Here is a 53,263-nt window from a genome sequence, read left to right on the forward strand (position 1 = left end):
AAATTAGTGCCTAATCAATGTATATTATAGACTTGTTAAAGAAACAGAATGGACTATGTTCTTGCTCTAAATATGCCAAGAAAGATGATTTCTTTCAGTGACTTCTGTTAATGTATCATGCCGAGTCTGCTATTCCAGAACCTGCAGCTATCCCAGTGAGCTGATGTTGCCTTTAATTCAAAGTCAATATATTCACCTGATATGAAAACAACATGTGCCACAACAATCAAGTGTGTAATGTCAAAAGCCCACAGTAATTGATGGACTGTTGGTTTTCTGTTCATTGCCAAATCTTCAACTCCAGTTGTAAAGATTTAGGTCTTCTTGCAGAATCTGACTGGTGAAGACCAAAACAAAGGATAAGAACTTCAAAAAGGTTAATCAGTTTAATGTGAATGTAGGCAGTATCCAGGATTAAAATATTTCAGATGTATCTGCTTTCACTAATTCACCTGCTGTAATCGAAGAACTGCTCATCTCATCTTTATGCAGCAAATGCATAATTCAAATTACTTCTGGTGCCTCAAGTTCTTACTGCAGTACTGGAATAGCCTAAATATATCAATTCAGATTAAACTTTAGTCTTCCACACCTACTATCAAAAGAGCCAGTGCCAATGAGTTGGAGCCAGCCATCACATTCATAATCCATTGTGTTTGTGTTTTTAAAAAAGTGTAGAAACAGTAAAGACAATGAAGATAAGTGTGAAATAACTCATAAAATGTATATATTTTACAAACTCTTTTCCAATTGACTTTGCTCTGTCAAGTGAAGACGTGGCCTTCTAATACTGTAATGATTTATCATGGAACAAGACTGTTTTTTCACATTAAAATACATGTAAATCTACTTTGTACTTGTGAGTTATAGATCTCATGGCACATATAAATTTATTATAGAAAGGCCGATTAACTTTAATCTGCTCTAGCAGATATGCCAAAAAAATACAGCCTTAATAAGAAATACAAATAAGTTTTGTAACATATTTTACTTCTCAGTAATCTGCTGAAAAATGTTTACAACATAACATTTGTTAAGCTTTTAAATCTGGACAGTGCTCATTTGCTTGATGCTACTAATATCATTAGCACAAGCCACGTTTCTGCTTTATCGTGAAAACTATGAACAAAACTCAAGAAATTAATACATAGCTATAATATTTATATGACACAAAACAACCTGAGAAGAGATAAAACATTTATTCCATTTTAAATTCAGACAACTTTCATAAACCACTAAATCTTTGCTCAGGTTATTTGGTTAAAAAAAAACTCTTGTAAATAAACCCCTCATTTCAATTATGATGCATGTAAAATTATAGAATGTTTCTCACATTGCACCTAAAAATTAAATGATAGCACTTTATAAATACAACAAAGTACCAATGAGAGCCCTTTGCAGTTTGGCAAAGTGTTATTTTTGCAGCACAATCATTAGATGAAAAGTATAATTGTGCTTTATTGTTTATTAACGTGTGCCACAACAGAATTAAACAACTTAGAATTAAATGTGTAAATGTTAATTGTTGTTATAAGACACATTAGATATAATCGTTAAAAGGCAGTAACATAAGGCATAGTTTACATGTATTTCCAACTTGACTTCTTTCTCTTTCAATATGGAAAATATCATATTTTGTGTAGGTGTGATTAGCATCCAGGCCAAGAATCTTGCTTTAAGACTTTATTTACCTAATTGAAAAGAAATATCTTTAAGCTTTAGTATATCCATCCTTACTTTTTTACTTATTTCCATCAAGCAGCTTACCTACTCAATCCTCCCTTGAATGGGTCCCAAGGTGCAAATTCTCTCAGGAATCTGTGAGAATCAGAGTGATACAGCATGGAAACAGGCCCTTTGGCCCGACCCATCCATGCCAATCAAGATGATATCTACACTAATCCAATTTTCCTGGATTTGGCCCATATCCCTCTATTCCTTTCCTATCCCCATACCTATCCAAATGCTTCTTAAATCCTGTAATTGTACCTGCCTCTACCACCTCCTCCGTCAACTTGTTTCATAAACCTATCAACTTCTTTGTTAAAAAATTTGCCCCTCGGATCTCCTTTAAATATTTCCCCCCTCACCTTAAACCCATGTTCTCTAGTGTTAGCCTCCCCTACCATTCAAAAAAGACTGACTATCTACCCTATCTATGCACCTCTATAATGTCATACCTCAGCCTCCTGCGCTCCAGTGAGAACAATCCCAGTCAATGCAATTTCTTATTGTAATAAAAGCCCTTCATTCCAGGCAACATCCTGGTGCATCTCTTCTGCACTCTTTCTAGTGCTATCCCATCCTTTCTATAGTGTGGTGACCAGAACTGCACACAATATTCCAAGTGTGGCCTAACCAATGTTTTAGTCAAGGTTCTGATCTCATTGGAGCCTTAAGAATAAAATTTATGACACTGCCCGTAGAACTGCTTTGAAGGCTCCAATGAGGTCAGAACAGGCTTACTGGAAGAATTTGCCCAATTGGACCCCCTCAAGGGAGGGTTAAGCTACTCTCCAGCATCAACAAGTTGTCAGAAGTTTAATGTTTGTAAATGTTTCACAAACATCCACAAACATGTAAACCATGCAAAAACTATTAAAATTAACCATAATAATAAAAATGCTTTAAATTATTTAAAAAATATAGACACCTAAATCACTAGCAAATAAAAGATTTAAATTAACTCAATAAAAATATAAATTACCTTATACTTTCTCCCTTGCATTCATTCTTCAACAATCAAATGAATGGGTTTGATGTACCTCTACCACTTCTGACCCAGCTCAGGAACATCAGAGACATTACCCAGTGTGAGTGCTGGGAAACAGTGGAAGTTTATGTTTCATCATCTGACTCCAGCATTGGAGTGCAGTGATCTTGTCAGCAGTGAGCAACTGTGCAGAAATTCTGCACTTTTGCTTAAACCAGGATGGGAGTCCCAAAATTGTGGACAGTTGGAGGGTAAATATAAACAATTCTGCATAGAAGTGCAGACTTTTTAATAGAAGATTTGAACCATTACTTACAAAGAAATGCAAGTAATATCAATATTCAGTCATGTTGGGATATATAAAGAAAACAATGTGATAGGTTTTAGAACCAGATTGTATTATACCACAATGGTCTTTTTTTTTCCCAAATGTCATGAAAGTTTTTGGTTCACATCATAAATAAATCAGTATAGATTTATTGAAGAAGGCTATTCTGCCCACTAAGTCTGTGATGATCAAAAAAGAGCCACCCAGCAGTTGTACAATTGTAGCAAACAAAAAGAGTAATTGCTTTATACCATTTAAAGTATCCATGCCTGTCCAAGTACCTTTTAAGTGTGATGAGGTTTTCTTCCTCCTACCACTCTTAATCAGTGAATAATGGTCTGGATACCACACAAAATTTTAAGGTCTTACCATATGAGATAAAAGAATCAATGTCTTATGACACAGGAGGAATTTCCTCAAATTAAAATGATGAATAAGCTTTAAGGAAATTGACTTTATATATGCAGCAGCAGGCCAAAGATTGAACACTGCAGACCCAGTGAGGTGCAAAGTTCAATCAAAAGGGCTTGAGATTAAAGGGCTTGGAGGATAAACTGTAGGGAGTCAATAATTGCAAGTAAAAAAAAAGTAGCATTCTCTTTAGTTTTAAGTGATTTCATCTCCAGGAGAAATACTTGTTGAAATTTAACCCTTGTAGTTAACAAAATATCTGTTGTGAGGACCTGCTGTTATAGACAGAATGTCTGTGCACTTGTGTAAACATGAATGGAAGAAAGGGAATTAGTATATTGGTAAGGATTATCCAAAGAAGATGGTTATACCTTTGAGGAGGTAATTATGGTGAAATAGGGAGTATGTGCAAATGTAATGGTTATGGGCTTTCAGAAGACCATAAAAGGTTCCAGACAAGGGACCATGAATAAAAGTGAAATTAGGAGACACTGATGGACATTAGTAGGGTATTTATTAGTAGATAGGAAACAGAGTTTGGATAATGGATACATACTTCAGTTAGTACCATATGACTAGTGCAGAACCCCAAATATCTGCAGTGGGAATTCAACTTTTCATTTTAATGACTTGGTTGACAGAACGAGAGTTTTTTAAAATCCAAATTCATGATAACATAAGCTAGGTAAAACAATCATTAGCACACATGGATGGAAAGTTGCAAAGTGATATTGATAGACCTGGAAAATCAGAGAGGTTAATGGGCCCCTGTACAAAGATACAGAAACCAATGTTTGGGTACAAAAAGTAACTTAAAAAGCTAATGGATTATTGACCATTATTGCAAAGGGAGCAGAATACAAAAATGTTAGATTCCAATTATATAAAGATCTAGTTAAATCTACTCCAGTGTACTATTCATTTTTGGGCCTCAAATCTCAGACTGAGTGTAGTACAGATTTATGAGACTAAAACTGGGGCTAAAAGAGTTAAATTATGAGGAAATGTTGCACAGATGAAGCTTGTGTTATAGTTGATTATGGTCCATTGTGGTGTTTAAGATAATGAAACAATTTGTCAAGTTGAAATTATTTCATCTGTTGAGCAAAAGAGCAAGGATGCATCAAATTAGATCTGGGGAGTTCAAGGATAATGTCAACAAACACTTCACATGGTGAAATCTGGATTTCTCCACAAAAGACTCCACCAATTGTCCAGTAAGGTATTAAGGGATATAAGACCGATGTGTAAGCATGGAGTTAAAATATAGATCAGCCATGAACTAATTGAGTAACAGAACCTGCTCAAGGGGCAAAGAGCCAACTTCAGTTTGTATATTTTTTCTTACTTTCAGGCACATTAAATATTTTACATACATTTTAAAACAATGTATTTCAAACATTGCATTTTGTTATATTCTTTAGGTACTGAAATACTAACCAATGTCTTTTTGCTGTTGAGTCTTTGGCTGGGTTCTGCAAAAGGACAAAATCATAAACTGATGTGGTTATGCTGTTGGATGATTGATTCACTGTAGCAGTATCATGCATTGAACTGTAGGTGGTGTGAATGACCTGTTTGAAGTGATTAAGTTTGCTATTGAATTGTGGTTTAGCTGAATCACAGATGATCTTTTTAAAAAAATATTTAAACCAAATGGATAATTAGATTTCCTATTTAAAAGGTAATAAACAAAATTTTGAAGTATTTCAATGTGGTAATAAATTAAGCATAGTTACCTGGGATAAGGATCACTGTGTGGTTCCCTGATGGGGGAAAATATAAGGATTAAATCACAAATAAAAGGGTAACTAACTGGTATATAGTTATATAATGCAATGATACATATTTCTTAAACAAAGATATTGAGGATAAACCTAGGACATTCTCACACAGACAAAAAAAGCCAAAATGTCTCATAGTGCCATGTTAAATTTCGATACAAATATTTGCTGTTACTTTCCACAAGTGTGCACAAGAGGTGATGGTCTCCAGTTAGTTACAGTGCTGATCAGATGACCATGCTGAATGAATGAAATAAATTATTAGAATGTGTTAGGAGTTATTAAAATACAAAAGGTGGTGTCCTGCACTTGTATTAGGATTCCTTTAGGAAATTTTTGCCACTGATCGTTTGAATTGCTCATTCTTTCCCATGAAACATAAAAATTATGAACCTGTTCTTTTTGTTATGCTGCAACATTTTTAGAGTACCACATAATGCTCTGATCATAAAATGTGAATTTTGCTTTGATTGTTCTAGAATATATTTATGATTTATGTTCAAAAGCCCTCTATAGCATAATACAGGAAGATTTTTTCTCAATAAAGTACATTTATAATTGTTTATAAATTTAGTTATAACTACATATTGTCATGACTTATTTGCAATGGTTGTAAATATGAATGATAACAATTACTTGTCATGTATGTTCTCTACAGAAATAAGCATAAATATAATTTACAGCTTGATAAAATCCTCAATCTGAAGCATCAGTGCTTTGACTATTGTAATGCAAAATTACAATGCAATCATTTTCTTTAAATGAATCATGTTAAGTCTTGGTATTGAGAATAGAAAACTGTCTCTTGTGTTTTGGTAGCCCATACCATTTCAACATCATGCATTGATGGCTTTCTAACAAACTCCTGACTATAAAATGGATGTGCTTGTGTTTTTTGCCAGTTCCAACTGGAACTGCAAATGTTCAACAATTGCAAGTCCTTTCCTTGTGCACACATCATGAAATGCAAAGTCTGAGCTCAGTGGTGCCCAGCTTTCTATTTCATTGAAAAAGCAAATGCGGTGCCCCACTACCACAAATTTTGTATTTGAGTATTCCACAGGTGGGGACATTGTAGGCATCAGCACACCCAAACTTCAGTGGGCCAGCTTCAGCCTGGAGAACAGCCTTGCTGATCACCTTTACTGCTGGCAGTGGGGCCTAGTCTCATTATGCTGGGAAATCATCAGTAGGATTCTGCACCAGGTCAAATTTAAAAATCTATTGATTTCAACAGGGAGAGTAAGGACAAGCATTTGGAAGCAAAGGGAAAGATAAGTTACTGCTTAAAAATTATTCTGCTCTAGTTTGACATTTTTAATTATTTATATTGTTGTGTTTCTAGTTAATCTTATTTTCTTAATAGTTTGATTATTTGTATTTTCTTAATTAGTTACTTCAATGTTAGTACATTTTAAATGTCTCTGAATGTCACAGTCATTTAAAAACTACTACTATCAGCGACAACTTAAAGAGCCAGCAGAGTTGGTTATCAGGAACATTTCAAGGTCAAGGCCTCTAAACTCTGCACTACGCACTTGCTGGAAACAGCCATGGGGGCATCTGACCGCGGTACATGTAGTTGCCTAGGTTCCAAGGGCAGCAATGCTGGGCAGGTGGACTGGGTTACCATGATCTAGCCCAGTTAAAATCGAAGTCTGTAGGAACTCTTCGCAGAGAGTGGTGAATCGCTGGATTTCTCTACGCCACTGAGTAGTGGAGGCCAGATCATTGGGGATATTTAAAGAGGATGTAGATAATTATGGAAGATCAGGAATTTAAGGGCAAGAGGGAACTAGCACAGAAGAGGAGGCCTGGGGTATATCAGCCATGATCATATTGAATAGCAGGGCAGGCTTAAGGGGCCAAATTATCACTTCTGCTCTTATTTTCTTATGTTCTAATGTTCTTGGCCCCTCATCAGTTGATAGCTTTGCAGCTGTAACTGTAGTCTTGCCCAATCCTATTTTTTATTGCTATACCAAAGATGGCCATATTTTCACCTGACGTGTTTCTACACTCCAGAATTCCCTCATTAATACTTTCTGATTTTATCTCGTTATATATACACTCTTGGCACTTTCTTCTTTGACAGCAATTACCTATTCTGGTTTAACATCTATATGGCACTGAGTCAAATACTGGAATTCTTTTACAACATTAAATGCATTTTTATGAATACTAATTCCTGTTGTTAGGTGTTAGCTCTAATCTGGGGTCAAACAAAGCTACTAAACTTGTAAATTTCATAAAAATAATTTTCAATATTTTAAATGTCAGTGGAGTGTGAATGCTGCTGTCTCTGCTTTCTCAGAGTAGTTGGTTACCTGAAACACCAAACATACACTCACAGTACACTTTGCAATTAATTGTTAGTTCCAGTTGACAGTCTAGATTGGCTTATGAATGTCAGTAAGGTGTTTATTTAATTCTAACCTTTTGATCTGAAAGAGAATTAAAAATACACCCTTCATTTCAGCAAACAATAAATATCAATGTTCAATATTTGCAACAAAGAAGCAGCATGCATTGATTCTTCACAATACATCGCATATTTCATATTGAGCTTTGCTTTCTAAATAGTGGGAACTTACTGTTGGTCCAATATAAGAGGAACTCGGGATGTGTCAGAACTAAAAGGGATTCGGGGAGGTGCCCTTTCCCCAGTTCTTGCATTAAACATGGGGAGAGTGGATAGAGGCCGCAAGCCATCCCTGCTCTTAACTAAATTCCTGAGTTCATTGGTATCATCTTGAATTGAATGGTGATGGACAAGTTGAATGCTAAAAAGAAAAGGCAAAAGGTAAATAATAATTAATTTTATTTCACTTGACTGAAGGTCTACAGTTGTTTTAACTGGTGGAGCAGGAATCCCAGTCAACTGAGCCTGACCCTCTTGAAGTTTCTGAAGTCAGCAAATACATACCTCCAGCAAAAACTCAGGTCAGCGTGGATGCATCTTAAGTAGTTTGGGGGGGAGGGGGGTGGTAGGGGGAGAGGTGATGGAGTGGTTGAGTATGTAAGACATGGTGTTCGATTGTTATGAAGCTGGCAAGGTTTGTGAGAATTTTGAAAATTACCTTCCTTGTAAGAGGGACCACTTATGACCTTGGAGGGTCAATCACGGAATTATTTACAAAGTTATTAATCAAACACTTATCTAATGCAAAAATGTGCAACTCTACACAAATTGAGGCCATTGACCTATAAAGTCTTGATTTTAGATTTCAAACTTGATGAGTCATTTCCACGTTGATAAAATTTATTTCCAGCATAACTATAAAAAAATTCCAAAACAATTGAAAAGACGTCAGGTGGAAATACATTACGATTCTGCAAACCATGGTCATTTAAAGTAGTAACTGGGATTGAAATTATGAGTGTAAGATATTATTCTTAAAATAAAGCTTTAAGAAGTTAAAGAAAGTTAAAATATTATAGTTAAATGAGGAAAAAAATACTGCAGTTTGGCCGTGTAATATTCTGGTCTTTTGAGCCTAAAGGTTGTGAGCTTACGGTGCATTCCAAAGATCTGAGCACATAACTTTTGCTGAGACCCAGTGGAATACTGAGGGATAGCTCCACAGATCGCAAATGTTGGATAATACATTAAATCAAAACCTTATTTGTTTATTGATTTGCATATAAAAGATTCCACGAAGAGCAGAACTGGAATCTCAGGAAGCATTTATTTCTTCAATCAACTTCTCCAATTAGTGGTTACTTATTTGGGTTTTTTTTTGTTGTTTGTGAATTTACTGTTGCATCAAGGAACATCAAACACCAGTGACTACATTTTCAAAGCAGTTCATTGATTGCACAAGATATGTAGTATTCTGGGATAACTCCCCTGAGCAAGAGATGGCATCAGTACTAATATTTAGTACACAAGCTGAGAACAGTAGGTACAAATCAAGGCACAAATTAAGAAAGAGAAACAAAGTGCAGATGCTGGAATCTAGATGAAAAATACGATGATGCTGGAGGAACTCAGCAGGCCAGGCAGCATTTGTGGAGAAAAGCAGGTGGTCAATGTTTCGGGTCAGGACCCTTCTTCAGGACTGAAGATAGGAAAAGGGGAAGCCCAATATATAGCAGGGAAAAGCAGGGCAGTGATAAGTGGACAAAAGAGGGGAGGCAGGGTGGGCACAGGGTCGTGATAGGTAGATGCAGGTAAGAGATAGTGATAGGCAGGTGTGGGGGAGGAGGGGAGAGCTGATCCTCTAAGGGTGGGTCAAAGGTAAGGAGAGAGAGGGGAGAAAAGGTGGGTAGAAAAAAAGAGAGAGGCTAGGAAAGGGAAGAAGAGAAGAAGTGTGGTGGGGGTGGGGGGGACATTACAAAGTGGGAGAATTCAATGTTCATGCTGTAAGACTGCAATGTTCCAAGATGGAAAATGAAGTGCTTCTCCTCCAGTTTGTGCTTGGAATCCTCCTGGCAGTGGAGGAGGCCAAGGACTCCAATCTTCAGTCCTGAAGAAGGGTCCTGACCCAAAACGTTGACCACCTGCTTTTCTCTATGGATGCTGCCCGGCCTGCTGAGTTCCTCCAGCATCATCATCATGTTTATCGTCACAAATTAAAAAAGCTGCCAAGATATTTGCCAGCAAGTTTGCACAACAGGAAATGTTGACCATCGTTATGCAACATGCTCATTCTTTCTCTATGTCAACTGTATCACATTTTTATTGCTTAAACTGTGGTCCTGAACTTCATTTGAAATTATATTTGAACCACAGCTTACAGTTGAAACCTTTGGGACACTGATGGTTAGGTATCACAAAACAAACACTGGGTGACATGACATAGCTGAGTTGTGTATAGTCTTCTGTTGACATAGAGTGAATTTAGGGCACACCATTGCTGTGTATGTATGCCTTACTTTGTAATACCTCAGAACTACTTGATTTACAAGACTGCACATGAAACAAGGAAATAGATTCAAACTGAAGTGAATCCCCATATTATTAGCCCTGCTCTCCTATTGAGGAGGCTGAATTGAATTTTCTTGTCTGTAAAGATCTTAGTGTATAAGAGGAAACTGTATCCAGGGAGTTTGCAAAGCTTGGGGCTAATACCATTCTACTTTTGATGTGTGTTGACTCATTCTTAGTCAACCCATAAACACAATCACCATTAGCTTGATATGTAATCCTAATTTTAAACTGTGCCTTGGATCCAACATCCCATCATCTGCCCTGTTATTTCTACCCCTTCTACTATCTGAATGGAAGAGTACCTCCTACCATCTGTTTGACACAGCCTCTGAAGATTGGAGTGAAATTTAACTACATCACCTCTGCTTGACACTTCCACTGTTTAATTGTGGTTCATTTTGTCACAGCCAAACTACATCACCCCTTTCTGATATTGAACTTTGTATCCTAAGCTTTTTATTTTGGATTATAGCAGTGTGGTTATCCTGTGTTTAAGGTAGAGTGTGGGGGAGGTTGAAACCATGGGTATATATACAGCAAAATAAGGTACCTCTTGCAGCCAGCATTGCAGTCTCGTGTCTCCATTGCAACATGTATTGCTGTTCTGTAGTTATAACTTCAGAAGTTGAGCCTTTGAAGACTTTCAATAGATCAAACCACAAGTGACACACAGCACCCTATATTTTTCTCAATGTTAGCAATCACCACATGCCTCCTGAAATGTATAGCTAATGAAATGTTAGCACCAAATCATACAGTGGGTATGGAGGAAGTGATGGCATAGAGTAATTCTGCTACCTAAATAACCACAAAACTGTGTTAGTGACCTGGATGCTTTCTCAAATGAAGAACCATGTTGAAACTTGATATTCATGCTTTGGTTCTATTAATAGACCAGTGGAAAAGGAGACAATGTTGTTCACCATGGTAACCAATGTTTCAGTCACCTGCTTAATGCATGAGCCAATGTATTAATTACTGTGTGAAAATCAAAAAAGTAGCAGATAATGGAAATCTAAAACAGAAACAGAAAATGCTGAAAATACTCAGCAGGTCTGGCTGCATCTATTGGAAGAGTCAACGTTTAGGGTTGGAGACCCTTCATTAGAACAGAAAAGGAGACGAGAAGTTTATAAAGCTGCAGGGAGGATGGAGGAGGGGCATAAAGGGGCATTCATTACTATTCTGGATTAAACAGATGCAGAACAAAGTTAAGGTAACGATGAGCTTGTCTGCAACTAATAGTCCCTGGCACATTACTGTTGTAAAAACTACATGAGCAGCTGTCTTCAACCCTTGTAAATTGGATTTCAAATCCATCACTAACTTTAATATCATTATGCTTGCCACAAACCTTGTAACATGCACCAATTCCTTATAGCTTTCTCAGCTCTAAAAATTGCCAATGGAACTACTTCCTTTTATACAATTATTCCTCTTCTGATGAATTCCTGTAAATATTTCACTTAACTTCTGCTTGTTGGTGATTAAACATTAGACATTTTACATTGCATAAGCATCTCATTGTTTTGTACATATGAACACAGTTGATACACTATTCAAAATACCAATTTCAATATTCATCAAATTTATTTTAATTAAAAAGTTGAAAGGAAAAAAGGCAACTTACTCTGAAGTCTTTGTATCTCGTTTTTCCCTGCAATTAAACAAAACAAAAGGTGTCAAAAGTACTCTGAATAAAGGAAAGGGAAAATCATGAAAAGGTTCGGCTACAAAAGTAAAGAATTCAAAGGAGAAACTTATACTAATCACTACATTCAAATCAGTTTAATGCTTGTAATTACAAGGCAATTTAGTAAATCCAGTCAGATGTGCTTAATTTAGCTTCAGAAAGGATTCTCTCCATCAATTTAACTTCTATCATACTATTTTGACTTGGCTTCAAACTGTTTCTTTTTCTTCCAACACTACCTTAAAATATTTGTGTGCCATCTCATTTTTCCCTTTCATTGATATCACTTCCTGTTTGTCTTTGCTTTAAGCCAAATCTTATCACTGTGCAGCTATCAACCCTGAACTTATTGTGTTGAGAGAAGGTTATTCTGCCTTTGAGGGAAAGGAGATTGGACTGAGCCCAAGATCTGTCTGGTTTTGCACCTAGATTTGCTCTGCCATAAATTCCACTGAATGTCACAGTGCACTGAAGAAATCCTTATCTTCACATTGTTCACGTTGAATGGAATGCTTCGTGCAAAGTCTTGAGGCAGGCTGGAAGTGGATTTTCCCATGCTCTCCAGACACAACATGCAAGCACTTTGGCAGACTGCTCAGAACATGTAGCTTTTCTTGGTGCATATCTTAAGCATTCTTCAGTGTTCTTCAAAGTCTCCAATATGAATCTTCTGCAGCAAGATTTATATGCAGCCTTTCTCTCTGGCCTGCCGAGCTTTACAGTAGACTATTCCTTAGTTCCCTGTGTATCTCCTACCACGTATTTGCATACAAAATTCTGGGCATTGGTTAATCAATACTTCTTAACTTTAACGAAAACATCTTTGTCTGCAAATGCATCATTGTGCTAAAAGCATCAAGAGATAGGAAGAGCTAAGAGAACACAATATTTGCTTGGACAATATTTCATATAAATTTATAAATCCTATTTTTCATTCAAATATGCCTAACTTTAACTCAGTCTGGAGAGGAGAATATGCAAGGGAGCCAAATATCAGCCTAAGTTTTTAACATCACCAAAACTGGCATTAGTTTTTAAACTTTGCATTCTGGCACAAAACAGGTATAGCAAGTCAGTTGCTGATTTTGGGTACCTCTGGAAATGAAAGCTGGACAATTTTCACAATGGAAGGCTAAATTGTAATGGTCGTTCCACATCCAGAAGCAAGTTGGAAAATTTTCCCTACTATGTGGTAATTTATTTCAACTGCATTTGTGGACCATGTAGTGTGTAAATTGGCTGTTGTTACACTGCTGTAGTGAATGGCCATAGAAAGAATTTCATTGGCTGTGAAATGCTTTGTGATGTTCAAAGGACACGAGAGATGCACATTGTCTGTCCGAAAAGAAACAATCTCAGAATGTGCTACTTAAAAGATTAAAAATAACATTTAAATTTATGACTTGCAATCTACGAGGCCATGATCTAGAAATTGTTGAGTGGTGGTACAGATACAGTTGGTAAGGACTGAAGCAACTTTGGGCTATTTCCTCTGCATGTTCAACAGTGGCAATCAGGATTGGTCTGGAGGCTAGAGGGCAAGAGGAATTACAATCATCATCTTGAATGGTGGGTTTCTGTTGCTTAGAAGATCAGTGGTGATGATAGCGGTTAGCAATCAGACGATAGGGGTTGTAGGGATTTGGGTCTCCATTGAGGATCAAGGCTTGGCTGATCAGGGGATCAAGTCTTGAAATAATTAAATTGTGGATCAAGGTGTTCATAAGTAATCAGGGGATTGAAGCTCAGGAAGGGTCAATGATATAACCCAACGGTGGGTGTAAAGGTGGAAATCAAGGGATCAGAGGTCAAAGTTAGAATGCTCAAGGTTTGGGGAGTTTGAGGTGGTTAGGCCCTGGGGAAATTAATGAATGGGAGGGGGTTGTCAGTCAGACTTGGATTGAGGGATGGGATTTTGAAGGTGAGTGCAGTATTTACTTCTGCCCTTCATCTGAATTTACTTTAGTGTGATCCCATTTCAATGCCACTCAGCAAAAACGCATCTCTACTCAGAGTGACTAATGAGAAGACTACATGAACTAATATCCTGGCACCAATCCTTGGAGAATGATGTCCATTGACGTGCATCTAACACTGAAATTGCACCATTGGTGCAATTTTCTTCAAGAAATGCTCAGTCTAATTTCCAGAGTGATGCAAAACAAAGTCTAAATGGTCCTTGCCACATTTTCAATTTGCTGAAGTTACAGGGTGATACAAATAAATTTCTGAGCCCTGAAAACAAAACTTACACTCCCTCTCGCCGGCAGCACATTATGTAAGCAAGGAGGAGACACAGAAACAGACCAATTGCTAAAGGTACTGTTATTGTGACCACATAGTCCAAATAGTAGTCCCTGCTTTCAAGGAAATCTGAAGGTGGATTGTATTCTCCACCATCAGTAAGGATACCATCCCCTGGAACCACATCAGCATCAGGTAAATCTGGTTTGGATTTATCAATCTGTAAAGAAAAATATATGGTGGATTACTTGATGCATCTGCATACAAATAAGTACATATAAATATGTATATTCTTGACCTTCTATCACTCATTCTTAATCCATTCTTATCTCCAGCTCTTTGTTTCGCTCTCTGTAGCTAATTTGACTTTGAAGTTATTTTGTGTGAAATGTGCATTGCTCAAGACCAGCATTTACTGCCCTTCCCTAATTGCCCCTGAGTAGGCAATAGTGAGTCACCTTCTTGAACTATAGGAGTCCTCAAGGTGAAGGTACTCCCACAGTGCTGTTGGGGAGGGAGTTCCAAAATTTAGTCCCAGCAATGGTGAAAGACCAGCGACATATTTCCAAGTAAAAGGTTGTGTGACTTTGAACATGTAAGCAGTGGTGTTCCCATGAACCTGCTGCCCTTCCCTTCTTAGTGGTAAAGGGTGCAGATTTGAGAGGTGCTGCTGGAGTGGCCTCGGCAAGTAATTGTATTTTGTAGGTGATACACACTACAGTCACTGCGCAAAAATATGGGGAATGAATATTTAGGGTGGTGGTTGAGGTACTATCAAATAGGGATATTCCCCAATACTCCTAACTTTTGCCTTGCAGATAGTGGAAATTCTTCAAGTTGACAGGAGTTGAGTCACTCATTGAAGGATATCCAATAATATGGTCATGTGTTCATAATATGTACGTGCTTGTGTCCTTGAGCTTCTGATCAGTGTTGACCTCCAGAATATTGACGGTGGAAAGAGAATGCATTTGAACGTCAAAAGTAGTTTATTTGAGCCTTTAAAGCTCACTTCATTCCATGGGGCTTTAATGGTTCAAATGTTACTTGCTCCCTGGAGGCATGGATGTCATCATTTTCAGAGGAGCTGTGAATGGAATTGAACACTGCATTATTGTCAGTGAAAGTCCCACTTCTAACTTTGTTTAAGATTAAGACAACAACACAGAAGGAACTACTCAGCCCATCAGGTCCATGCTGGCTCCCAGCCAGCAATCCCATAAATACCATTCCCCCCTCCTTATTTCCCTGCCACTCATTCTCTCTCCCACATTCCCATCAACTCCCCTTTGATTCTTTTTGTCACTAATCTACACTGAAGGGAATTTATAACAGTCAGTTAGCCTACCAGTACATCTTTGCGATATGGGAGGAATCTGGAGCACCCAGAGGAAACAGCCCTCATTAATCAATCAACTGGGTTACTTCATCAAGAACTTGTCCCCATGACAACCCTGGCCTTCCTCTCTCAGAAATATTCCCTTCATTCATCCTCCCCCTACAATCTCTGCAATTTAAAACTAATTTATTTTCTCTCTTTCCCAGTTTTGACAAAGGGTCATCAACTTGAAATGTTTCTGTTTCTCTTTCCACAAATGGTGCCTGACCTAATGTCTGTTTCCAGCATTTTCTGTTTTAATTTCAGACTTCCAGCATCTGCAGTTCTATGATTTTCATACACTGTAGCCAGCCCTGTCTGTGCAGAACCCAGATGGCATGCAGAGGGCTCCCTGCTGTTTTGATGTTCAGCTGAGAGCAATATGCGGCGTCGCCAAACACCAAACCATTTGTTCAATGATTGTGGTGCCATTTGTTCAATGCTCACTGCAAAATTTCATCATGGTGTAAGAACTGGGAATAGAAGACAGTTTTTCACTCACATTTTCTGATCAAGATTTTACACAACAAAAATTAGGTAAGCTCTATTTCTAGCAATTCTTCAGAACCCAAGTGCAGAGATATGATTTTCCATATTGAGCAAGTATTTGTGTGTTATTACTATTTTTTTTACAAAATATTGCTCTACAATAATAAAACCTACCAACAAGATATTGCACCAATCAATAATAAACTGAGGACTAAATGTGTCTTCACAGTTGATGGGTCCCATTTGGTCACTACACTGCTCATCGTGAAGCACTTCTTCCTCCAGGCAAGAAGGGAAGGGAATATTGGAACCAACTTTTACATACACACTGTAAAACAAGCATATCATGTTATATATTTTGCAATATGTTTCTTTTAGAAGCATAATGCTAGGCATATTTAAAGCTACACATTGAGTGAAAGTGTAATAGTTATGATCACAAAGGCACAGGCAAAATTAGAGGGTATTTGGTAAAACCTTGGAATATTTCTATTATTTGTGTAAAATATCTTGCTTTAGACAGTTTTCCATGGTAACTAGGTGTTGTTGCTATCATCTTAGAGTGACATAAAACATCAGACATCCACAGATATTGAACTGCAAAGTAATAAGTAACCACTGAGTTATTTCTTGTTTGACCAGAAAGTATCTATTATTTATTTGTTCAGAGGGTGTAGATGTTGCTGGCAAAGACAGTTTGTTATCCATCCCTAAGTTCCCCAATGCCTTTAGTGGCTTGTTTAAACCATTTCAAATGGCAGTCAACACTTTGGTGGGTCTGGAGTCATGCATAGACCCAAATGGATAAGAATAGCACCATTCTGCCTTTGGGATTAATGTAGATGAGTGCTTGAAGGTTGGCATAGACTCAGTGGGCTAAAGGACCTGTTGCTGTGCTATATGACTCTGTGATCTCAATGTTCCACTACTTATGATCCCGGCAATAGATTCACAACCACCATTATTGGTCTTATCTTATTCTAGATCCTTTATTTAATTACCTCAGTTTTAATTCCCAAGCTGCTGTGGTGGAAATTTAACTCACATCTATGGATCAATAGTTCAGATCTTTAGCAGGTATGGTAGTGTAGTGGTTAGCCTAATGCTTTACAGCGCCAGCGACCCGGATTCAATTCCAGTCGCTGTCTGTAAGGAGTTTGTATGTTCTCCCCTTGTCTGTGTGGGTTTCCTCCAGGTTCTCTGGTTTCCTCCCACATTCCAAAGACATACGGGTTAGGAAGTCGTGGGCATGCTATGTTGGCACCGGAAGCATGGTGACATTTGCGGGCTGCCCCAGAACACTCTACGCAAAGGTGCACTTCACTGTGTGTTTCAGTGTACATGTGACTAATAAAGATCTTATCTAGTTATCCAACTTAACTACGATAATACTGCAATCTTGCCTCTCCACTCCCAGTCCTGATGCAGGGTTTCAACCCGAAACATCGATAATTCCTTCCCCCACACAGATACTGCTCAACCTGCTGAATTCCTCCATTAGATTGCTTGTTGCTAGCATAGAAACATATCCTATGGCCCAACCATCAAGCACCAATTCTACACAGGTCCCATTTTATTCTCTCCAGACTCCCATCAACTCCCCCTAGATTGTACCACTTACCTACACACTAGGGGCAATTTACAATGGCCAATGAACTTATTAATTCACATGTATTTCAGATGTAGGGGGGAAACTAGAGGTCTTGGGGAAACCCACACCATCACAGGGAGAACATACAAACTCAGTACACAGCACCGGACATCAGGACCTGTGAGGCAGCAGCTCTAATAGCTGTACCACTGTGCCACCCAGAAACAAGCACATGGTTAAGCATTCCAGAAAGCTGTTTCCAGCTGTGAATCTTCAGGCTCAAGATATTCTAATTTCACCAGATCTTAGCATGGCAATACCCATGACTTATATTTTCCATTGTAATTCATTCTTAGGGTACCCCAAGCATTCAATGTGTAGTCCTCATTATTCTTTATTTAAAGCAGTCATGCAAGCACCTTGCAGCCACATCATTTGAAAGGGATGTATTAGAATGTGGAGGGATATGGACCATGTGCAGACAGAAGGGATTAATTTAATTAGACGTCATTAGCTTAATTAGTTCGGCACAATATCATGGGCCGAAGGGCATGTTCTTATGTTGTACTGTTCTATGTTCCATATTCTAAATTCAAACAGTTCCTTTTGGATGCACACAAAAAAATCCACCTTAATCAGTTTGTTTAATTGCCCCAATTTTAGGCTCTGGGAATGCCAAACCCAGGATGGAATTCTGGGCAGAATCCTTACAGTTGTTTATGCTGGCAGAGGTTTTGATTTCAAAAATTGACTGGATAATTACTATTAATGGTTTGTGAGCTCAGTTGGGAAATGTGGGCTTTGAGTGATCTTTTCAGTTTGCAACATCAATGAGCTGGTACTTCAAAGAAATGAAATTTGACAAATTAATATGTAGAATACATTTTCCTTTGTATGTGTGCCACCTACTGGTGCTAAAATTGATATCATTAAGAAAAAAATTGCAGTATTTTCCCAGTCTCAAGGAAAGTCATGCAAATTACATGGCCTTCCTTAAGACTGGGAGAATTTCAGTTAGTAATAGTGTCCATAACTGAGAGTTTGTGACAATGAATGACCATTGTAAATTTTCAGTATTTAATTCTACAATGTAAATATAAATTAAAAATAAATGAAGTGGTTCAGAGTTGGCTTTGCTAAAGGTTGTGCCTCAAGACTTAGTTGCACAAAGGAAGCCAGAAGAAGCAATGCTGACTTTGACATGGCATTTAATAACAATCTAAAGATCAACATTCCTGGGAAGAGTTAGAAGGTAAATTTGGCTTTCAGCACCAGACAAGTAGTGAGTGATTAGAATCAGTTCACTCTGTACCACACCCACTTTCCTTCCAATTGAAAGCAATGAATTTGCTTTTCAGAAACTCAGTGCAACTTTGTTAAAACATAGAGGTCACCAAATAAGACAGGATGAAATATCAAAGGCAGGGACTACAAGATAAATGTAATAAGTGAGCAGCTGGATGATATCTAAAAGAGGAAAGCATTGGCAGGACTTGGATTTTTCACCCTCAATCAATATTAACCAAAAAGCAGGGCTAAACACATGTAGAAAATTAATTTTTATTTTACGACACTGATCAAATTGTGTTGTAAATATCAACTGAACAATTTACTCTAAGAATACAGCTTTCAAAGTATGGGCATTAATTTAGACTACTGACCACATACATTTGTTTGTGGAAATAGAAAAGAATATGCTAGATGATGATATGACTGGGCATATCAAGGGGTGAGGTGGTGTGGGTGCTAGGAGAAAGAAAGTAGCCATGGATGACTGTTTATATGAGGGAATAGCTATTATTGTCATTACCAATTCATCTGCAAGTTATTATAAAAACTGAAAGCTCATGCATTTGCCTGAAGTACATTTTAATAATCAAAATATCTGTTTGCAAATTACAATAACTAAGGAAACACTCAAAACACAAGTCAAAAATAAAAACCGAATAATTCAATTCTAGGTATTGGTCACAGAAAGTAATGGAGTCAAAATAACTAAAGAAGAAGTTGAAAGCTTGGAAGACTTAATAGGCTCAATTCATTATGGAACTGATTCTTTTGCCTATTCTTGGCATCAATGAGATGGTAATGGTTTCAGTAGCCTTGTTAACACTAGATACTCTTTGAAAGAGGTCTTCTGTTAAGTTTGCAAAGTTGTCTCAAGCAATCAGAAAAATGAAAATGAAAACTCCATGTGATGCAATGGATCATTGCAATTTTAGAGCAAAAGTGATTAGACTTTGCAGGTTTCAACAAGTTTCACAGGCTCTGGGACAAATGCAGCCACAAAGGTCAACTTCAAATTACTTTTGTGACCTGCTCCTCAGAGGCCTGCAAAGACAGTCTGGGACCCTGTTTATCCAGACATTCATCTCTTAACAATCTGGCTTCCCACCTCATCCCTCTGCTCCTACCCCAGCACAACCTTGTCATTCTGTCCAGATGAAACCCTGTTGGGAATCAGTTGCCAACTGGATTATGAGCAGAAACCCAGGATTCCAGAGTCCTACCGAATTCACATCACCAATTGAATTTCTGGGCCTGACCCCTGGACACCCATTTATGGACATAAAGATTTTCAGGATCAGTTTTCAGCAAGTGTAGCTGCTTTTTTTTAAAAAAGAAGGACAACATTATGTTATTTCAAACAAGCTTTATTTTATACATTTACTTCCAGTTATCTTATGTATATTACTGTCTTATCCATTAAAGAGGAAGTGGAAGAGTGAATCTCTTTTTAATACTACAGGTATTTTGAGAAAGTCTGAATTTTAATAGTAAAATATCCCTCAATTTGAAAGCTATAATACCTATCTGGCTTATTGTACAAGAGATTGACTGATCATGTTGGGGGTAGGTTGATATCCTTTGATAAATCAGCATTCCCCGGATGTAAGGAAGAGGAAATACAACAGAACAATGTTGCCTTAAAACATTCCCTTCATGTGAACCTTATGTAATGAAGACAACTGACCTTGACTTCACACTGATATGAGACAGAAAGGGCATTTTATTGTGGACCTTTCAATCCTAAAGCAATCCAATGACGGCAAGTCAGATGCCATGAATGTGTGTCTTGAAGACAGAACTGAAATCTGAAACATTGACTCTCTTTCTCCAGCAGATGCTCTTTGTTCTGCTGAGTATTTCAAGCATTTTCTGTTCTATTTCTAGTATCTGCAGATTAAAATTAATGTTGGTGACTCTTTTAAGGCACCTTGTGTCCATGATCTTGGACACTACTAAATGAAGCTGATGGATATCAGTGGTCTAGTCAACATCATACATTTCAATTTTTTTTAACGTAAGGTTTTAACAAAGTACCATAGACTCAGTCTACTAAGTGAGATTTTTTTTTACACACAGGCAGATGTTAGGTTGAACAAGGAACTAACTTCATTAATTTGACGTGTGACTCTGCATAATAACTGGCATTAGGACCATTGCTCTTCCCTATTTTTCCATAATCTGGATGAAAACTGCAATGAAAACATCTGCTAGTTTGTCAATAAAACAAATGCATGCTGGTATAAGGACCATATATGAGAAAATGGGTTGCAAATGGATTTGCTGTGATGGATTAGTGAACACATTCCTGGCAGGTGTCCTTTAATGCAGTTCTGCATTACATAGAAATACATAGCAGTTATACAGAAATAACCTACTAAGCACGACAGGTAGTTATGCAACACTCAAGCCTCCTTTTCCCCTGCTTTATCCACCATCATCAATATACTTTTTATTCCTTTCTCCCTCATATACACATACAATTTTCCTTAAATGCTTTCACCATCTAACCACTCTTCATAACTATCTTTCTCTTGAACTTTCTATTGGATGCATTGGCAAGCTTTCAATTCATCCATTAGGAAAAATATCTTTTTCTGAATCTACTCTATCAATCCCCTTCATATTTGAGTAAAGAAGACACTTTGATCTGAAATAATAACTTTTTCCTCTTTTCACAGATGTTGTCTGACCTTCTGAGTGTTTCCAGCATGTTCTGCTTTTATTTCAGATTTCTAGCATCTGCTGTTGTTTTGATTTTCATAGACTTTTCCTTTATTCATCTGATTACATGCATGAAAATAGTTTATGATTTTCCACTACTTTTTGTAAATTCTTCCCAGTCATCAAAATTATTATATTACTCAATTTGTGTCTGTCAGAGCATAGTGTTTGAAACAGTTTTTCCCTAAGGCAGAGTCTCTTTCAATGGAATGATTAAAAAAAAAACAACTGCATAGATCACATTGCATTTGTAAATGGCTGAGCTATTGAACAGAATGCTGAGCAATTCATTGCACAGTGTGCTGCTTCTTTCTGCACTGAGGAGATTTCCTCTGGGATTCTCCTACCCAATTGCCAACATAACTGTTATCAAGTTTAATTAGCATTGTTTTCCAGGGATTCTTGTGGCATTTCCTTTGGGATGGGCAAAAGGACCCTTGAGGAGTGACTCTTCAAAGGTGTGATGCATTAAAAAATTTGGAAGTAGAAAGCTAATAAAATACCTTATTTCATAACTGATATGGACACAATCATAGAGATGTATACCACAGAAACAGGCCCTTCAGTTCCATCTGTCCATTCTAATCTTTTTGTCCATCTACACTAATCCCATTTGCCCATATTAGGTCTGTATCCTTCCATGCCTTCCTGTTCAAGTGCCTGACGAAATGCTTCTAAAACAGTGATTGTATCTGATTCCACCACCTTCTTTGGCAGCAGGTTCCAGCTGTCAACTACACACTGTAAAAAAAAAACTTTCCCACCAGATCCCCTTTAAAAATCCTTCCCCTCACCTTAAACCTGTGTTGATGTTTATATGCCAGTCGATAATGCAATCAAGCCATCTTGTTTCAGAGTAAACAATACTCTGAGATAGACCTCTACAGAATGATGCTGATCTATTTATTTGATGGACACAATGAACAGTTTACTTCAATTGAGGGATGAAGCAACACACTATGACTGCTACCAGTATCAGCCACCCAGCTGTAGAATGGTAATTCTGAATGAATCTGTGCAATGTTTGAAAAGCCAGATCCAATACATGTGGCACGAGGTTAATTCTCACAGTAACTGGTTTCTTCACACAGGTTATTGTTGCCATGGTAAATTTTGTCCTCTGCCAGATTTCATTCTGTACTTGAAAATGTCTCTTGATTGCAACAAATTAAAAAGTCTCTAAGCACTGCAACAATACTCAGAGCTACTACCCATAATGAAAAATAATGCAATATACTTCCAGTCATTTGCTTCTTGTATGGCTATCCATATACTGTAAATAGATGGACACTCTAATTACTGGTAAGGTTCGATGTAGTTTTTAATTTAGCTAAGGAACCAGTCTTTTCTTGGAAATAACAATTCAATATTTGTTGAGAGCAGTGTCCGCTTAATATAAAACTTGAGTTTGAGTACACAGCAATCATTCTCTGTAGTGCCACAAACACTGATGTAATGTGGCAGTTATGAGAAAGATTCTGGATATAACTCTATTTACTATTTCTTGTGGCTTTTTATGACAAAGGCCTCATTTAAAAGAGGTCAGTCACAACATAATTAAGTAGCTCATAGGATAAATCATTGAGTTGTCACAGTCCAGGAAGGCTGTTCGCCCCATCAAGTACATGCTGACTAGGTGGGCAATCCCGTCAATCCTATTCCCTCATTCTTTCCTCACAGCCCTATAAATTATTCTCCCTCAAGGTCATGTCCAGTTCTTTTCTGGAAATCCTAAATAATTCTGTTTCCACCACCTCTATAGGAAATGAGTTCCAGTTTTTAAACACTCCATGTTTTAGAGAAATGCTTTTCCTTACCTCCCCAAATACAAGCTGGAGAAATGCGAACTGACACGGTAGATTAGGATCGGAGTTTGATTGAATTAAGTGATATCACCAATTGAAATTGGTTCTGACTTACTTGGTGTAAATAGCAGGAAGCAACCAATGGAGAAGCAGGAATAGACAATCAACAAATTGTTAGAATTACCATTAATAAGTTGCTGGTGGAGATAATGTCAACCAAAGGTATGTCTTAAATCTAATTACTGCTTTTTTAAGACTCTGTCTTAGCCAAGTATATATATTTGTCATTTATGATTGGAGCAGTTAGTTTTAGGGATGGGATTGCACAAGAACAAAATGTTGGCTGTTCCAGTTACTGTGACTGACCATTCAGCTTTCTCCTTTCCTTGTCACCTCCAGTTGTTGCACTGATACATCATAGCATAGTGGACTAGGAACCGTAAGCCTGGACAAATGTTTCAGAGACACGAGTTCAGTGTTCACCAAGCCAGCTGTGGAATTTAAATTCACTTCATTTCGTTAGATATGATATGTGATTAAAAACTTATTTGTTTCACTGAGGTCCTGTTGGGAAGGACACTAGATCTAGAGCAATTTGGCAGATTCTTAACTACCAGGCAAGAAGAATGTTCTATCAAAGGGCAATGAAAGCTGGGCAATAATTGTTCCATTCAAAGATAATTACTACTGAGCAATAGTTGTTTAGCTCAATGGCAATATTTCATTGTTCTTAGTGCCTTTTAATCCAAAAGAAAATACACATAGATAAGCACTTCACCAATTTCACCTACAATAGCATATAACTTCTTACCCCTCTTTCCTTCCTGGAATGGGCAGTGGAACTCTGCCTCCTCTGTCCAGCGCCGAAGTGATGTTGATCATGGTCAAATGATTTGACCCCCAAATGCTCGCCACTCTGTCCTGGAAATACTGTTGCATTTCCAAGGGCAACACTTCATCCACATTTCTGTTTTTCACATAGAACTCAATATGGTATGGCAATTTCAACCCTGTAGCAAGAAAGAAGTATCTTAATTTAACCAATGAATGTAAAATCCCTCTGTGTACACTAAAAATGAATAGAAATTGCCTCTCAATCTAGGCTTGTATACATTTGTCAAAACTAAACCAGACAGGGTCCCTGCCCAGAGCATAAACAAGACGGTACTTTTGGAGAATAATTGCTGGTATATGTAATTCAAGAAGACAAAGTATATGAGTGAAACTACAGTTAGAGGGCATTTTGACCTTGGGATATCCCAAATTCCATCAAAGTACATTTGGAAATTTAGTCACTTTAATAATGTGGGAAATTTGACAGACCGTTTGAGAATAGTAAGCTCCCAACTATGTGCTAGAGTCATACAGCACAGAAACAGGCCCTGTGGCCAAACTTGTCCATGTTGACCAAGGTGCCTACTGGAACTAGTCCCATTTGGCCCATATCCCTCTAATCCTTTCCTCTCCATGTACCTATCTAAATGTCTTTTAAATGTAATTGTAACCACCCCACCCCACACACAACTTCCTCTGACAGCTTGTTCCATATACCCACCAAAAAGTTACCCCTCAGGTCTCCTTTAAATTTTTCCCTTCTCACCTTAAACCTATGTCTTCTAGTTTTAGACTCCCCTACACTGGGAAAACAACTGTGACTATTCACCCTATCTTTGTCCTTCATGATTTTATAAACTTCTATAAGGACACCTTTCAGCCTCCCTCACTCCGGGGAAAACAATCCCAACCTATCCAGTCTCACTTTATAACTTAAGCTGTCCAATCTCCTCAATATCCTTGTATCCTTGTGAATTATCCAAATAATCAGATAATAAGCCATGTGTAAAGACAGGTGCCAGGGATAATCAGAAGATGAAAGGATAAGGACATAAGCTGATTGGGAGGAAGAGAGGAGGGGATAGGATCAGTGGTGATTTGTACTGTGGGAAAATTGAAGATGTGGGAGCATAATGCAAATAATGTGAATTACCCATGTGAGGTGCCAGATGAAATTAGAATAATCACACATCATTATCCTGAAAGTGCCCAATGCTTGGCATTCCAGGGTCAACATAGACTAATTTCCCCAGGACTGCTCCAAAAGCAGTGTGGCAAAGGGAAGACAGTGTGTGATGCATGTCTGGATTCACCCTGAATGTACAAGGGTGAAACCAGACCTGATGGGCCCACTCAAATTTCCAGAATAATGCAATTCAGTAATAAACATTAAAAAAACATTGTCACATGCAAATTTTATAAATAAACCAATAACAACCCTTCATATTTGTAAACTTGGAAACCAGACTTACATAGGAATTAAAGAGAGAACAAACATTCAAGAACTCAAACACAATTGATGTGAAGAGAAATTGTCTGCCATGATTCAAGCTCTATTTTCTGTTGAAATCATAGTGGGAAGTATCAAAAAATTTGGATAGCCACTCACCATCCTGATGAAGAATCCTATTGCTCTCCCCTATTGAAAATATTGCTTCAAACTCCTTCATGCACTATCTCATAACTTTGTTCTGAGAAGGCCTCAGAACATGACTTTGAATACTATTGGCTTTAACTAATCAGATCAGTTACTTCTTCATGTGCCATGTTTGAATTAAATCATGACAAAGCTAACAGTAAACACCTGACAATCTTAACATATCCTAACAGCTAAAAGAACATTTATCCTTACAAACCTTCCCTTTTTTTAGAGGCTGTGGCTTTGCTCTTCCTTTTCATGGCTCTGAACTTGAACCTTTGACAAAAATATTTCTGAGCTTCTCTAAAGGTGTGACCTTAATTGGCCAGATTAACCCCTGCTGTTTGCTATGCCCCCCACATGCATGATTGTACTGCTAATTATAGAGAGAGCATTCATTTCTTGATTTCACTGCCAGCGGTAATTAATTTTTCTTCTAGCTGTTTTGGAGTACGTGTCATTATGTTGTAATTGACAGCTGAGTTTCTTCAAATTTAATCAATCAGTTCACATTCTGAAATTTAAATGGACAAACTAAATGGAAAAAATAAATTCAAGCCGAAATCCAAACAAAGCAATATACATTAGTTATTGGTTGTGGTTTGTTCAAGAAAACCAATACTATGATTCTTCCCCCAACCCCCACCCATCCCCCTAACTCCCTCTTCTCCTGAGGGCAATTTTCCATAAGTTTATCCAATTGTTTAGTACTAAGAATCAAAATAAAATGTTGCCTCAAAAAGAATTAACCCACCATGAATAAAAGCTCATTCATTTTGGGATTATTTGATGAATAGGCAACAGCAATGAGGAGCATGATTAATAGATAGAAACACAGGGCTCTGCACCAATGATTATTTGATGTGGCCTCACAGCCACATCCTTAAAATATTATCCTCGCTGGATAAATAAAGTCTTGCAAGATAACTGCATGATTTTGTTGAGAAACTTGAGTAACAGCAGGCATACATATTGTACATATCACATAAAAAATGAAAAGAGAATGTTGGTTTCTATAAAAGAATAAATAGCAATTGTGGCACAGTTGGTAGCACTCTTTTCTCTGAGTCAGAAGGTTGCAAGTTCAAATCTCCCTCCAGAGACTTGAACATTAAATGTCAAGCATACTGAGTGACTGCCACATAGTCAGAGGTGCTTCTTTAGGATGAGACATGAAACCAAGGCCCCATCTGCTTTCGTATGTCAGTGTGAAAGAACTCATGGCAGTAATTCACAGGATAGTAGGGGAGTTATCCCCAGTGTTCTGGCTAATATTTCACTCTCAATCAACGTTTCTAAAAACAAGTTTCTTCATCATTATCCTGTTGCTGTTTATGTTTGTTTCTTCTGTGCAAATTGGTTCTTCTACTTCCTACATTGTAACAATGACCAGACTTCAAGAAGTGCTTCTTGTCTTTATCAGGTGCTTTATAAAAACAAGTATATATGTTTCAATTCAATCAGCCTTCACTCCTAAAGCAAACAATTTGTGTTATGGGATCTCACCTATTGGTTCTTCAACATTAATGATAATGTTTTGCCTTGTTGTCTCAAATGTCTTCCTATTAACAGCAGTAACCTAAATTAATGATGAGCAGAATTAATCTCAGACTTTATGCTTGTAGTTTAATTATCTTTAGAGCCAGTACAAATTCATAATATTTTTAAAATCTTAACTAGACATTAATGGTATTTTTCTTATGTCAATAAAAGTTAAATATTCCATTAAACATAAATCATCAGAAACGGTATCAGTATGTGAATATGAATGGATCTTTCTCTCACTTTAATCATACACAAAGAATATATAAAAAAAAGATTAAGAACAGTGCAATGGTGTGGCCAGAGCATAACAAACTTGTTACAGAGTATAATGGTGGTGAGCTGGAATTCTAAATAGGAAGCTGATTATAAGTACAGCATATTTTCAGCGTGAATATTATCCCAATAAGAGTATATTATCAGAATATTAAAGTACTATCTGTTGGATGTTGAAAAAAAATTATACTTCAATTATTTTCTGTCCAACATCTTTCATAGTTGGTGTTCCATAAAGAATTCCATCATGGTATGCAGTGCGCTGAATAAAACGAAGCCAGCGAGGACGATCAGGGTGATCATGCAGGTTGGTGCTGAAAGTGATGGGAGTACTGGTAATTATACCTGAAGTAGAGAGCAGAGGTTGAATAAAGAAGTAAATGACAATTTTACATTAAATGAGCCAGGACTGGGAGAGTTTTCATGAAAGTTTTTTCACCTGCAATGTGAGGTGGAGATACAAGAGGCTGCAGATGCTGGAATCTGGAGCTAAAAACAATCTGCTGGAGGAACTCATCAGGTCAGGCAGATTCTGTGGAGGGAAATGGACAGTCGACATGGTAGTCCACATGAAGGGTCTTGACCCTAAACATTGACTGTTCATTTCCTTCCACAGATGCTGCCTGACCTGCTGAGTTCCTCCAGCAGATTCTTTTTTATACCTGCAAAGTTAATTCTCTTCCTTTCTGCCCAGATGATGTCTTGCCTCCTGAGCCTTTCCAGCAATTTCAGTTTTTATTTATAATTGATGAGCTTTATCTGTTCCAAACTAATGATTGTAAAATGCCTAATGCATATGTAGAATGAAGAGCAAGTAAATAGGATATTTGTCCCAACTTGCCTGTGCTAGGATTTATGCTGCATAGGACCCTCATCCCACATTGCTTCATCCAACTCCATCCACACTTCCTTTTATTTCTTTATCTTTCGTATTAATCTAGCTTTCTCAAATCTTACTTGGTCAACCATTGCATATTTTCATCAGTCTGAGGGTAAGGAGCTTTTTCCTGAATCACCTGTGAATTTATTTGGGATTATCTCACTTTTATGACAAATGATTCTGATCTGAAAATCTGAGAGTAAAAAATCATTTCTATTACAAATGTTAAGAAATAAATTGAAAGTACAGGTACCCCATGTCCTCCAGCCAAGATCTGCACCTGTAAAGAGAGGTGAAACTATCTGAACTTGTAAAGAGAGGTGAAACTATTCCAGCTCAGCTGCTGGTTCTGCTTTCCAAAGAAGCTTCTGTAAACAGACCTCAGTGGTAGACTGCAGTGTATGAAAGCTTGTTTCAGCTTGCTGTCTTACTGCTGTGTCGTGCCTCAGAAACACCAAGCCACGGCATATCATGCTTTTATTTCTAATGGGCCAAGGAAAGAATCAGATGCCACTATTGATAGATGGGCCATCTTCTATGATTCTGTAAGAAGCCTGCGGTACAGGGCACGCATGAGGAGTTGCAATGATGTTTTGCTTCAGCCAGAAATTTGACTGGACCACCCTACTCCCACCTTGACTCTGGATAAGGAAACTGAGTTGTATAGATAGAAAGCTACCTCTTAAGATTCTCCTACAACATCATCTTGACTTCAGCAGCCTTCAAGTAGTAGTTGGGTAATGGGCCAACATCATTGATCTCATGTTTGGATCTGTGGCTTGCTTTTCCTTCAGTTTGACGTCCTAAATACTTTTGGCCTATTCCTTCAGCTTTGCCAATAAGTTAATTTGAGACTTTCCAAAGGCCTTGTAAATATGTTCTCCTCCGATTGCTCCACTTTCCTCTTACTGTTCACATTCATTTAGGTTTGAGCTTCTTTAAATTTCTCTTATCCTCCCTAGGGAAAGCTACAGAAGTCTACTTACACTGGAGAACTGAATGTTAGTTACATTTTACTCTTAAGATATGATTTACTCAAAATACTTAGGTGTTTGGAACTACCTTGAAAAAAAAAATCAGCTCAAAAGGCTCAGAAGAGGCAGGCTCAAATTCTCAGAAAATTTTATTCTGAAAGTTGAGCATCGAAACTCTGGATATATTTTGCAAAAGTGCAAATACAAATAGAAACCAAATTAGTATCATATTTCATTTTCCATAGCCAGATCTTTTTCCAAATACAATTCTTTATTCCACAATAGAACAAGACTACCACATATAACGATTGCTTTAGACTTTAAACATTTGATTGATATTTCCAGCCAGATAGGACTTCATTTACATGGCATGGTTTCTGCCTGGCTGGCAGTACAGCATTGCTATTTTGGGGAGGACTCTGTGTGCCTTCATGACTGCATCATCAAAGCTCTCTTCCCAAAGTTAGAAACTGATGTACATCAAGAAAATCTTTGCTCTGTAAATATTTTAATTAAGCTCAGATGTGGTTTACAAAGACCAGGTTTGATATTGCATCAAATTTGTGTTCTAATCTCACGCTACTTTGCTTGACAATTAAGTTTGGGTCTTCCTTAGGATATACATAGTTGATTCAGCATCAGCGCAAAACTGAGGCTACCGCATTGAAGCCGAAGTTGGAGTATAGATTGTGTGGAAGTAAGATTGTTTTCCTCACCACGTGCTTCTTGGAATGAACGAAACCCTTCTTGAAAGTAGTCCCTCTCTAATGCATGCATAAAAAAGACCCCTGCCATGGGGTTCACATTCTGATCAGCGAATATGGAACATATTGTGGTCAGGAATACTGCAAAGCAAAACATACAAAGTAAATAAATGCCACAAACATACCTCTTGCAAATTGGTTTTGAGTGATATACAATGATTCTTTTTATTTGGAACTGCTATAAACTGGGTGGAATTCCAACAACACTATAAAGCTTGCACCATCTAAAACGTGCATATATTTGTAATGACAAAGATGTATATGAACATTAGAATTAGGAGCAGAATTAGGCCACCTTGAGCCTAATGTAATTCACAATTTAATAAGATCACAGCTGATCTGATTACAACTTCAACTCCTCATTCTTGTCTACCTCTTGTAACCTTTCACTCCCTTATCAAATATCTGTCTAGCTCTGCCTTAAAACTATTCAAAGACTCTGCTCCGCCAGTTTTTGACAAACAAAGTGCCAAAGACTCACAGCCCTCCGAGGAAAAAATATTGCCCCACCTCTGTCTTAAATGGATGACCCTTTAGTTTTAAACAGTGACCTCTAGTTTTAGACTCTCTTACATGAAGAAACATACTCACCCACAGATACCTAGTCAAAACCCCTCAGAATCCTACGTTTCAATCAAACTTCCTTTCACTCTGCTAAACTCCAGTTGATACAAGCTCAGGCTGTTTAACATTTCTTCATAAAAGAACCCACCCATTCCAGGTATTAATCTGGTAAACCTTCTCTCAATTTCTTCCAAAATATGTAATATTTCCTTAAATAAAAAGATCAATACTGTCCACAGTACTCCAGATATAGCTTCACCTATACCCTATATAACTGAAGCATAACCTTTCTAAATTAGTATTCAATTCTCCTCACAATAAAAAATTCTGTTAGTTTTCCTAATGTAGCTACATACTAACAAGTCTTTTGCAAATGTATCATTCATCCAGTTATCTTTGGTCCATACATATTGTGATTCTTTTTTTGAAACAGATTAAATTAGACAAGTCTAATCAGATCTTTACAAAACAGTTAAAAATAAAAAAAAATGCACATGCTGGTAATCTGAAATAGAAATTGAAAATGCTAGAAACACTCAGCAGCTCGGGCAGAATCTGCATCCATAGATGCTGTCTGACCTGCTATTTCCAGCATTTTCTGTTTTTACATTATAAAGCAATGGAAAACATTTATAATATTTCTTGGTCTTATTAATTTCTTAGTGGTCATTCTCCCATGGTGAACATAACTCTTACAGGATCCTCTGCCCCATATAAAACCTGCACAAGGTGAACTTTGGGGTGAAGAATTAGTATTATGGGGCCTCACCCAATGCTTTACCTCAACACTATATCACCGCTGAGCTTCTTCCCAGGATACACCACCAGCACAAAGGAAATCCGGGGCCACTCTTCCTGCCAATCCAGCACCACTAAAATGCCAGCTGTTTTATTGTCCTAAATGGAATGAGTGTAATATGTCTACCACATTTGTTTCCCCTTTTAACATTGAAAAATCATTTCTTATTTTAGCATGAAAATCAGCTTAAAGTATGAATTCAGTTAAGCACTAAATTGCTCTTTCAGCTACAGATTTATTTTGTATAAACTTATAGTTGGTTATAAATGTTGACTGTGCAATCAAATGCATTGTTATTTAGCCTAAGCCATATTATCTACTTGGTCTCTCCTTATATGTCAGAAACATATGAGTAAACTGTTTTGCCTGATATACATGCCACACTACTAACATACGAATTAGGAGCAGTAGTATGCCAGCTGGTCCCTTAAATAAGATTATGGCCAATCTGATTGTCATGTTAACTCCACCTTCTCACCTGTCTCCAGTAAGCTTTCACTGACCAATGAGCTGTTTATAACTTTAAAACATATATGTTATCAGGTCCTGGGGGGTCTTGACAGGGTGGATGTAAAGAGGTTGTTTCCTATTGTGGGGGAATCTGGAACTAGGGGGTCACAATTCAGAAAAGAGGTCACCCATTTAAGACGAGGATGAGATAAGATAAAACTTTTTTCCTCAGAGGATCGTGAGACTTTAGAACTCTCCCTCAGTGGGCAGTGGAAGCGGTCTTTGAATATTTTCTAAGCAGAAGTAGATAGATTATTGTGAAGCAAGAAGATGAAAGGTTACTTGGGGTGGGTGGGAATTTGGAGTTGAAGTTGCGACCAGATCAGCTATGAGCTTTTTGAATGGCGGAGTAGACTTGAGGGGCCAATTGACCTACCCCTGCTCCTAATTCATATGTTCATGTATATGTGTGTAAAACAAAAATCTTGGTTTATTAAAATGGATATTACATTGACAATGCTGAATCTAAACCATACATTACTTCTGTTGAATAAGGAAAGGATCGAGGTCACCTCAAAGCTTACACTTTTGTTGCAAGTTATTGATGTTAATGATGAAGATTGTAGTTTCAGTTGTAATGACATCCTGTTGGTGAAAGTATGTACCTCGAAGTTGGATTACTTTATCATGCAATACGCAATTCAATATCCATGCAAAATAAAAAGCTTAGTGAAAATCAAGTAAATAGTATGAAATTCCCAAAGAGTACAGTTTTCATGCCAGGGTCCTCTGTGTGCCTGATACATGATGCAGAAGGGATATTTAACATCTGAAGGAGTGTCCAATGGGATGCAACATACATCCAAATGCCACATTCAGAGTATTCAGTGCAGTTCATGTGACCTGCAAAGTCCCCATGATGCTCATACTGAAGAAAGTTCTAATGAGCATGTTAAATCTGCTTCTACATAACTGATCATTCACAGGCCAATGTTGAGAATTCAGCTCAGGCAGGTCCCCTTATATGTAGGTATTTACCTAGTTCTTCCTCAGTCCCTAACCTTCCCATCTCATGCTGATAACCCACCATTCTTCAGGATTATAAACCTTGCCCATTTTCTCCCACAACCATCAATCTCTCAATCCACACCATCTCATCTGCTTCAGAGCTTTTCAGAGGGAGATCATTTGTGGGCTTGCCAAATGCCTCTCCATTAACAACTCCAAGTTGGTACCATTCATTTTCTATGCCTGAGTTCCATAACCAAATAGAACCATTGAATTACTCAAGAAAGAAAACTCCAATTCTTTTAAAAAAGAATTGGGATACTTTGCATCTCATCACCTAAATGAACAGTGATGTGTTCTGTTTTGATGATCCAAATTGCTTTAAGTTTAACAAAAATGCTATTTCAAAGCTTTTTATGAGACATAAAAGCCATAACTGTGCTGTGAAATTACATTCTTTCTTTGTGGTAGTTTTGTTTACAATCTATTTTAGAAGATTTCCGAAAATACATCTGCCACAATATTATATCTGCAATATTAGATCACAATATCTGCCACAAAACAGAAATTTAATAACAGCTGATAAAAACTCTTTCTGGCATACTTTTTCACTGCACATCCTGGCCATCTGCTCAAAGTGAAATTGATTAAGATATACTTTATCCATGCTAAATACAGGAAAATAACATGTCAAATGTATCTTTGACTTTGGACTGAATTTTTGGAAAGGCAGTATTCAAACTCTACTCTGTTCAGAAATAGGATACAATGGTAGACAAAAATTGCAAATGTTATGAAATACAACTTGTTATACAAAACATACTTGTTTTGATGTGTACTTTCATATATATAAATCCATTGTTTCAAATCTTGATGGAAAATACTGATAATACCAATAAAAACTTGCCTGCAGGAGCATAAATCCAAATTCTGTCTATCGCCATTTTCCTCTAAAAGGTAAAGAGAAAGTGCTTGAAGTTTGATCGACAGCAACATGAGGAAGAAGACTACTAGCAGCTGGAGCATTCTAACACCTAATGTGATTGGCTTTCTGTGACAGTACTATTTTTGTAAGTTTTTTTTCCAGCCATCTTGACAGCTGTACATTTGGCAGCAAAAAGTTTATTTCCAATTCTAAACAGTCCAAAATAAAATTCTGGCTATCACAAATCTTGCTTTGAAACAAAGTTCCACAGGGTCTCTTCAATGGAATGCTGTAAAATAGTACATATATGACACTAGTGTGAGTGTACAAAATAAAAATGTTGTGGAGCTACAAAATGCATATTCTCTTAGAGTGTTGCTAAATAGAATAACCCCCAAATCACTGAGATGTTGTGATAACAAATATTAGTATAATCAGAAGATATAATTCAATGGCCCTTAGGCTATCTCAATTTATAAACTGACGAGGATAATCTGAATTGTTTAGTACTGCTGCTGTTATGTTTAAATGCTTGATGTCACGAAGAACATATTAATAATATATGGCATAAAGTTTACAAGAATCTAACAACAAATAGCCAACAATTTTTTATTAACCTCTGTTATTTAATGTGACTGAGATTGTTGTTGTCACTGTCATGATTTGCCATTTAGATTGCAACAGTTATGTTGCGATATTTCTGATAACAGTTAACAGAGCAAACCATGAATGAGATAAGGCTCATTTTTGGATTGTCTGAAAGGGATAAAGTTCCACAAGCATTTTCTTATTAACTACTACTCTGCTATATCCAATAAATACTGGCACAATAATGGCCCAGCCTCTTCCTCATGTATATAAAGAAAAAGAGAATGACAGAATCAGAATCAGACTTATTATCACTGACATATGACGTGAAATTTGTTGGTTTTGCAGCAGCTGTATATTGCAAGAGATAAAAAAAAAAATCACAAAATAAATAAATAAATACTGCGGGAAAAGAAAGGAATAATGAGGTAGTGTTCATGGATCATTCAGAAGTCTGATGGCGGAGGGGAAGAAGCTGCTCCTGAACTGTTGAGTTTGGGTCTTCTAGCTCCTGTACCTCTTCCCTGATGGTAGTAACGAGAAGAGGGCATGTCCCAAATGGTGAGGGTCCTTAATGATGGATGCTGCCTTCTTAAGGCACCGCCTCTCAAAGATGCCTGTGATAGAGCTGGCTGAGTCTACAACCCTCTGCAGCCTCTTGCGATTCTGTGCATTGGAGCCTCCATATCAGGCTGTGATGTAACCAGTCAGAATGCTCTCCACCATACAATTATAGAAATTTGCAAGAGTCTTTCGTGATGTACCAAATCTCAAACTCCTAAAGAAGTAGAGCCGCTGGCATGCCTTCTTCATGATTGCATCAATGTATTGGGCCCAGGATAGATCCTCTGAGATGTTGATGCCCAGGAACTTGAAGCTGCTCACCCTTTCCACTGCTGATCCTCAATGAGGACTGGTGTGTGTTCTCCCAACTTCCCCTTCTTGAAGTCTACAATCAGTTCCTTGGTCTTGCTGACATCGAGTGTGAGGTTGTTGCGAGACTATTCAACCAGCTGATCTATCTCACTCCTGTAAGCCGCCTTATCATCATCTGAGATTCTACCCACAACAGTGGTGTCATTGGTGAATTTATAGATGGCGTTTGAGCTGTGCCTAGCCACACAGTCATGAGTGTAGAGAGAGTAGAGCAGTGGGCTGAACACACATCCTTGAGGTGTGCCTGTGTTGATTGTCAGTGAGGAGGAGATATTATTGCCAATCCACACTGACTGTGGTCTCCTGATAAGGAATTCAAGGATCCAGTTGCAGAGGGAGGTACAGAGGCCCAGATTTTGAAGCTTGGTTATTAGTACTGAGGGAATGATGGTGTTGAATGCCGAGCTGTAATCGAAAAACAGTAGCTTGACGTATGTCTTGCAGTTGTCTCAGTGCTCCAAAGCAGAGTCGAGAACCAGTGAAATTGCGTCTGCTGTAAACTTGTTGTGGCGGTAGGCGACCTATGAAACATTCTGGCTATGTTAAAAGCAGTAGGATTCAAGGATCGATCCATTTTGTGTGACCTTACCAGCAGTAGACTGAAATCCACTGTGAAAAATTAGGCCACTGTCTACCCAAACTGGAGGGTAGTCCAATTTTGATCGACGAAGGTAAAGCTGTGGCCATCTGCCGCAAAAGCAAGGATCTCCTGGTGGCCAGTCACTTCAATTTCCACTTCCCACTCCAACACTGACATGTCTATCTGTAGCCTCCTCTACTGCCACTTTGAGGCCAGACCAAAGTTGGAAGAACAACACCTGATATTCCGCCTTGGTAGTCTCCAACCTGATGGCCTCAACATCGATTTCTCTAGCTTCCGGTAACCCCTTCCCTTTTTCCTCCCTCCTTTTTATTCCTCATTCCTGTGGCCCACTCACCCCTTCTCTTTCCCCTTCCCCTGTCTTCATGACCTGCCCTTCCATCCCCACTTCCTTCCCTTTATTCCATGGTCTACTGTCCTCTCCTAGTGGATTCCTTCTACTTCAGCCCTTTGCCTCTTCTACCTATCACCTCTCAGCTTCTTCCATCACTCCCTTTCATTCCCCTCCCCCACCCACCTGCCTTCCCCCCTCACCTGAACTAACCTATCACCTGCCAGCCTGTGCTCCTCCCCCTGACCACCTTATTCTGGCTTCTGCCCTCTTCTTTTCCAGTCCTGATGAAGGGTCTCGACCCAAAATATTGACTGTTTATTCCCTTCCATAGATGCTGCCTGACCTACTGAGTTCCTCCAGCATTTTGTGAGTGTCTAAAGTGAGATTGAGATGCATGGGATCCATGGTGAATTGGCCGTTTGGATTCAGAATTGGCTTGCCCACAGAAGACAGAGGGTAGTGGTCAATGGGACTTATTCTGGTTGGAGGTCTGTGACTCCTGGTGTTCCTCAGGGATCTGTACTGGAACCTCTGCTGTTTGTGATATATATATAAATGACCTGGATGAAAGCATAGATGGTTGGGTTATTAAGTTTGCAGATGGTATGAAGGTTGGGGGTGTTGTGGATAGTGTAGAAGACTGGCAAAGGATATGATGGGATATAGATCAGCTGCAGATATGGGCAGAGAAATGGCAGATATAGTTTAACCTGGCCAAATGTGAGGTGTTGCACCTTGGGAGATCAAATGTAAAGAGACAGTGCACTGTTAATGGCAAGACCCTTAATAGTGTTGATGAGCAGAGTGATCTTGGGGTCCAAGTTCATAGATCCCTGAAAGTGGCTACACAGATTGATAGGGTGGTAAAGAAGGCATATGGCATACTTGCCTTTATTAATTGAGGCATTGAGTTCAAGAGTCAGGAAGTTATGCTGCAGCTTTATAAAACTCTGGTTAGGCTGCATCTGAGGTATTGCATTCAGTTCTGGTAACCCCTTTGAAGGAAGGATGTCGAGGCTTTGGAGAGGGTGCAGAAGAGGTTTACCAGGATGCTGCCTAGATTAGAGGGCATGTGCTATAAGGGGAGGTTGGACAAACTTGGGTTGTTTTCTCTGGAGCAGCCGAGGTTGAGGGGAGACCTGATAGAGATTTATTAGATTATGAGAAGCATATATACAGCCAGTATCTTTTTCCCAGGGTTGAAATGTCTAATACCAGAAGGCATGCATTTAAGGTGAGGGGGGTAAGTTCAAAGAAAATGTGCGGGGCAATTTTTTTTTACACAGAGAGCAGTGGATGCCTAGAATGTGCTGCCTGGGGTGGTGGTGGAGGCAAATACGACAGGGGCATTCAAGAGGCTCTTAGATAGGCACATGAATGTGCAGGAAATGGAAGGAAATGGACAATGTGGGCCGAAGGGCCTGTTCCTGTGCTGTACTGTTCTATGTTCTATCTATGTTCTAATTGTCTCCAGAGCCTTCCCCTGTACAGATGGTCTGCCCTGCTTCCACTGGTCCCAATAAAGGCCGTTTTCCTTTGGCACCCTTCTTGCAACGGAGATCGAAAATTCCTCAACATCAATGATATGCAGTCAATAAACTTCTGCAGTGATTTTGACCAGTTAAAACATAGAACACAGAACAGTACAGCACAGGAAAAAGCCCTCTGTGCCAACCATGATGCCAATCTATCTAATCCCATCTGCTTGCACATGGTCTGTATCTCTCTATTCCCTGCCTGTTTATGTGTCCGTATACTGTAAATGTCTCTTAAATGTTGCTATTGTATCTGCTACTACCACCTCCCCTGGCAGTGCATTCCAGACATGAACCACTCTGTAAAAAAAACTTGCCTTGCACATCTCCTTTAAAATTACCCCTTCTTACCTCAAACCTATTTCCTTTAGTATTTGACATTTCCACCCTGGGAAAAAGACTCTGACTATCTATCCTATCCCTGCCTCTCATAATTTTATAAACTTCTATCAGTTCACCCCTCAGCCTCCGACACTCCAGAGAAAACAATCCAAGTTTCTCCAATTCAGGCAACATCCTGGGGATCCTTTTCTGCAGCCTCTCCAAAGCCTCCACATCCTCTGTATAGTGTGGTGACCAGAACTGTACGCAATACTCAAAATGTGGCCTAACCAAAGCTTTATACAGCTGCAACATGACTTGCAAACTTCTATACTCAATCGATGAAGGCAAGCATGCTGTACGCCACTCTATCCATTTGTGTTGCTACTTTCAGGGAGCTATGGATTGCACCCCCAGATCTCTCTGTACATCAATGCTCCTAAGGGTCCTGCCATTTACTCTTGCATTTAACCTCCCAAAATGTAACACCTCACACTTGTCCAGATTAAACTCCATCTGCCGTTTCTCCACCCAAATTTCTGCGGTATCCCTTGACAACCTTCCTCACTATCCACAGCTCCACCAATTTTTATTAACTTTTCTGTAACTAAAAATAACTTTTCTGTAAAGGTTAGTTTCACTACTTTTGTCATCTTTGAAAAGGTGCTACAGGTCAGACTCACTGGGAAAATATATCTTTTTCCAGTGCAGAATAATGTCTCGCGATTGTATTCCGAACCTAGTGCAGCCTGTCCCCAAAACTATGATAAAGGTGTGCTTGTGAATTTTGTTTGCACATTCCCATTTTCCCCCCATTTCTCAAAATCTTCTCAATCAGGACAATATGTTATCACCAGGTTCAGTTAAAGACTTTAAAGATTTGCTTAAATGTTTTGAGCTTCCAGTTGCATAGGGAAATAGTGTAAATTTTCCATCAGTTCCTGATTACTGTAAAAGTCTGCTGCATGTTACACCCAAATGCATAAGGTTAGTAATAAGCAATGGGTTAAAGAAAGGCAAGCTGACAACTGTCACCTGAGATGTGGCAGGCAGGCTCTGCCAGTGAATGTTGGAGGAGGTATGACTAAGTGTATTCCGCACTATTATTTAATTTCAGCACATGGGTAGGTTAACATTGTGTGGTTTCTCAGTGATGGTTTTTAATTCTCAGTCAGGTTTGCTTCTCCCATCCACTCCTCAAGAAAATTAGTAACTTAGCTCAAATCTGTTCCCATTCTCAACGGGGTAGTCACACTGAATTGAGAATATGTTGATCCCCAGTCTTCACATCTCATTCCATAGTCAAGGGTGGGAGCGGATTCCAACTGCTAATTGGTTTACAGTAAGGGACCATTGGCTTGGGGTCCCTTCTCATCCACCTGCAGCAGCCTGAGGCACAGCAATATGATATTCCCACCTCCAATAACAATTCATTGGCCATTGGGCAGTCCCTGTCACCCTACTCTCACTGCCTTAGCAAGCTGGGTTAGTAGGTCCAGGGAAACTCATGGCAAGGAATGGATGAGGGGTTAGAGTCTGGGTTGTGTGTGAGCAAAGCAGGAGCACTGTTACATCTCCCAGCCCATGTAGGAAAGTATAGGTTCTACCCTGGCCTGAGCTTTAACTAATTCGAAAGCCTCAATGGCACAATTGGATCCTGGAGGTGATTTGGGATCCAGATGCCTTTTCATTGTGAGGGAGTAACTTGGGACAGCCAATCCACTCAATTCAAAAGGTGCCTTGACTTTTTTCTGGATCTGAAACACTTCCTGGCTGCCTCCTGCCAACATCGGCCTCACTTTTGCCAAAACCCACACAATGCGTCTGTCAGCTTCAGACTTCTCCTGAGCTTCAGTCTGCATGAAAATGTTGTCTTTTACCAATTCCCTTCTAATGTTCTGCAGCTGCACATTCCTTTTGTACATTCTTCACTCTTCCAAATCTACTCCATTCTGCAGCCCCTCTTTCTCAAAGGCCATTTGAGAAAGGCACGGGCACAGTAGTGTAGAGGGCAGGCACGGTAGTGTAGCGGTTAGTGTAACACTTTACAGCGCCAGCGACCCGGGTTCAATTCCGGCCACTGTCTGTAAAGGGTTTGTATGTTCTCCCCCTGTCTGCGTGGGTTTCCTCTGGGTGCTCCGGTTTCCTCCCACATTCCAAAGACATTCAGGTTAGGAAGTTGTGGGCATGCTATGTTGGTGCCAGAAGCGTGGCGACACTTGCGGGCTGCCCCCAGAACACTCTACACAAAAATGCATTTCACTGTGTGTTTCGATGTACATGTGACTAATAAAGATATCTTATCTTATCTTATTTGGAGGAAGAGGCTTTACCTTGTTTTCTTCTACATTCTGGAATTCTCATTCGCACACCCACATTTCTAAAATTTTCTGCTCTGCAAAACTACCTTTGCTCACCTCCTTTCCCAATCCCTCCTTGGTTTCTTCATGTACATGTTACTTGAAGCAGAATGCTATTACTTTAAAGACACAAGATAGCCACAAGTTTTTTGTCCTAAAACAAAACACTGCAGAAACTGGAAAACCAAAATAAAAACAGAAAATGCTGGGAATTCTCAGCAGATCAGGCTGTATCTGAGGAGAGGGAATCAAATCCAGCTGAAAAGTTACCAAAGTTTTACAAACGCTGCCTGATCTAGAGTACTTCCATCAATTTCTGTGTTTATTCCAAGTTGTTAATAGAGTCAGACAGCATGGAAACAGGCCCTTCGGTCCAACTGGTCCATCCAACCAAGATGCCCAGCCAAGTGAGTCCCATTTGTCCGGGTTTGGCCCATAACCTTCTAAACCTTTCCAATCCATGTACCAGTCCAACTGTCTTTTAAAAGTTGTTATTGTACCTGCCTCAACCATTTCCACTGGCAGCTCATTCCATATGGATCATATCCTTTGTTAATACTTGCAAATTTATCAATGAAGTCATTGTTGTATGAGATTTAGCTGCTGTATATAGTGCTGTCTTTGGCAGGAGTTTGTTATTGCAGGCTCTCTGTAGTAGCCTCACCCTCATTTATTAGTATTAGAAAATGGACAATTCCTTTATGATGAAAAAGCAGGATGGTGTCAGCATTTCAGTTTCTTGACAGATAAGCATTTAATCCCAGGAAATGCTGGAAACATTCAGCAGATCAAGCAGTATCTGTGGAAGGAGAAACAGAGTTAACATTTCAGGTCAAAGACCCTTCAATAGAACTGGGAAAGAGAGAAAACAAGTTAGTTTTAAGTTGCAGAGAGGGTGTTGGGGGGGAATGGATAGGACAAAGGAAATATCTCTGAAAGGGTGAGCCTTGCCAAGGTAGGAACTGTTGCTGAGATTTGTAACCAAAAGGCGTATGCTGGAAATGCCTAGCACTGCATCTGGGGGGAGAAAAACTGAGTTAATATTACAGCTTGATAACCTTGCAGCAGAATGGTCAGTTCTGATACAAACAGGAAAAGACTGTTATCTGAAAAAGAATGTTTTACCAAGGATCAGAAGCTGGGAATATGAAGTAGCAGGAAAAATAAAGGGAACGGAAGAAAATGGTATTCTTGGAGTAGACATGAATCCATAAACCCATGACTAAGGCATAACTCTTGAGTTCTGTTAAGCCTCAGGAGCTTAAGTGATGAGAGTGTCTCTCTGGCAATCCTTTGGCACAATTTTCTTCGGTTAGTATCGCACCAAGCCAGAAAGAGACTGATTTAAAATTCTGGTCATGACTGATGGTTATTTTTGAATTTCCAACTGTCTGCTGAAACAAGAGCTCTGGGGGTCCTTACAGCAAATGGTGAAGTTTGGTTTCTGCTGCTCTGCTGTCTCAGGTTCAGAGTAGGGAGAAATTTGGCAGGACTGTGAGCCCACTCCAAAAGAAATGATCTGATAACAGTGGCAAGTTCCACAAGACATATTTGGAGGGCTGTTTCTGAAAGCAGCAAAGCCAGCACATTGGTTAGTTTGGCATTCACGTGTGGTAGTGACACTGTTAAGATTCTGCTGATGTAGTCCCATCGGAGATAATGCTTCTGCTGGGGCACTTCTTGGGCAGCCCAGGCTACCTGGCATCAAGTTGTGGGCTTCCTACTCTCACAAATGCACCTTTGCTCAGAAGATCCAGGCTCGTACAATTCTGGAGCCCTGTTTTACTGGTGCAGAGTAGTACAGATTAGCCACACACTGTGTTATATTTTCCTTTAATGAACTGAGAATGTAGAGGAACAAGCACAGTTGGAAACTGTTCACATTTTCCTTTACAGTCGCAGCATTTCTTTCAACATGTGAACACTTTTACAAGGGCAAAAAAATAAAATTCTATTGAGGAGAAAGATTTGAGAATTAATTTACATTTACTAGGATTATGCGAGTTAAAAAAGAAGTGCATAAAGATTAAAGGACCAAAAGCGTTGCAGCTTATATCAGTACAAGGGATGAATTTTGCAGCTATAATGATGGTGAAGCTATCAGCATTTGCCATAATTACACCATGAAATTCACTCGAACTTCCAGGATTTCTGTGCAAACAACTTTAAAACAATTTTAATCCCATTGCTGCTGTCAATCCGTCTCCCAGTGAGTCAATCCGTCTCCACAGATAACACTATTTTGCAACATTCTCCAACATCATGAAGGGATGCACACTTTGCTGCAAACCATTCTTATTGTAAGATACCTGGAAAATGCTACACTTTGTTGCTTGAGGTGTAAGTGGGTTTTTAATTAAGTTCTGGGCCATTAGCAAATTCCTAGGTCCTTAAAAATTAATTTAAAAAATGTTGATTCTAATTCACTCAAATATAGCTTTCATAGTTTTTTCACATTTCAACATGTTACTTCATGAGATTTCAGTTCCACCTTAATTTCTTCGCATGTTCTAATCTCTATCTCACACTCTGACATCTTTAAAATGTTAGGTTAAGATTGTACTTTTTCCTTCCTGCTTTTCATGAGAAATCTTTTCTGTGAGTGGCTGCTTAAGCAATTTGATGACGTCACTGTTGCTGAGTGCTAGGATACCCTTCCGAACAGGCAGCAACCATTGGTTGGAGGAGGGAGAATCCCAGCCACAAAAATCACTGGATCTTAATAGCTTGCTTCAAGGTCAGTAGTTAATACTTTTGCTTTGTTGCTGACCACAGAGTCTTTGCCAGTGAAAACCATGCAACACCATTATACCATGTGCATACTTACACACACTGCCTGGGTCAAAAGCTCCAATTGCCTTTCACATTTTGAGATATTTTCTGGAACAACTATAACTTGAAAGAGTTATGAAGCAGACCCCATAATGTCATGGGAATATCATAATGAGCAGCTTTAACTGCTGCAGTGCAATAGAAAATCATTTCCAACTGTGGCCCGTTGAGTTCCATTTCATTAATCTAAGCTGATTGAAACTTTTCCACACAGATGTTTTCTTACGTGGTCGTTAATCACACTTCCTACCCCCAACCTTTCTCTGCCTTCAGTACACAGCTGTTAAACTTTTACATTAACCTTACCACACTGGTGACTAATCAATCTGCTGCTCACTGAATTTATTGGAAATGTTTCGATGTTGGTTGACCAACAAGGGAGTTGGGGATTGATTTTATATTTCCATTTTGGACTGGCACTGATCCACCTAATGTGTCGCATTTCTACTTCATGTTTGATTTCACTACTGTGCAAATGTAAAGGCCCTGGCAGTGAGCTGTGTAGATTACAAAGTAAATGAAAGTTGCTTTTTTTTTTGTTGTGATGCCAACTGGATCTCAATGCTTGCACTCTTCCCTCTGAGTCAGGACCTTGTGGGGTGTCAGCCCACCCTGGTGCAGTGCTGAGGGAGGGTTGCATCTCTACAGGTTCCATTATTCAGATGTGAGGTTAAAAGAACTGTCCTCTCAGATGAATATATATAAAATGGCACCATGAAAAAGTAGAGGGGTCTGCCACCACATCTTGCTTAATGTTTATTTGCCAGCTAACTGGTAAAAGGAGATTATGTGACTGCTTTGTATGATGTTTGTGGGATCTTGCTGTGCATAAATTTACTAATACTGTACTACATCACAACAGTGACTGCACTTCAAAAGTACTTCATTTGCTATAAATCACTTTGGAACATTTCGAAGGCAGGTAAGGTGCTATATTTACACAAGCTATAATTCCTTTCCTATTTTCCATTGCAACATTGGTAGGAAAAAGCTGGAGAGAGTTCTGGTAAATTCAGTAGGCACTGGCAACTTGAGACAGAGGTGGACTTGAGGGATGGTGGTGGGGTTGTATTCAGACAGGCTCCCTGTATTACTTCATAGTAAACATGTTCATTGGCAACACACCGAAGAACAAGTACACTGTATTATGCATTATTAGGTTTTGTGTGATGAGTCTTCAGATGTAATCTAAAAAAAAAGGACATGGCTCACACTTGTGACTCTTTCATGTGGTTGCACATAAGCTAAAGTCCTGTCCTAGAGCTGTCTGCTGACACAGCATCTCATGAGGTGAGGAAAAGGAAACCTCAGTTAGTCAGCAGAGGTTGAAGGGGAGCTGAGGCAGACAACCGAAGAGGAAGTTTCAGATGGGTCTAAGAATGGGGAGAGATGAACCAAGGCACAAGGTGTTCAAAGGGAAGTTCAGAGAGTGGGATCTTGAACAAAAACTGCACAATGGTAATTAGTTTAAATGTTATAGCCAGGCTGTGATAGAATGGAAAGGGCAAGATCATAAGATGAGCTGTGTCTGGAGCAGAGGATGCTGGGTTTGGAGTTAGATCAAAAGTGAATTGAGAAAGATTGTGTAATTGCGAATAAAGTTGATAGAAATCAATACATTAGGACCTAGAGTATCAAAGAGACCTAATGAGGATTGAAATGAGAGATGAATCAGACGATGCACGAATTAGGACACAGACATTATAACATCAAATGCTAAAGTTAAGGAATTTGGCAACATGTGACATATAAGAGAGATTTTTGCCAGCAGGAATGAGGTTGTGAAAAAGGGAGACAATACTGGAGAGCAGTCTTTCTCATGGTCTGGTTTGTGCTGTGTTCACAGAGTCTATTGAGGATGCTTCTATCCCCTTTATTGAATGAACATCCAATGAACATTAAAATGTCTCTTCATCTTACAGTAATTACCTTTAAACTTTTTTGTTGAATGCAGTGGTTAGCTGCAGTATTTAATCTGGACTGTAATTGTTTGCTGTTCGTTGCTTACTTGACCTACATGTTTACCACTAGTCAGCCTGGTTCAGCCATGGCTTCTGCACATGATCAGTCATTGGGCACAAATGATCTGCAGCTGGTGTATGGTAAAGATCAGGCCAGGTATAAGATCCCCAGAGAGGAAGTTGCACATGCATTCTGATGCACAGGACATAGATGAAGATTTTGATAAGGAAGCCAACTGACTAAGGTCTATCTGTATATGAAATGAAATGTGTGATGCATTGCAGTCCTGCTGGTGGTGTGATAACATTATGATCCTGTGCACTGGAGTTTCCATACCAGGCTGTGATGCAACCAGTCAGAATACTGTCCACTGTACATTTGCCTTTGCTTATCAAGAATCTATCTAGCTTTGCCTTAAAAATATTCAGAAGACTCTGCTTCCACCATCATTTGAGGGAAAGAGTTCCATCAACTCACCACTCTGAGAGACAAAAAATTCACCCATCTCTGCTTTAAATGGATAACCCCTTATTTTAAACAATGACCCCTAGTTCTAGAATATCCCACATGAGGAACATCCTCTACACATCCATCAATAGTCCTCAGAGTCATGTTTCAATCCACTTTACTTTAGAAAACTCCAGCTAATACAAGCCTAGCCTGTCCAACTTTTCTTCACAAGACAACCTGCTCATTCCAGGCATGAGTCCAGTATATTGTCTCTGAACTGCTTCTAATGCGTTCATATCCTTCTTCAAATAAAAAGACCAATACTGCGCACGGAACACCAGGCATAGTCCCACCAATGTCCTGTGTAACTTTACTAATTTTGCATACATTTCCCCTCACAATAAAAACAATAACATTCTGTTAGCTTTCCAAATTATTTGCTGTACCTCGATTTTTGTCTTTTGCAAATATATCATTGACCAGGTTTCCTTTGGTCTATACACTATTACAGACAAAGCCTGATCATTGCCCCATATAACTGAGTGTGGCTTCTGAAGGCTGATTCATCAGCTTCCATTCCAGCAAAAACAAGAGGCACAGAAAGTCTGCACTGCAGTAGAAGCTCAGACTGCTCTCATTCAAAGTCAGTATTCAGAACTTCTACCATCACTGCTTTGGATTCCAGTGTTCAAAGAATGACTCAGTGGGTATAGCACTCCAGCAATCTGTCCTGTAACATAGTACTAGGATTTCTGGTGGTGGTACCTGGAACGTGACCCTAGCATTCTCAATCCCACCCATATCAATTCACCAGGATCCACACATTGCATATCAGCCAGGTTGATCAGACCATTGCAGTGCAAAGCCTCAGAGCTGTCCCTAGTTAAACATTAAAACATCTCAGGTTCCTTACCGCTAGACAGCAACTGTGCACCAGAGTTGCTTACAGCAACTGGAGTTATACTGCGCAGGCTCTTTAGATTGGCAAAGGTATGTGCAAGGCAGTCACTAACAAAGGTGATTGATTTTTTTTCTGTGAATGTTTTATTAATGGTCAGATACACAGAACATTGTTATTATGTTGGTCTCTATTCTTCCAGTGTGGTCAACCTGAAGGAAGGTAAGATGAAAACTGTTGTGGAATGGAGAATTGAGATTGTGATCGTTAAAGCTGCAGTCAAATCATTTAATTTCTGTGTATTCAGCCATAAATGTGCTCCTGACATTGTCTCCACACTTCCTCTTCTTCCCCAATCTCTTCTTTTCCCTCCTCTTCCTCCTCTTGTTCCACGGCTACTAGTAAAGGCCACGCGGTTGCTACGTTCTGGTGCATTGATCTGAACGCCACAAGTTTTCAGACCCACACTGCAGAATACTGCAAAGTGTAGACACAAGAGACTGCAGATGCTGGAATCTGGAGCAACACAAAAAGCACTGGAGGAACTCAGTGGGTCAGGCAGCACCTATGGAGGGAAATGGACAGTCGATGCTTTGGGTCAAGACCCTTCATCAGGACTCAGGATGAAGTCTAGATGAAGGAGTCCAGATGAAGGGTCTCAACCCAAAATGTCAACTGTTTCTCTCCATAGATGCTATCTGATCTGCTGAGTTCCTCCAGCACTTTTTGTGAAACTGCAAAGTGTGTCCTGAGCAGTAAATTTATTTGGAGTCATACAGTAATATTGTAGGGAAACAGGCATTTTGACACACACCAAGTCCATGCCCCATCAAGCACCCATTTACACTAATCCCATTTTATTTTCCCCACATTCCCATCAACTCTCCAGATTCTCCACTCACCTACACACTAGGGACAATTTACAAGGACAAATTAACCTATCGTGATCTGTCTATCATGGCATCATTATCTTTCTAATCCTCCCAGTATGCATGAGCATTGCTTTTGCCACTGCTCTTCCCAATATGACAGACAGCACAATGCACTCCCCAAAAGTGCATGCATGCACACTGTTAAGCAAAACGGAAGCAAATGGGAAAAAAACCCATCAAGTTCAGACAAAGGGTCCCACAGAATCAAATTTCATGGCCATCATCTGGTCATTATCGCACTGCTGTCCATACTTTGGCTGTACTCTTCCTGTATTACAACACAACAGCTACTACATGTTGAAGGACATTCTGAGGTTAAGAAAGGCACCGTATTAAACTCTCTTAGCGAGCCAAACATCTTTAAGTTGATTCTTTGATCTGAAAGAATTAGTTAGATTCTTACAAATATTTAAAACACAATGATCCAATTCACATTACATTAATATTGCCTTTTATTTATAAAGAAGAGATTTAGTTTGTATACAATTTGCTCCATTTTGTAAAAGGTTAACTTGAGCATTAATATGGCTTGGAATCACATAATGCAATTGACCTTTTTCTAGTATTTTGTTCTGGGGCTGCTTTTTTTTTATATATAGCTAAATATAGCAAAGCTTGTTGAATATTGGTGTAAGAGCCACAGAGGGCTTTAGATTAGCATTGAAAGATGGTATGAGATTCCCTGAAGACTTCATTTGTCACTGTCCCCAGCAACAGACTGCTTGCGCAAGTGAATCTGAAAGAAAGCTGTGTGAAAGGTCATTTCTAATAGCAAAAAACACAGAAGGGTTTCAGTAAATGAACAAAGAAACAGGGGCATCATTGGAAGTTGATAGACTGATTCTACATACAGCTGTGCTTCTCTCAAGCATGTGCCTAACAATTAGCTTCTTTTACTAGGAATTAGCTTTTTTAACCCCTCTACAGGCAATCTGTTTTGCAGCTTGATATATTAAAATGTTTCATGCTGTATAAGAACATTTGGCGTAATTTGTTTTCATCTTTGTAAATTTCAATAGGGTGCTACACATCCTTTGCAACATTGCTCAGTCTATGCTGTGGGCTAAACGTGAAACCTGTACAGTTTCTGGTTGTCATTACTGGACCAGAAAAACACACATCACACTGTTAGTCTATGGACACCCAAGTCTCAATGTCACCATCACTTTTTACTCATTGATGTATCTTGCAAACCTTGTGTACATCGCTAATTTCCTCCTGTTTTCTACACCTGTTATCCCTGTGCTTTAGAGGAGGGTGGGGTGCAGTTTTGTGCTGTGTCCAATCCTCAAGTAAGATAGGAAAGTGGACGATAGGGTCTGATGTGAAACTTCTGCTATTCTATGAGTAGGTGGTATGTAGGAGATCCTAACTAGCTCTAATTCTGCTTCCATGATTGTGGAAAGTGTCCAACCTTCACACATCCATTCAGAAAACTCAAGAAGCTAAGACTTCCCCATAGAAAAATGGGGATCACTGCTGATCTCAAAGATAGCTGCCCATAATGATCTACTGATCCCTGTACTGTTTATTTCTCCTTTGCAACCTTGGTGGCTGTCAAGCCCAGTTCAAGGAGATCCCCAGCGTCCAATGACAGTGAAGTCATCAATCAAGCAGAGCATCCAATCACACTGAAATATAAAAAAAACCACATTAAACCAGGAAGTAGAGGACAGTTTTTAATAAACTTTTTGAACATTTCACAGTGCAAAATGAGTGTTTGGACATTTGAGATTATAGGAGTAGCTGAAATACCATAAACTTTTATTAAGTATTTTTATTATTATAAATGGGTGTGGAGTCTGTAAATGTTTTACTGAGTCAATATCCTCACATATAAAATTCAATTTTTGGGCCCAGAGGTGTGGTTAAGTCACAATTATGGCTCAGTCAAACACAACAACAACCTCACAGCTCACAATAACACCATGTGACTCATTCAGAGTTTTGTTTTACAGAAGGAATATTTATAACTTTTCTGAATTTCTTATCAACTTACTGGTTTCTAAAAATTATATCATAGAAAATTGCAGGAGTGCATCCTGTAAAAGAGTGGAGAATCACTCTCAATAACTCCTGCAAGTTTTCTCAGCTTCTTTTCCTTCTAAACCTTGAGCACTGAAACAATTCTTCTTACTGCAGATTCTGGGCCACTTTGAGAATTCTAAGCTCTGCAATGAAGGCAGAAAGCAGTCTACAATGGGAGGGGGAGAGAAATAAAACAAGCCAATATTCTCTTTCTATTCAGGGATCTAGCTGGAAGGTACCTTTGGGTGAGAAACTGGATAAGGACAAGATCAGACTTAACAGAAATGTTCTCAGTCCAAGACAGAAGATCCCATTGGCATTCTTGATTCAGATTCACACATGGGCAATGGCTTTCCAACTAATAAGCGTCCAGTCCTTATGGAATTGCAAGCAGCAACAGTTGGCAGAGATGGAAAATAATGTTGATGAATATAAGAGATTCTTGCTGAAATGAACATTCACGGTCACAGTTAACAGAAGAAACACTGCCTAGGATTTTTCATTGGTAGTAACAGCTAGTTGGTGTGGCTGGTAAATAAGATTCCCCTGTCCTCTGTATATATCCAGAAATTCCCAGGGTTGGGGAGTTGGGGGTTGTGGATGGGGGAAGGTGGGGAGAGGAAGGGGGCCTTGGGAGTATATTTAAATGGCCAACAGAGGAAACCTAGGGCATGGCCGCAGTTTTAACCTCAGGTTTCATGAACAAAGAGGCCAATTGGCACAGGTGGCATGTGGCCTCAAAACTATTGAAATATTGGTTTCCAATTATGTAAATTGGACTAGTTTTTACATGGAAAGCGCACACCATTTGGAACCACCTTTGAAATAGAATTAGGCCAGAAGAGTCATTGTGTTTTTTTTAAAATTTGCTAAACTGCCTTGAGATTCAGAAGACAGACGAGTGGATGGCTATCTGCCATAGCCTCCAAATCTGTAATTCTCATCTGAAGTAGCCTAATAGCCTGACTTGCCTGGTAGAATATGGGCCTCCCTTCATTGTGCTGCACAATAGGACTTTTAATGTTACAGCTTCAAACTTAACAATATCAACTTAAATTTGGCACCAAGCCCTGTAGGGTGATATGAGAGCAGATAACTGGAAGCTTAATCACAGGGTTAGGTTTAAAGAAGGAAGGACATGTAGGGAGAGGGAGAGGTTTCGGGAGGCGCTTCAGAGATCTGCTGAAGGCACAGCCACCAATTGCACAGCATTAAAATCAAGGATGCCCAAGAGGCCAGAATTAAGCCATATTCTTTTTTGTGCTAAAGCTAATTAAATCCAATCCCCTACAGCAATAACTTAATTTGCTTGCTAAACCTATAACTCTCTAAAGTATATTAACCAGAAAATAACTAAATTGGAAACTGTACCTATAGCTTTTGCAGAGTTTTATATTATGATAGCTGTAAATTATTTTTGATTAAATTCTGAGCTTTGACAATATCCATATAATTTCATGACCTAAGTCAACATGAATATCTAGCTTATTCATCAATGCATTTATATCTATTTTGCTTTATTTAATTGAGTTGCAGAAAGTATCTCAGATATAAAATTATAAAGGGAAATCCAAGGAAACAAAGAGAAAATTGAAAGTGTTTTATCCATCTCGTTGTCAGTGAATGTAATGGTCATATTTGTTTTGGTAAAATTATATGTCAAACAATAATATTTTCAAGGAACTGTGTGGAATAATTTAAGGACGGTTCAGATGATGAGGGCCTGTCGAAGGTACTTCCTTATCCCCTCCTAAATCTTACTCACAAAATGTGCGAATGATGGCTTTGGGCTTTAAGTACTTTGTCCAACCATCAGTTCCATACTTCTGATAATGACATCTCTGAGGATATTTCACTGCATTAGTCCAACACAGATGAGTTTGGTCCAGTCCTTATCTGCACCCAACAGCTACAAGAATGTATGCTTTCAGTAAGGGGAGACTGGCAGGAATCAGGAGCAGGTCATGGGGCTAACTTATCTTTCTAAAGGGAAACCACTCCCTACCTGAGCTGTGACTGGGTTAAGGTATAATATTTTACCTCTATCCCCAGAATAATGTTACGTTCCAAGAAAGAGGAAAATCAACAATGTCAAAGATATGGTGGATTTTGAAAGCTTTCTTGATATTTGAACAGAAAAGCAGATATTGCTTGATTCTGTCTCACCATACAGGCCATTCCTGGTAACAAATGGGTTCTGTTTTTCACAGATGTCCAGAAGTTGATTCTGCCCATTAGTTGGAAAAAACACAAAAATCACTCAACATGATAACCATACCTCACAGTATTGTAATGAATTGCATCAAAAGCACATAAGGCTGATAAGAAAAAACCATTACCAAAAGTGGAGACAGAGAGGAAACTAGTTCTGCCACTCATAGGAACGAACATGTACGTACGTCAGACTTTTGAACTTGATAATACTATGGGAGCTTGTTCGTAAGTCTGGTGTTTGTAACCCAGGTACAACCTGTATGGTATCTCAAGCCTTTAACGTGCATCCCCCATTGTCCTGAAGAAGGTGAGTTGGTTTCTTGATCTGCTGTGGTCCTTGAGGTGAAAGCTTCCCCATTGCACAGCTCAACCGAGAATTACAGAATTTGGATCCACCCACAATGAAGGCGCAACAAGCTATTTCTAAGTCAAATACGTAACTTTTAAGTCATGGTGATCTGATGAATCCCTTTGTGACAGTTGTTAGGTTTTGAGCTGATAAAAATTAGCTACAGGAAGAACTGTCCCATCAGATTCATACTCTTTGAGTGTAATGATATGGTCAAACAGTGCAGTTATTAAGACTGCCAACATCATGAATGAAATATGAGGCACCTCTTTTGTGCTTTCATTATTTGGTTTATAATGCTGGGCTGATTTTACTGTACTTCACACCATCATCCATAGGAAGTACATTCACATGCTTTAATATTTACCATGCATGAAAATTGCATGTTATTTCCTAACAGCCAATCCTGGCAGGCTATCTTTGGAATATTTGTCAATATATACTGGAACATTTTTTCTTAAATGTTCATTAAAATTTTTATTTGATGTGTTCATTCAGTTCCTATGTTATAATTATATTATTAATCTACTATTCCATGAGTAGTTTAATATTTGTTTAATTGTAAAAATGTGTTAAATGTAAAGCGATAACAAAATCTCCATGACGTGTAGATTTACTAGAAGTGATATAATCACATATTTCCATTAACATTTCTTTGACCAAAGCAATTTAAGTTTGATGATTCACTATTTATTGTGGTGGACTTCCAGATTCCCAGACGACCAATAATTCCTTTAAGAGGCAGCTATTCAATTTATGACGTTATCCATGGAACCTTTACTTTGAGTTGTTTTCAGATTCTGTGAGAGAGCTTATTTCTTTGTACAAGACCTCAAAATGAGGAAATAATTCTCTGTTTCTTAACTATACAATAATTCACAAAAAATA

At 38.8% G+C, this 53,263-nt stretch overlaps 1 protein-coding gene across 1 annotated transcript; it reads right to left on the reverse strand.

Annotated features, from left to right (window-relative positions):
- Positions 1–1,578: 1,578 nt before the first annotated feature.
- On the reverse strand, positions 1,579–29,019 carry LOC127582832 (epsilon-sarcoglycan-like). Its single transcript, XM_052038398.1, has 11 exons — positions 28,983–29,019; positions 27,862–28,016; positions 27,360–27,432; positions 24,192–24,390; positions 16,148–16,301; positions 14,115–14,326; positions 11,800–11,826; positions 7,831–8,019; positions 5,192–5,218; positions 4,893–4,927; positions 1,579–1,691 (listed from the first exon to the last, which is right to left on the reverse strand). Exons 1-11 carry the CDS (start codon positions 29,017–29,019, stop codon positions 1,684–1,686), a joined length of 1,116 nt encoding a protein of 371 aa, XP_051894358.1. The 3' UTR covers positions 1,579–1,683.
- Positions 29,020–53,263: the final 24,244 nt, after the last annotated feature.

The sequence above is a fragment of the Pristis pectinata genome, chromosome 25, assembly GCF_009764475.1.
Source record: "Pristis pectinata isolate sPriPec2 chromosome 25, sPriPec2.1.pri, whole genome shotgun sequence".
Classification (NCBI taxonomy): Eukaryota; Metazoa; Chordata; class Chondrichthyes; order Rhinopristiformes; family Pristidae; genus Pristis; species Pristis pectinata.

Excerpts from the sequence above, each read along its gene's own strand:
- LOC127582832 (XM_052038398.1), bottom strand. The coding sequence starts at position 29,019 with ATGCCGTGGCTTGGTGTTTCTGAGGCACGACACAGCA. Across the intron at positions 24,391-27,359 it reads TAATGTTGAAGAACCAATAG|GGTTGAAATTGCCATACCAT; the intron begins GTGAGATCCCAT and ends TTCTTGCTACAG. Across the intron at positions 11,827-14,114 it reads TGCTGCCGGCGAGAGGGAGT|GGAAAAACGAGATACAAAGA; the intron begins GTAAGTTTTGTT and ends GTTTAATTGCAG.